General features: G+C 44.1%; 1 protein-coding gene across 3 annotated transcripts; it reads left to right on the top strand.

The window, feature by feature from the left end:
• The first annotated feature begins 39,650 nt into the window (after window positions 1-39,650).
• LOC123119119 (uncharacterized) lies at window positions 39,651-42,482 on the top strand. Of its 3 annotated transcripts, none has more exons than XM_044538809.1 (7): window positions 39,651-39,853; window positions 39,935-40,008; window positions 40,114-40,306; window positions 40,388-40,461; window positions 40,567-40,766; window positions 40,848-40,944; window positions 41,017-42,482. In XM_044538809.1, exon 7 carries the CDS (start codon window positions 41,048-41,050, stop codon window positions 42,215-42,217), a length of 1,170 nt encoding a protein of 389 aa, XP_044394744.1. In that variant the 5' UTR covers window positions 39,651-39,853; window positions 39,935-40,008; window positions 40,114-40,306; window positions 40,388-40,461; window positions 40,567-40,766; window positions 40,848-40,944; window positions 41,017-41,047; the 3' UTR covers window positions 42,218-42,482. The 3 variants fall into 3 exon arrangements, with proteins under 3 accessions (XP_044394744.1, XP_044394743.1, XP_044394745.1); XM_044538808.1 differs by having other exon boundaries at window positions 40,388-40,498; XM_044538810.1 differs by lacking the exons at window positions 39,651-39,853; window positions 40,114-40,306; window positions 40,388-40,461 and having other exon boundaries at window positions 39,990-40,008.
• Window positions 42,483-72,089: the final 29,607 nt, after the last annotated feature.

Here is a 72,089-nt window from a genome sequence, read left to right as displayed (position 1 = left end):
TTTTTGAGGAACATCAAAGATCTGCAACAAGTTGATGGAATGTCCTCTAATCATCTTGTGATATCCAGATTTGGGTAACAGAGTATGCCTTAAGATGGTGTTGATAGTAAGCAGACCAGACAATAAATAGTGTACAGATCCAAACTTGTGTGTGTCCAAAGCTTTATCTTGGATCTCTTTGTACATATTTGCCATAGAGTTGTGGTCTTTCTTCTTCTTGGCATACACATCCAAATCATCCTCATGCTCTTCTGGGGCATTGATCAACTTGGCCCACTCAGCAACAGTTGATTGGTACCTTGTACCTTCAGACATCCACACTATTCTACCATCTGGATAGAAATGAGCTGTAGAATAAAACTGCATAATGAGCTCATCATTCCATTTGGTAAGCTTCTGTCCAACAAACTTGTCAACTCCACAAGCTTTGAAACTTTCATGCATTCCTGGGAAATAATCTTCATTCTCATCAATGAATTCCCAATCAACCCACTTCATATCACAGACAATTGGCTTCTTGTCAAGCAGAATAGTCTCATAGAAATCTTGTTGTTCTTTGGTGTGGAACCTGTAGTCCACAGCAATCGTCCTCCTCACAGCATAGGGATCAGACTGTCTCCACAATCTCAGTCCTTCATCCTTCCTGATGTGCATGTCCTCAGCCACTGGATGAGTGTCATTGTGGTTTGGAATCTTTGGTTTCAGTTTTCTCAGCACTTGGGCTTCATCATCTTCTTCTTCAACTTCAGGCACTGGGGCCTTGTTCTTCTCTTCAGCTGGTATGTTCCTGGTGCTTCTCTTGGGCTTAGAAGTCTTTTGATCTTGAGTAGTTGCTTTGGGAGCATTTTGGGCTTTGATGGAGCAGCCCCTGACTTGATTGCATCTCCCATGAGCTTCTGGGACTTGGGTGCTGGTGCATCCTCTTCCTCTTCCTCTTCATCTTCTGAAGAATGCTTTCTCAAATTCAGCCATGGGGTCCACCTTCTTGCACCATCTTCCCCTCTTTCTCTCCTTCTTTTTCTTATCCTCATCAGCATCCTCTCCCCCAGTTGACTTGGAGGGTTCCTGAGTGGAGGCCCTGGCCTTAGACATTGGGACTCTCTTTGCAGGTGCTTTCTTGTTCAAGCTAGGTTTGGTTGCAGCAGCAGCTCCATATTCCTTCTTCAGGACTTTCTTCTTGGAGCTCACTTCCTCCTCAACAGCCACATAGTCCTCATCCTTAGAATCTGAGGTTTTCTTCTTCCTAGATCTGGTGGCTGCCTTTGTCAAGTTGCTGGGAGTGCTCCTGCTGCCCTCATCATAGCTGCTTGAGGGACTAGTGCCCTCACTCATTTGCACTTGCTCTTCAGATTTGTTCTGGCTATCACTCTGGTCAGACATCTTGGCAAGCAAACTGACAGCAGACCCTGTGAATAGATATAGATAAGGTAGAGTGGATGAGCATCACAAAGTGCAGAGTTTTTGCAAAACAGATGACTCAAAAACTTAGTTTTAGTTCTCCATAGAAAGCATTTCGGAGCTACCGATTTGATAAACTCGGTGATACCGAAGCAACTTTTGGAGTCTAAACTAGTGAACTCAGTCAGACCGAGTCATAGTTCGGTGGCTCCGAGATTGCTAGGGTTTCACAGAGAGTTGAACTCGGTCACACTGATTTGCAATTTTCGGTCAGACCAAAAAATGCATGTGCAATGGCCTAAGCCAAATCGGTGAGACCGATTTCTACAACTCGGTCGGTCCGAGATGAGTTCGGCGGAGACCTAACCCTAAATTTTCAAATCAAACCTAATTTGAAGGATGTTTTCCTCTGGATAGATTTCATATGTGGTAAAGATCATGACAAAGCAATGTGCTAGGAATCGGAGTAAGGAAATAGCACAAAAGATCGAACTCATACCCTAGCTCGGCGGTGAGTTCGCTACAACGACAACGGTGGGGCAGAATCCCGTTGACAGCGACAGAAACCAGCGGCGGGAGGTCGCTGGTGACGAGGAGACGATCCGGAGACCCGAGGCGGCAGAGCAGGACACGTGCGGGCTGAGGAGTTTTGAAGAAATTTCCAAAATCTCACCCGTGGGTATATATGTCCTGACCCTATCGGTGTGACCGAGTGGAACAACTCGGTGGCACCGAGATGCAGAATCGCAAGCGGTTACTGCAACTCGGGTGTGACCAAAAAGTTCAAATCGGTTGCACCGAGATTGAAAACCTAGATCAACTCAGTGAACTCGGTGTGACCGAAATGGATGAATCGTTCATACCGAAATGCACAGAGAGGTTTTTGAAGTTTAAGTCTATGACGAATTGGGGACTCTGAGTGCTCCTCACACAGAGTGGTTCGAATCTGACTTGATCAAACTTTGTGATGTAGCATGAATAGAGTTTGAGACGAGAAAAGCATAGATAGCTAGAGAAAGTTCTTAGGCATTCTTGTCCATCTACTTGGCAAAAGAAAAAGAGCCAATCAATCCAAGAAACAAGTGGATGTCCTCAAATGAGTAAAATATGCAATCAACATGCTCACACAATAAAATGGCAAATAAAATATGTGACAAAGCATGCACAAACACTCTAGCATCTATCAAGCAATTGGCGATGACTAGGTCATCTATATATGAGTCTATTGACTTAGGAGTCAAATGAGAACATTTGATCATAGGTCATACTCATCGTGTAAGCACAAGTGGGGTTACCACTTTTACATAAAGCATTGTTGTGTTCACATCATTAGAGTTGCTTTAGCTCAATTGTTGGAGTAAAGCGCCCCTAGATGTGATATCCCCCCTAAGAGGGATGAACTAACCTTGGGTTTTGTCGATGATGACTTCATGTAGATGTTGAAGATGTGGATGCTCAATGTTGATGTAGATCATTTGGAGCAATCCATTGGAGTGAGTTGCACTTTCAATACCTACACGGGTTAGTCCCACAAGGAACAAACAAGGATATCCATAGACATAGAGTGATGTACACATAGATGATGTCCATGAAAACATTAGGTTACCTTGTCCCTTGTCTTACCAACAAGAGCGTTTGTGACTCCTTGAACTAGTGCAAGATGTGGAAGTTGTTTGCACTTGTCCTCGCCAAAATGATATGAGTGAAGTATGTTGGTGGAGTCACCCTCAAGAACTCCCTAGTTCTTCTTCTTCTTCTTCAGGATCCACATCATCTTGATGGGAATCCTTGGAGTTGTAGTCGTACTTGACATAGTAGAACTTGATGTAGTCTTGGGAACCCACTTGACCAAGGCCTTAGGAGCTTCTTCAAATGCATCGATCTCCTCTTGAAGCTTGTCCTTGCCTTTTTTGCTTGTGGTCTTGTGGTGGAAGATCATCTTGATCTTGTGTCCCTTGGAAAGAAGTAGGATCATACTTCTCTTGTTGAGGAACAAACTTCATCTTGGGGTATTGATCTTCTTCCCACTAAACTCCATTGGCATTGAACTTTCGTTCAAAACCAACACCTTGATTCTTCCGGTGTCTTCCTTGCTTGCGTACAATTTCCTCAAATTGCTTACTCCCGGCAATGCTCTTGTAAACACCTTTCTCTATAATTCCCTTCAATAAGCTATTTTCTTGCTCAAGTGTGACTTGGCTAAGAGAATCATTAGTGGTATCAAGAGAACTACTAGAAGCAACAACATTGGACTTAACATGATTGTTGTTACTACTAAAAGAAGAATCTTTCTTACTCTTGTTACTAGATTTAACTTGTGACATGTAAGTAGACAAGAGTAAACGCTTGGCAATGTAAGAAGAACTTTTCTTGCAAAGATCATCATTGATTGCTTTTAAGAACCCATGCTCTTGCTCAAGGTTGAGCTTTTCAAAGTGTAACTTTTCATGAGTCTTTAAAAGTTCTCGATGATCTTCCAAGGTAGTTTCATGAGCTAACTTAAGAGTGTTTAGTTCTTTAGTTAGACGCTCAATCTCCTTCTTATCATCATCATTCGTTTTATCTTGATTATCATGATTAATAGCAAGTTCATCATAGTTTTCATCACTAGAGTTGTCAACAAGTAAATCATCATCACCTAGCAATATCTTCATCACTATTGAAATCAACATACTCAGGGTGTGATACCTTTGGGCCTTTAGCCATGAAGCATCTTCCAATTCCTTAATTTGGTGAACCAAATATGTCGTAGGAGTTGGTTGACACAAGTGCTAGACCAGCAACACCTTCATCTTTAGTATATTCGGAGTCGGAGTGATAACTTCTTTCAGAGTGATGGTCGGAGTCGGAGCCGGATACCCATTCACCAACATGAGCTTGATGTCTTCGTTTTATGTAGCTCTTTGATGATTTGTCCTTCCTTTCCAAATCCTTGCTTCTCTGAGAGGTTCTTCGTTCATAACAATCATCTCTACTCCTCCTCTCTCTAGGTGGTGATTCTTCTCTTCTACTTCTTCTTTTTGGTGAATCTTCTCTTCTCTTGTAGGGAGCCGTACACTCATTGGAGTAGTGTACGGGTCTTCCACAATTGTAGCAATTACGTTCACGACTCGAAGATCTTTTGTCATTGCAGGACCTTGACTTGGAGCTTCTTTCCTTGCTTCTACTCTTGTAGAACTTGTTGAAATTCTTCACCATTAGGTTCAATTCCTCATTGAAGGTTTGTTTCTCACTTGATGATGTAGGGGCATCACATGAGGCTTTGTAAGCACCACTTGACTTGTTGTGAAGCTCTTCCTTATCCTTGAGTGACATCTCATGAGCAACAATTCTTTCAATGACTTCTGTAGGCTTGAGATCTTTATAATTGGGCATCATTTGGATAAATGTGCACACGGTATCATATTTTGCATCCAAGGCTCTTAGGATCTTCTTGATGATGAATCTACCAGTCATCTCTTCACTTCCTAAGCCGGCAATCTCATTTGTGATGAGAGCAAGCCTAGAGTACATTTTAGCGACACCTTCACCATCCTTCATTTTGAACTTGTCAAGTTGACTTTGAAGCACATCCAATTTGGATTCCTTGACGGAGTTGGTACCTTCGTGCATATCAATCAAAGTATCCCAAATTTCCTTTGCATTCTCAAGACGGCTGATTTTGTTGAATTCTTCGGGGCACAATCCGTTGAAGAGGATATCGCAAGCTTGAGCGTTGTATTGCACCATCTTCAACTCTTCCGCGGTAGCTTCACGGTTCGGTTCTCTCCCATCAAAGAATTCACCTTGCAAACCAATACACACGATAGCCCAAACGGCAGGGTTATGTCCAAGAGTATGTATTTTCATCTTATGCTTCCAACTAGCAAAATTAGTACCATCAAACTAAGGACCTCTGATGACCCACAAGTGTAGGGGATCTATCATAGTCCTTTCGATAAGTAAGAGTGTCGAACCCAACGAGGAGCAGAAGGAAATGACAAGTGGTTTTCAGTAAGATATTCTCTGCAAGCACTGAAATTATCGGTAACAGATAGTTTTGTGATAAGGTAATTTGTAACGGGCAACAAGTAATGAAAGTAAATAAGGTGCAACAATATGGCCCAATCCTTTTTGTAGCAAAGGACAAGCCTGGACAAACTCTTATATGAAGGAAAACGCTCCTGGGGACACATGGGAATTATCGTCAAGCTAGTTTTCATCACGCTCATATGATTCGCGTTCGTTACTTTGATAATTTGATATGTGGGTGGACCAGTGCTTGGGTACTGCCCTTCCTTGGACAAGCATCCCACTTATGATTAACCCCTATTGCAAGCATCCGCAACTACAAAAGAAGTATTAAGGTAAACCTAATCATAGCATGAAACATATGGATCCAAATCAGCCCCTTATGAAGCAACGCATAAACTAGGGTTTAAGCTTCTGTCACTCTAGCAACCCATCATCTACTTATTATTCCCAATGCCTTCATCTAGGCCCAAACAATGGTGAAGTGTCATGTAGTCGACGTTCACATAACACCACTAGAGGAAAGACAACATACATCTCATCAAAATATCGAACGAATACGAAATTCACATGACTACTTATAGCAAGACTTCTCCCATGTCCTCAGGAACAAACGTAACTACTCACAAATCATATTCATGTTCATAATCAGAGAGGTATTAATATGCATAGAGGAACTGAACATATGATCTTCCACCAAAAATAAACCAACTAGCATCAACTACAAGGAGTAATCAACACTACTAGCAACCCACATGTACCAATCTGAGGTTTTGGGACAAAGATTGGATACAAGAGATGAACTAGGGTTTTAGAGGAGATGGTGCTGGTGAAGATGTTGATGGAGATTGACCCCCTCCCACTGAGAGGATTGATGGTGATGACGATGGTGATGATTTCCCCCTCCCGGAGGGATGATTCCCCGGCAGAACAGCTCCGCCGGAGCCCTAGATTGGTTCCGCCAAGGTTCCGCCTCGTGGCGGCGGTGTTTCGTCCCGAAAGTTTCCTTCTGATTTTTTCCAGGATGAAAGACTTCATATAGCAGAAGATGGGCACCGGAGGCCTGCCAGGGGCCCACGAGACAGGGGGCGTGCCCCCACCCTCGTGGCCAGGGTATTTTTTATTAATTCCAAAACGTGCCTCCGTGAAGTTTCAGGACTTTTGGAGTTGTGCAGAATAGGTCTCTAATATTTCCTCCTTTTCCAGCCCAGAATTCCACCTGCCGGCATTCTCCCTCTTCGTGTAAACCTTGTAAAATAAGAGAGAATAGGCATAAGTATGGTGACATAATGTGTAATAACAGCCCACATAATGCAATAAATATCGATATAAAAGCATGATGAAAAATGGACGTATCAACTCCCCCAAGCTTAGACCTCGCTTGTCCTCAAGCGAAAACCGATAACAAAAAATATGTCCACATGTTTAGAGATAGAGGTGTCGATAAAATAAAATACGGACATGAGGGCATCATGATCATTATTATAACAGCACCATATATAAATATTGTCATATGATTTCTTATGCTCAAGTAATAATCTATTCACAATGTCAAATATGAATCAGAAACTTCATTGAGAACTAACAAACTATCATCTCGGTCATTGAAGCAATTGCAATTTATCATAACATCAGAAAGAGTCAATATAAGATCTTTTCAGCAAGTCCACATACTCAACTATCATTTAGTCTTTCACAATTGCTAACACTCACGCAATACTTATGGTTATGGAGTTTTAATCGAACACAGAGAAAGATAGGGGCTTATAGTGTTGCCTCCCAACCTTTTACCTCAAGGGTAATATCAACAATAATAGTTCATGATAACTTTACATCCAATTGGATATATATATCAGGATCTTTCCAACACATGTGCTTGCCAAAGGATAAAATATAAAAAGGAAAGGCGAAGATCACCATGACTCTTGTACAGGGTATAAGACAAAAATAAAAGATAGGCCCTTCGCAGAGGGAAGCAGAGGTTGTCATGTGCTTTTATGGTTGGATGCATGAAATATTAATGCAAAAGAACGTCACTTTATATTGCCACTTGTGATATGGACCTTTATTATGCAGTCCGTCGCTTTTATTGCTTCCACATCACAAGATCGTATAAAGCTTATTTTCTCCACACTAATAAATCATACATATTTAGATAGCAATTTTTATTGCATGCAACAATGACAACTTACTTGAAGGATCTTACTCAATCCATAGGTAGATATGGTGGACTCTCACGGCAAAACTGGGTTTAAGGATATTCGGAAGCACAAGTAGTATCTCTACTTGGTGCAAAGAATTTGGCTAGCATGATGGGGAAAGGCAAGCTAAACAAGTTGGATGATCCATGACAATATACTTTATTTCAGATATAAGAAAACATAACCCATTACGTTGTCTTCCTTGTCCAACATCAATTCTTTAGCATGTCATATTTTAATGAGTGCTCACAATCATAAAAGATGTCCAAGATAGTATATTTATATGTGAAAACCTCTCTTTCTTTATTACTTCCTATTAATTGCAACGATGACCAAAACTATGTTTGTCAACTCTCAACAACTTTTATTCATCATACTATTTATATGTGAAGTCATTACTCTCCATAAGATCAATATGATCTCTTTATTTCTTTTTATTCTTTCTTTTCCTTTTATTCCCTCACGATCATAGCAAGATAATCAAGACCTTGACTCAAAACTAATGTTTATTATATATAGCTCACGGACTCGATTACATAGAAGGATCATAAAGCAAAACTCAAAACTAAATCATACTAAAACTTTATTCTACTAGATCAAGATATTACCAAAAGGATCAAACTAAGAAAAACGGTAAAGATAGGAGTGTGATGGTGATACGATAGCGGGGCACCTCCCCCAAGCTTGGCAGTTGCCAAGGGGAGTGCCCATACCCATGTGATTATGTCTCTTTCTTCGGAGGTGGTGAGGTGATATTCTTGGCGATGATGCCCCTCAGGATACGATTCTCCTCCTCGAGCTTACTGAATTGCTGCCTGAGGTCCATTATTTCCTTACGGAGCTTATCCGTGATGGCTAAGGCTCCTTTCACCCAAGGATGTTGCATAGCTACGGGAGAACAAGTAACACTCTTTTTCATATTTTCATAAGAGAGAAATCTAACATTGGAAGGGATGACCGAGTTTGGAATAGCTGAGCTCTGTAGTTCCCCCATCGTGAATCCGGCCTGGAAATGAGAAGTAACTTCCTAATCCTCCTCCATGGCATCTATCCTTTTCAAGTCAGCTTCCATCTCTTCCTCCGTTGATGGCCCAAAGTGATAGGCATCGCTATTTGCTCCTGGACCCGGTGTCGGATGAGACACCCGACTCTCCCCGACTGACTCTTGAGAAGACATCTTGCTCTAATCTGCGGCGGAAACAGTTCGAAACAAAAAGCAGAGGATATTTGCGTGGTACGGTGGTCAAAACCTTCGGGAGATTATATAGTGAATTTTTACCGACCAAAAGAAGTATCGTGCAAGAAAACGGAGTCCGAAGAGCACACGAGGTGCCCACGAGGCAGGGGGCGTGCCCTCCTCCCTCGTGGACGCCTCGTGTCCTTCCCGGACTACTTCTTATTTTCCTATTTTCTTAAATATTCCAAAACAGAGAAAAATTGCCATTAGAACTGTTTTGGGGTCAGTTTACTTACATTACCATATACCTATTCCTTTTCGGAGTCTGAAGCGTTCTGGAAAGTGTCCCTTATGTATTCCTCAGGGGTTACAGTTTCAATAACATTGGTTTCAACAATTATGGCATTACCTGAGATATAATGTTTGATTCTTTGACCGTTCACCACCTTCGGATTTGTGCCTTCGAAGTTTTTGATTTTTATGGCACCGGAACGATAGACCTCCTCGATAACGTAAGGACCTTCCCATTTTGAGAGGAGTTTTCCTGCAAAAATCTCAAACGAGAGTTGAATAGCAACACATAATCACCTACATTAAACTCACGCTTTTGTATCCTTTTGTCATGCCATCTTTTAACTTTTTCTTTCAACAGTTTGGCATTCTCATAGGTCTGGGTTCTCCATTCGTCAAGTGAGCTAATGTCAAATAGCTCTTCTCACCGGCAAGTTTGAAATCATAATTGAGCTCTTTAATGGCCCAATATGCCTTATGTTCTAGTTCGAGAGGCAAGTGACATGCTTTTCCATAAACCATTTTATACGGAGACATACCCATAGGATTCTTATATGCAGTTCTATAGGCCCATAATGCATCATCAAGTTTCTTGGACCAATTCTTTCTAGATCTATTAACAGTATTTTGCAAAATTAATTTGAGCTCTCTATTACTAAGTTCTGCTTGACCACTAGATTGTGGATGGTACGGAGATGCAATTTTATGATTAACATCATACTTAGCAAGCATTTTACGAAAGGCACCATGAATAAAGTGTGAACCACCATCAGTCATTAAATATCTAGGGACTCCAAACCTCGGAAAAATAACTTCTTTAAGCATCTTAATAGAGGTGTTATGATCAGCACTACTAGTTGGAGTAGCTTCTACCCACTTAGTAACGTAATGAACAGCAACTAAAATATGTGTATACCCATTAGAGGAAGGAAACAGTCCCATATAATCGAAGCCCCAAACATCAAATGGTTCAATAACAAGTGAATAATTCATAGGTATTTCTTGACGTCTACTAATATTACCGATTCTTTGACATTCATCACAAGACAAGACAAACTTACGGGTATCTTTGAAGAGAGTAGGCCAATAAAAACCGGATTGCAATACCTTATGTGCAGTTCTATCTCCAGCGTGGTGTCCTCCATAAGCCTCGGAGTGACACTTGTGTAGGATCTGTTCCTGTTCATGCTCAGGTACACAATGTCTAATAACACCATCTACTCCTTCTTTATAAAGGTGTGGGTCATCCCAGAAGTAATGTCTTAAATCATAGAAGAACTTTTTGTTTTGCTGGTATGTGAAACTAGGTCGTATAAATTTAGCAACAATGTAATTAGCATAATCAGCATACCATGGAGCAGTACGAGAAGCATTTATGACAGCTAATTGTTCATCAGGGAAGCTATCATCAATAGGTAGTGGGTCATCAAGAACATTCTCTAACCTAGATAAGTTGTCTGCAACGGGGTTCTCAGCTCCCTTTCTATCAATAATATGCAGATCGAATTCTTGCAGCAAGAGAACCCATCTAATAAGTCTAGGTTTAGCATCTTTCTTTTTTATAAGATATTTAATAGCAGCATGATCAGTCTGAAAAGTTAGTTTAGAATCAACAATATAAGGTCGGGACTTATCACAAGCAAATACAACTGCTAAAAATTATTTTTCAGTAGTAGCATAATTTCTCTGGGCACTGTCTAGAGTTTTACTGGCATATTGAATAACATTTAATTTCTTATCAACTCTTTGTCCTAGAACAACACCTACAACATAATCACTAGCATCACACATAATTCAAAGGGTAAATTCCAATTAGGTGGCTGAACAATAGGTGCAGAATCAAGGCTTTCTTAAGTATTTTAGATGCTTCTACACAATCATCATCAAAGATAAAAGGAACATATTTTTGTAAGAGATTAGTCAGAGGCCTAGAAATTTTTGAGAAGCCTTTAATGAACCTCCTATAAAAACCGGCATGACCAAGGAAACTTCTTATACCTTTAATGTCCTTAGGACACGACATCTTTTCAATAGCATCAACTTTAGCTTTATCGACTTCAATACCTCTTTCAGAAATTTTGTGCCCCGGGACAATACCTTCGTTAACCATAAAGTGGCACTTCTCCCAATTCAAGACAAGATTAGTTTTTTCACATCTCTGCAAAACTCGACCAAGGTTGCTCAAGCAATCATCAAAATAAGTTCCATATACAGAGAAATCATCCATGAAAACCTCAACAATCTTTTCACAAAAATCAGAGAATATAGCCATCATGCATCTTTGAAAGGTAGCAGGTGCATTGCATAAACCAAAAGGCATACGTCTATAAGCAAAGGTACCGAAAGGGCAAGTAAAAGTGGTCTTTTCTTGATCCTCTTTTGACACAAGTATTTGAGAGAAACCAGAATAACCATCTAGAAAGCAAAAATGCGTATGTTTGGATAATCTTTCTAGCATTTGATCAATAAAAGGTAAAGGGTAATGATCCTTTTTAGTAGCTTTATTTAGTTTGCGAAAATCAATTACCATTCTATAACCTGTAACGATTCTTTGTGGGATCAATTCATCTTTATCATTAGGGACAACAGTAATGCCTCCCTTCTTAGGGACACAATGGACAAGACTTACCCACTGACTATCAGCAACGGGATAAATTATACCTGCCTCCAGAAGCTTTAGTATTTCTTTTCTTACCACTTCTTTCATCTTAGGATTTAACCGTCGTTGGTGACCAACAACCGGTTTAGCGTCTTTCTCCAATTTTATTTTGTGCTGACATAGAGTGGGACTAATGCCCTTAAGATCATCAAGAGTGTATCCAATAGCAGCACGGTGCTTCTTCAGAGTTTTCAATAATTTCTTTTCTTCATGCTCTGAAAGGTTAGCACTAATAATAACATGATATATCTTTTTCTCATCAAGATAGGCATATTTAAGAGTATCGGGTAATGGTTTAAGCTCAAACACGGGATCACCCTTGGGTGGAGGAGGATCCCCTAGGATTTCAACAAGCAAGTTGTGTTTCAAAATAGGTCCCTGTTTAAAGAATACTTCATCTATTTCCCTTCTTTCATTCATAAACATATCATTCTCATGGTCTAGCAAATATTGTTCTAACGGATCATTAGGAGGCACAGCAATAGAAGCAAGACCACTAATTTCATCTTTACTAGGCAATTCTTTATCATGGGGTTGTCTACGAAACTTAGCAAAATTAAACTCATGAGACATATCCCCCAAACCAATAGTAACAACATCCTTTTGCAGTCTATCCAAGCATTAACAGTATTCAAGAAGGGTCTACCAAATATAATGGGACAAAAGTTATCTTGTGGGGAACCAAGAACAAGAAAATCAGCAGGATATTTAACTTTCCCACACAAGACTTCAACATCTCTAACAATCCCAACTGGTGAAATAGTGTCTCTATTGGCAAGCTTAATTGTAACATCAATTTCCTCTATCTCAGCAGGTGCAATATCATGCATAATTTCTTTATATAAGGAATGAGGTATTGCACTTGCACTAGCACCCATATCACATAAGCCATAGTAGCAATGATCTCCTATTTTAACAGAAATAATAGGCATGCCTACAATAGGTCTATGTTTATTTTTAGTATCAGGTCTAGCAATTCTAGGAGCTTCATCAATGAAGTAAATAACATGCCCATCAATATTATCGGCCAAGAGATCTTTAACCATAGCAATACTAGGTTCAACTTTAATTTGCTCAGGGGGTGTAGGTGTTCTAGTATTACTCTTACGAAGCACAGTTGAAGTTTTAGCATGACAGCCTAAGCCTGCCGTCATCTCTCCTCCTGGGGAAGTGACCTGCAGAGGGGTTCTAAGGGTTCTAGTGGGCAACCCGTACTTTTCCACAACTACCCTTGATATGAATGAATGCGTTGCACCGAAATCAAAGAGTACCAATACTGGATGTGAATTTAATAAAAACTTACCAACCACAGTGTCTGGCTGATCATAGACATCCTCCACGTCAAGGTGATTCACCTGAGCACGAGGAAAAGGGTTGGGCTTCTTTGTTGAGCTTTCGTTGCCGTTGCCGTTTCCATTCCTCTGCTTGGCCTCCGGACAATCGGTGGCATAGTGTCTTGTCTTCTGGCACTTGAAACAGGTGATATGACTCAGATCCTTCTGAGCCGGAGCAGGACGGTGCTGGTTGCCATTGCCTCCATTGCCTGACTTGGAGTTGTTGTCGTGGTTGCGATTGTTCCCATTCCCTCCATGGTTATGTCCTCCATGATTATGTCCTCCATGGGTGTGATGGGTATGTCCTCCCGAGTATGGGGTATAGCGGGGCTTCTGCTGAGCTCCGGAGTTGTACTTTCCCTGGCCATATTTCCACTTGCGGCTATCAATCTGCTGCTGCTTGCCTTCAAGTATGGTGGCCTTGTCTACCAACTCCTGGTAGTTGTTGAAGGTAGCCACCATTAGCTGCATTCCTAGCTCATCATTGAGTCCCTCGAGAAACTTCTCTTGCTTTGCGGCATCTGTGGCCACATCATCTGGGGCATAGCGAGATAATTTGCTGAACTCATCCACGTACTGCCACACAGTACGGTTCCCCTGGCGTAAGTTGCGGAACTCACGCTTCTTCAGACTCATGGCTCCAGCTGAGACATGAGCGGTGCGGAAGGCCTGCTGGAACTCAGCCCATGTCACGGTGGCGGCCGGATAAGTGGCGGTGTAGTTCTCCCACCAAGAAGCTGCAGGTCCATCAAGCTGATGTGCGGCAAAGCGCACCTTCTCTACATCTGTGCATCCAGCAGTGGCTAACTCCCTTCCGACCTTGCGGAGCCAATCATCGGCCACAATTGGCTCAGTGCTGCTAGAGAACACTGGCGGATTCAGCCTTAGGAAGCGGGTCAAGTTGTCAGCAGGGGTGGTGGCGGTGGATTGTTGTTGTTGTTGTTGTTGTTCTGGTTCTGGATGAGCATCTGCATCAGGGCATTCTGCTGCTGGATCAGCTGGGTGAGCTCCGGCGGAAAGTTGAAACCGGGGTCATGTCTCGGAGGCATCTGGTGTTTTGGAGTGGATGAGAAATTAGAATAGAACAAGGGTCTAATGAGAAAATAGCACTACCCATATGAATGCACAATCAAAATCACACCAATCATTTATTCATTCATCTCAAACAAGGTTCAATCTGGGATTACAAAAATCTCACGACTAATTGAAAATAATGGCCTAACTGATCGACGAAAAAATAAAATAACATGGCGGTCGACTAAATGTCTTCATCAATTATTCTTGCGTCCTCCGGTGCGGCGTCCTCTGGTGCGGCCTCTCCTCTTGCGGCTTCCTTCGGTGGAGCTCTCTTCATAATCCTGGTCATTGCTCACGAGGGGTCCATCATCTCCACTCGGAAAAAGGTCTTCTCCCAGGTCTATCTTCTCCTCCAGTGTGGCAATATATTTATCCCGGACCTCGATTCTATCCATAAAATCCTTGACTTCTTCTTCATGTTCAAGGAAGTCCGCGTGTGCTTTCTCCTCCAGTTCCAGTTCACGAAACAACAACCTCCTGTGTACCTTCAAGTTTCGACGCGTCTGGATTTCCCGGTTCCTGATGAGACTCTCCAAGTCTTGGACATATGAAAGAATGGAGTCGTCCTCTACGGTACGGATGATATCTCCATTCCTAGCTCTGCGAGAAATCATGGCGAGGTCTAATGGGTCGAGCTCGGCCCTGTACTCTTCTCAGAGATGTCCAAGTGCACGATAAATCGCCATGTCTCTTACGAGGATCCAAGTGAAATCGGTAAACTCAAAGTCAATGGGCTCTAAATGTCCTCTGAAGGTCCTCCCTGGAATGTGCACCATAATCCTGTAGCGGGTATCCGTCGGAAGTGCATTGATAGGCTTCCCGGTGATTGAGGGCAGAGCAATCTTCAGCTTCTTCACGATTTGAACCAGCTTCTTGCCGAGAAGCATCGTCTCATCTGGCTGGCAAAACTCCGGTAGCAGAACTGGGGTGAACTCGGCGGCCATCTAGAATGTTGAAAATCGGAGAGAAGTCAGAAATGAACAGGGGAGAATTACGGAATGATAAGGACATAAAATAAAATAGTCTCTTCCTATGGCTTTCCGATCCTAGGGGTTACGTCCTATGGTCAGCGTGTGCTCTGAATACCATCTCTGTAACAACCCGACCCGAAATCGGTCAAGTCTCTGTGTAGCTGTACCATCCCAAGCTCATGCTGGCACACACAGTACATTGATGCAAAGATTCAAAGTTCAATCACACCTGAATTTATTACACGATTCTCATATCGAGTCTTTATTACATCATAATAAATTCGGCCAAAGGCCAACTCATGAGAAATAAACTAAATAAAGCTGCGGAAACATAGACGAATAGCGAGTCCATCCGACTCCATAGGGCAATCGCCAAGCGTGGATCGTAGCCTCACTCCTGATCGGAAAATTCCTCTGCAACATAAGACGTTGCAGCCGTGTAGGTCAGCATTTTGAATATGCCGTCAAGTCATGAAGAGAGAACAACAATAAAATTACTAATACTATATGCAATTTGGCTGTGGGGCTCTAAGTTTCATTGTTTTGCGAAAAAGCCGGTTTTTTCCTACAACAAGGACTTGTTTGCAATTACTACAAAATGTTGGTAGTTATTGAGATGGTTCCGCCAACCAATGTCTCATTCCCAAATATTAAATAACCCCTCAATTAATTTATTAAGTTCGGTGTTAAGATTTCCGAAATACTCCAATCCCAGAGGCTCATTTGTCCGTAACCGGGGAGACGGCTAATCGATTAGGTTGTTACTCTGCAGAGGTTTGTGCACTTTACCCGCAAGAATCGTTCCCTCCTTTAAGTCTTCGCATTGCCTGGTGTTTGAAGACGGGACGAACGAAACAGGGTCTTCCGAAGAGTTCCTCTGGGCCACTGCCGGTGCCCATCCAATCCTACCGTTCTTCTACATCCCGTAGCACCGTCCGGCCAGAGTCACGCCTAGGGTCAACCCAGCCAGAGCCCATAATGGCTTGCGGCTGCACAGGTAAGCTTCCGGTCAATGGGGTATCCATCCGTCTCTTCGTGGCTGGGTGAAGCTTTCCGCAAGATGTCATGGCGCTTCTCCATGCATCCCGGCCATCCGCTGGTTTCTCCAGGGTGCCCGTCAACCGTCCTCCACCCAGTAGTGAATTTTGAAGTCCTTCTTGAGCTTGATGTCATGGGGTTTTCATCATCTTGACTCTCGCATCTCCCTTATGAATCACTCAACCAACCCCGTCTACGAGCATAGCAAAATAAACTACATCATCCCGGGCATCGGTAACAAGGGAGAAGGGTTCATCCTACCTCATGATACTACTCAGGAACATAACTTAACAAAATTCTCCTACTGCATGCATGGTGGGGAGGTATAACTCTAATGCAATAAAATCATAGGTATTGTAAAAACATGATCAAATGACTTGCCTGGCTGACGGTCTTCGAAAGCTAGCGACTCGTAATAGCAGGCTTCGCACTCCGGAAATTCTACCGAGTCAAACAATAGCACAAATAAGTATAGCACAATATAACATAACAGCAAGTTGAAGTAAAACACCCAAGCACTCAAACCAAAACCAAAGAAAAACTCGGAGAAAGCAAATCAAGGTTTTCATCATATCAAGCAACAACTAAGAAATAGTTTTACACAACTAAAACTTTTCTTACCAGAACCTAAGCATTGGTTTTGCTAACTAACAGAAGGGAAAACATCATACAAACTAGTAGCAAAAAGAATCACATCAAAAGCTATTATAGAACTCCTATTATGCCTAAAACAATCCTAGCAAAGAAAATAAAATAAATTTTTTTATTCTACCGTAAATAAAAGTTCCTCCTCTGTAGCTACAGAAACTAATCTAAAATAAACTATAACATAATAAAGATAAAATTATTTACTAACTAGAACAGTAGGAAAACAGTAGCTAGCTAAATAAACAAGAAAAACTTGATTTCGACATAAAACTAATTGTTTATTAAATCTAAAAAATACCCAAACAAGTTCCTACTGCTAGGCATGGAAAACTAAGCAGTAGAAAAAAGAATCACTAAAAAATAATAATCCTAACTCAATTTATGGCAGAAAAACTAATCAGTCTAAATCTAATATAAAACTATTTCTAATAATTTAAACATGGCTAAACATATTTTCTACAGAAACTACAACAAATTTGCAAACTAACAAAAAAAGAATCAACTAAAAATATTAAAAAAACCTAAGAGAAACCGATTTTACAAGATTGGAACTTTTCTGTTTTTAAAACAGAACGTAAATAACAGAAAAAAAACTAATGGGCGCTATTGGGCTCGGGGTGGTGCGATCTGAAACTAAACCGTGCCCGGTCGTTAACTAACATACGCGTACAGTGTATAACTAAAAGAAACCAGTGAACCGGTTTAAATCTAAACCTAAAAAAACCGTACACTAAAACCAATAAAAAAGCGAGTTACTAAACCGATCTAACGGTTCGATCTAAAAGAAAAAAAATAGAGGAGCGCTCGTGCTTACAGAGAGGAAACGGGCGTGGCAGGGAAGAAGAGGCCGGTGGGCGGCGGGGCTCCGGTCGTCGGCGGCGTCGGCGAGGATGTCCAGGTGATGCGGGTGTTCGGGGGCGTCCGATTTTCTGTGGACGGTGAGCTGAGGGGATGTCGGGGACGGCGGAGACGACGAAGACGAGACGGTGGAGCTCGGTGCTCCGGTGGAGCATGCGGGGTTGGGAGTGGCCTCTGTAGATGACGAAGACGAACAAAAACATGTCAAAAAGCTTTGTGAGGTCGGGCTAGACCGATAGCAGAGGTTAGAGAGGCTGGGGATGCTCACCGGTGAAGCAGAACGGCGGTGAACTTCGGTGGCTGGGGCGAGATCGGAACGGAGATGGTGGCGGCTGGGGAGGGTTTTAGAGAGGGTTTTTTAAAGGGGATCGCGAGAGGACGGGTAGGGCTACTTATAGGACGTGTTACTTGGGCGAGGGGAAGGCTTTAGCTAGGGTTTTGGAGAGGGGCGGACGCTGCCGGCGTCGAACGGAGCGAGATACGGGCACGGGAGTATCGGGACAAAGGAGATGATGCTGTGGGGTCCAGCGATCAGAGGGAAAAAAATTGATAGAGGGGATTACGTGAGGGAGGGGGAGTTACGTGAGGGGATCGAGCGAAGGGAGCGTGGGGATCGAGCGCTCGCCTCGCCTGGCGGCCTACTGGCCCGTGGCTCGGGCGCTGGCGGGCTGGTGCCTGCCCTGCTGGCTGGGCCGGTTGGCCTGGCTGGCGCCTGGGGCTTTGCCTCTTTTTTTTTGAATTAGAGAGAAGAGAAAACATATAAAAATATATATTATTTTTATATAGGACATATATATATCAAAATTCTCAGGGGAATTAATCCTACAACATGGACATTTTTCCAGGGGCAAATCTCAAACTAAAAAAAAACAATTTTCTGGAAATCCCAAATAAAATTCAAATTTAAATTCAAACTTTTTGGCAATACTTTTCTTCCAACATTTTTTTGGAGTGTCATGTTAGCTCCTCTCATACTTTTGATCAAGTATTTGTCAGGGATATTTGAAATAAATTTCAATGCCAAATCAAGTTCAAATTCACAACAAAAAACTCAACTGCCTCTGAAATTTTCAAATGCCACTCAATTTCAATCAAAATGCATAGATGCTTAGCTAATAATTGTAAAACATTCCAAATTGAAAATTTGGGATGTTACATAAATTCACGGAAAACATCGGTATCCATAAAAGATTTAACACAATCAAACTTAGGTGTTATACCTGACTCCTTACCTTCGTCGAGATCCCAATCTTCAGAGTTGCATTTAATTCTTTCCAATAGATCCCATTTGAATTCAATAGTCTTCATCATAAAGGAACCAGTACAAGAAGTATCGATAATTGAGCGATTATTGAGAGAAAGCCGAGCATAAAATTTTTGAATAATAATTTCTCTTGAGAGCTCATGATCGGGGCATGAGTATAACATTGACTTAAGCCTCCCCCAAGCTTGAGCAATGCTTTCTCCTTCACGAGGCCAAAAATTATATATATAATTATGATCACGATGTACAAGATGCATAGGATAAAACTTCTGATGAAATTCCAATTTCAATCGGTTGTAGTTCCATGATCCCATCACATAGCCTAAACCATGTCAATGCCTTTCCCTTCAAAGATAAAGGGAAGATCTTCTTCTTGATAACATCCTCGGGCATACCTGCAAGCTTAAATAATCCACAAACTTCATCCACATATATTAGGTGCAAATCGGGATGCAATGTTCCATCTCCTGTAAAAGGCTTAGCTAGCAGTTTCTCTATCATACCCGAAGGAATTTCAAAGTAAACATTTTCAGTAGGTTCAGTAGGTTGAGGATCAACTCTTTTCTCTACTGGTCGGGGTGAAGATACCCCGAACAAGCCCCTCAAAGGATTACTTTCCATAGTAACAAGTGACAGTAAATTTCAGCACACTATATAAGTTTTTCCTTACCAAATTCCACTTACCAAAGGCGCTTCACTCCCCGGCAATGGCGCCAGAAAAGAGTCTTGATGACCCACAGGTGTAGGGGATCTATCGTAGTCCTTTCGATAAGTAAGAGTGTTGAACCCAACGAGGAGCAGAAGGAAATGACAAGCGGTTTTTAGTAAGATATTCTCTACAAGCACTGAAATTATCGGTAACAGATAGTTTTGTGATAAGGTAATTTGTAACGGGCAACAAGTAATGAAAGTAAATAAGGTGCAGCAAGATGGCCCAATCCTTTTTGTAGCAAAGGACAAGCCTGGACAAACTCTTATATGAAGGAAAACGCTCCCTAGGACACATGGGAATTATCGTCAAGCTAGTTTTCATCACGCTCATATGATTCACGTTCGTTACTTTGATAATTTGATATGTGGGTGGACCAGTGCTTGGGTAGTGCCCTTCCTTGGACAAGCATCCCACTTATGATTAACCCCTATTGCAAGCATCCACAACTACAAATGTAGTATTAAGGTAAACCTAACCATAGCATGAAACATATGGATCCAAATCAGCCCCTTACGAAGCAATGCATAAACTAGGGTTTAACCTTCTGTCACTCTAGCAACCCATCATCTACTTATTACTTCCAAATGCCTTCCTCTAGGCCCAAACAATGGTGAAGTGTCATGTAGTCGACATTCACATAACACCACTAGAGGAAAGACAACATACATCTCATCAAAATATCGAACGAATACGAAATTGACATGACTACTTATAGCAAGACTTCTCCCATGTCCTCAGGAACAAACGTAACTACTCACAAATCATATTCATGTTCATAATCAGAGAGGTATTAATATGCATAGAGGATGTGAACATATGATCTTCCACCAAATAAACCAACTAGCATCAACTACAAGGAGTAATCAACACTACTAGCAACCCACAGGTACCAATCTGAGGTTTTGGGACAAAGATTGGATACAAGAGATGAACTAGGGTTTTAGAGGAGATGGTGCTGGTGAAGATGTTGATGGAGATTGACCCCCTCCCACTGAGAGGATCGATAGTGATGACAATGGTGATGATTTCCCCCTCCCGGAGGGATGTTTCCCCGGCAGAACAGCTCCGTCGGAGCCCTAGATTGGTTCCGCCTCATGGCGGCGGTGTTTCGTCCCAAAAGCTTGCTTCTGATTTTTTCCAGGATGAAAGACTTCATATAGCAGAAGATGGACACCGGAGGCCTGGCAGGGGGCCCACGAGACAGGGGGCGCGCCCCGACCCTCGTAGCCAGGGTGTGGGGCCCCTCTGGTTGATTCTTTCGCCAATATTTTTTATCAATTCCAAAACGTGCCTCCGTGAAGTTTCAGGACTTTTGGATTTGTGCAGAATAGGTATCTAATATTTCCTCCTTTTCAAGCCCAGAATTCCACCTGCCGGCATTCTCCCTCTTCGTGTAAACCTTGTAAAATAAGAGAGAATAGGCATAAGTATGGTGACATAATGTGTAATAATAGCCCATAATGCAATAAATATCGATATAAAAGCATGATGCAAAATGGACGTATCAACCTCTATGGTGGTAATTTCCCTCGCTAGACGCCATACTCTCCTAGGTTGTGAAACCAAGGCTATGATCACTAAAAGCTATGGAAATCAAGGCAAATGGAGACCAAAGCTCTGATACCACTTGTAGGATCGAAAGTATGTCTAGAGGCCGGGTGATTAGACTACTTGACCAAATAAAAATCTATATTTTTCCCAATTTTATGTCTTGGCAGGTTATAGCAACTTAGCACAAGTCAAGCAATCAACCTACACATGCAAGTCTAAGAGTATAGAAGCGGATGTAAAACATTGCACATGAAGGTAAAGGGAGGAGTTTGGAGGGAGCAAACGCAATTTAGACGCGGAGATTTTTTCCGTGGTTCCGATAGGTGGTGCTATCGTACATCCACGTTGATGGAGACTTCAACCCACGAAGGGTAACGGTTGCGCGAGTCCACGGAGGGCTCCACCCACGAAGGGTCCACGAAGAAGCAACCTTGTCTATCCCACCATGGCCATCGCCCACGAAGGACTTGCCTCACTAGGGTAGATCTTCACGAAGTAGGCGATCTCCTTGCCCGTACAAACTCCTTGGTTCAACTCCACAATCTTGACGGAGGCTCCCAAGTGACACCTGACCAATCTAGGAGACACCACTCTCCAAAAGGTAATAGATGGTGTGTTGATGATGAACTCCTTGCTCTTGTGCTTCAAATGGTAGTCTCCCCAACACTCAACTCTCTCTCACAGATTTGGATTTGGTGGAAAGATGATATGAGTGGAAAGCAACTTGGGGAAGGCTAGAGATCAAGATTCTTGTGGTTGGAATGGAATATCTTGGTCTCGACACATGAGTAGGTGGTTCTCTCTCAGAAAATGTATGCTGGAAGTGTAGGTATGTTCTGATGGCTTTCTCCATGAATGAAGAGTGGGTGGAGGGGTATATATAGCCTCCACACAAAATCTAACCGTTACACACAATTCACCAAACTCGGTGGGACCGAATCGGAAAACTCGGTCAGACCGATTCGGTTCAAAATGTGAACGTTAGGCTTTTCGATGGGACCGACATGTCAACTCGGTGGGACCGATTTCATTAGGGTTAGGGCATAACGTAATCTTGGTGAGACCGATTACTCAAACTCAGTGGGACCGACTTTGGTAATAAGCTAACCAGAGAGTTGGTCAGGCAAAACAGTGGGACCGATTCTCTCATTTCGATGAGACCGAAATGTTACGAAGGGGAAACAGAGAGTTTGCATCGTGGACTCGGTGGGACCGATCGCTCATCTCGCTTAGACCGAAACGTTACGAAGGGAAACCGAGAGTTTGTAATCCCATCTCGGTGCGACCGAGATCCCTATGAGTGAGACCAAAGTGACTAGGGTTTCTGGCAGTGGCTATGTCAAATGAACTCGGTGGCACCAGATAGATCAAATCGGTAGGGCCGAGTTTGACTTTTGGTTTGGGACATATGTGGATATGAGAAAGTGGTTGAGGGTTTTTGGATCATATCACTAAGCATTTTGAGCAAGCAAGCCATTAAGCAACACCTCATCCCCTTTTAATAGTATTGGATTTTTCTATGGACTCAATGTGATCTTGGATCACTAAAATGAAAATGTAGAGTCTTGAGCTTGATCCAATATGTGTCCTTAGCATTTTGAGGGGTCCACATTCCTAATCCATGCCATGCCAATCACTGAACTTTCTGAAATGATCATCTTTGAATAGCATTAGTTCAATGAGCTATATGTTGTTAGTAATTACCAAAACCACCCAGGGATAGTTGCACTTTCAACTCGACTGGGTAGCATGTTGATAATGTGAACAGCTGTGAGAAACGCTTCGTCCCAAAACTTAAGAGGCATGGAGGCACCTGCCAAAAGGGCAAGGCCAACCTCAACAATGTGCTTGTGCTTGCGTTCAGCGGAACCGTTTTGTTGGTGAGCATGCGGGCATGACACGTGGTGAGAGATGCCAAGCTTTTGGAAGAAGGAATTTAGCTTTTCGTATTCCCCTCCCCAATCGGATTGTACAGCGATAATTTTGCTATCAAACTTGCGTTCAACAAGAGCTTGAAAGTTTCGGAAAACTTGAAACACATCTGATCTCTTTTTGAGGAGATAGATCCACGAAAATTTACAATGGTCATCAAAAACTGACGTAATATGTATGTCTACCAACAGAGGTGGGGGCTAGACCCCAAACATTAGAAAAAATGAGTTGCAACGGTTTGTTAGAAATACTAGTTGAGATGGGATACGTCAATTGATGACTTTTAGCTCGTTGACATGAATCACAAATAGTTTCAACATGACGCTCACCAACAAACGAGAGCTTTTTTTCCTAAGCAACTTTTCAACTAAAGAAAAAGAGGCATGTCCTAAATGATCGTGCCATCGTGTGGACGAAAGCTTGATAGCACAACAAGCTTGTTTATTGAATCTTCTAAACTCCGGAATCAACGGGTAGAGCCCTCGAACACATCTACCTCGATAGAGGATTTTCCTCGTTGCCTGATCCTTGATCAAAAAGAAAAAAGGATGAAATTCGAGGAAAACATGATTATCAATGGGAATTCTATGGACGGAAAGAATATTTTTGTGTGCACTAGGGACATGCAAGATTTTATTAATGTGTAGTTTGCGACTAGGGGTACGAAATATAGAATGACCAATGTGACTTATTCCCATACCTTCTCCGCTGGCAGTAAGGATTTGATCTTTTCCGTGGTATTTTTCCTTCATGGTTACATTCTCAAGCTCATTCGTGATGTGGTTTGTGGCCCCGCTATCAACGTACCAGTTGGTGTCAATACCGTAGGAAACGTCAGCGGCGGCAGCTACCTTGTCATCATCTTGAGAATCATCATCATCGTCATACCGGTACCAGCAATCTTTTGCTGTGTGTCCGGGCTTCCCGCAGATCTGGCACCTTGGGGTCTACGAACGCGTTCCGTTGCCGCCACCACGCCCGCGCCCATGGCCTCGGCCACCCGAGCGCTGAGGATAGGGGTCGTGCTACCTCTTGAGCACTGCATTGGTTTTCCCTTGAGAGGAAAGGGTGATGCAGTAAAGTAGCGTAAGTATTTCCCTCAGTTTTTGAGAACCAAGGTATCAATCCAGTAGGAGACCACGCTCAAGTCCCACGCACCTACACAAACAAATAAGAACCTTGCAACCAACGCGATAAAGGGGTTGTCAATCCCTTCACGGCCACTTGCAAAAGTGAGATCTGATTGAGATGATAAGATAATATTTTTGGTATTTTTATGATAAAGACTAAAAGTAAAGAAAGCAAAATAAATGGTAATAGAAATAACGTAGATTAATATGATAGAGCATAGACCCCGGGGCCATAGGTTTCACTAGTGGCTTCTCTCAAGAGCATAAGTATTACGGTGGGTGAACAAATTACTGTCGAGCAATTGATGGAATTAGCATAGTTATGAGAATATCTAGGTATGATCATGTATATAGGCATCATGTCCGTGACAAGTAGACCGACTCCTGCCTGCATCTACTACTATTACTCCACACATCGACCGCTATCCAGCATGCATCTAGAGTATTAAGTTCATAAGAATGGAGTAACGCTTTAAGCAAGATGACATGATGTAGAGGGATAAACTCATGCAATATTATATAAACCCCATCTTTTTATCCTCGATGGCAACAATACAATACGTGTCGTTTCCCCTACTGTCACTGGAATCGAGCACCGCAAGATTGAACCCAAAGCTAAGCACTTCTCCCATTGCAAGAAAGATCAATCTAGTAGGCCAAACCAAACTGATAATTCGAAGAGACTTGCAAAGATAATAGATCATCCATAAAAGAATTCAGAGGAGATTCAAATATTGTTCATAGATAATCTTGATCATAAACCCACAATTCATTGGATCTCGACAAACACACCGCAAAAGAAGATTACATCAAATAGATCTCCAAGAGAATCGAGGAGAACTTTGTATTGAGATCCAAAGAGAGAGAAGAAGGCATCTAGCTAATAACTATGGACCCGAAGGTCTGAAGTAAACTACTCACACATCATCGGAGAGGCTATGGTGTTGGTGTAGAAGCCCTCCGTGATCGATGCCCTCTTCGGCGGAGCGCCGGAAAAGGCCCCAAGATGGGATCTCACAGGTACAGAAGGTTGCGGCGGTGGAAATAGGGTTTTGGCTCCTCCGCTGATGTTTTCGGGGTATGTAGGTATATACAGGAGGAAGAAGTAGGTCGGTGGAGCTACGAGGGGCCCATGAGGGTGGAGGGCGCGCCCAGGGGGGGTAGGCGCGCCCCCTGCCTCGTGGCTTCCTCGTTGATTGCTTGAAGTCCACTCCAAGTCCTCTGGATCACGTTTGTTCAGAAAATCACGTTCCCGAAGGTTTCATTTCGTTTGGACCCCGTTTGATATTCCTTTCCTTCGAAACACTGAAATAGGCAAAAAACAACAATTGGGATGGGCCTTCGGTTAATAGGTTAGTCCCAAAAATAATATAGAAGTGTATAATAAAGCCCATTGAACATCCAAAACAGATAATATAATAGCATGGAACAATCAAATATTACAGATACGTTGGAGACGTATCAAGCATCCCCAAGCTTAATTCCTGCTCGGTCTCGAGTAGGTAAATGATAAAAAAAACAGAATTTTTGATGTGGAATGCTTCTTAGCATAATTTTCAATGTAATTCTTTTTATTGTGGCATGAATATTTAGATCCGAAAGATTCAAGATAAAAGTTTAATGTTGACATAAAAACAATAATACTTCAAACATGCTAACCAAGCAATTATGTCTTATCAAAATAACATAGCCAAAGAAAGCTCATCCCTACAAAATCATATAGTTAGGCCATGCTTCAATTTCGTCACACAAAACATTCTCATCATGCATAACCCCGATGACAAGCCGATCAATTGGTTCATAATTTTTAACGCGCTTCAGCCTTTTCAACCCTTACTCAATACATGAGCGCAAGTCATGGATATAGCCCTATGGGTGGAATAAAGTATAATGATGGGGGTTATGTGAGAAGACAAAAAGGTAGAAAGTCTCACACTGACGCGGCTAATCAATAGGCTATGGAGATGCCCATCGATTGATGTCAATGAGAGGAGTAGGGATCACCATGCGACAGATGCATTAGAGCTATAAATATATGAAAGCTCAACAAAAGAAACTAAGTGGGTGTGCATCCAACTTGCTTGCTCACGAAGACCTAGGGCATTTTGAGGAAGGCCATCATTGGAATATACAAGCCAAGTTCTATAATGAAAAATTCCCACTAGTATATGAAAGTGACAACATAGGAGACTCTCTATCATGAAGATCACGGTGCTACTTTGAAGCACAAGTGTGGAAAAGGGATAGTAACATTGTCCCTTCTCTCTTTTTCTCTCATTTTTTATTTTTTCTTTTTCTCCTTTTTTTGTTGGGCCTTTTTTTTCTTTGGCCTCCTTTTTTTTAGTCCAGAATCTCATCCCGACTTGTGGGGGAATAATAGTCTCCATCATCCTTTCCTCACATGGGACAATGCTCTAATAATGATGATCATCACACTTTTATTACTTACAACTCAAGAATTACAACTCAACTCTTAGAACAAAATATGACTCTATGTGAATGCCTCCGGCGGTGTACCGGGATATGCAATGAATCAAGAGTGACATGTATAAAAAATTATGAAAGGTGGCTTTGCCACGAATACGATGTCAACTACATGATCATGCAAAGCAATATGACAATGATGGAGCGTGTCATAATAAACAGAACGGTGGTAAGCTGCATGGCAATATATCTCGGAATGGCTATGGAAATGCCATGATAGGTAGGTATGGTGGCTGCTTTGAGGAAGATATAAGGAGGTTTATGTGTGATAGACGTATCATATCACGGGGTTTGGATGCACCGACGAAGTTTGTTGGGGAACGCAGTAATTTCAAAAAAATTCCTACGCACGCGCAGGATCATGGTGATGCATAGCAACGAGAGGGCAGAGTGTTGTCCACGTACCCTCGTAGACCGAAAGCGGAAGCGTTAGCACAACGCGGTTGATGTAGTCGTACGTCTTCACGATCCGACCGATCAAGTACCGAACGCACGACACCTCCGAGTTCAGCACACGTTGAGCCCGATGACATCCCTCGAACTCCGATCCAGCCGACTGTTGAGGGAGAGTTTCGTCAGCACGACGATGTGGTGACGATGATGATGTTCTACCGACGCAGGGCTTCGCCTAAGCACCGCTACAGTATTATCGAGGTGGACTATGGTGGAGGGGGGCACCGCACACGGCTAAAAGATCAAACGATCAATTGTTGTGTCTCTAGGGTGCCCCCTGCCCCCGTATATAAAGGAGCAAGGGGGGAGGTGCGGCCGGCCAGGAGGGGCGCGCCAGGTGGAGTCCTACTCCCACCGGGAGTAGGACTCCCTCCCTTTTCCTAGTTGGATTAGGAGTGGAGGGGAAAGAGGAGGGAGAGAGGAAGGAAAGGGGGGGGCGCCGCCCCCCTCTTCTTGTCCTATTCGGACTAGGGGGAGGGGCGCGCGGCCCTGCCCTGGCCGCCTCTCCTCTTCTCCACAAAGGCCCACTATGGCCCATTAAGCCCCCGGGGGGTTCCGGTAACCCCTCAGTACTCCGGTAAAATCCCGATTTCACCCGGAACACTTCCGATATCCAAATATAGGCTTCCAATATATCAATCTTCATGTCTCGACCATTTCGAGACTCCTCGTCGTGTCCGTGATCAAATCCGGGACTCCAAACAACCTTCGGTACATCAAAACATATAAAGTCATAATATAACTGTCATCGAAACGTTAAGCGTGCGGACCCTACGGGTTCGAGAACTATGTAGACATGACTGAGACACGTCTCCGGTCAATAACCAATAGCGGAACCTGGATGCTCATATTGGCTCCCACATATTCTACGAAGATCTTTATCGGCCAGACCGCATAACAACATACGTTGTTCCCTTTGTCATCGGTATGTTACTTGCCCGAGATTCGATCGTCGGTATCTCAATACCTAGTTCAATCTCGTTACCGGCAAGTCTCTTTACTCGTTTCGTAATACATCATCCCACAACTAACTCATTAGTTGCAATGCTTGCAAGGCTTGAGTGATGTGCATTACCGAGAGGGCCCAGAGATACCTCTCCGACAATCGGAGTGACAAATCCTAATCTCGAAATACGCCAACCCAACAAGTACCTTCGGAGACACCTGTAGAGCACCTTTATAATCACCCAGTTATGTTGTGAAGTTTGGTAGCACACAAAGTGTTCCTCCGGTAAACGGGAGTTGCATAATCTCATAGTCATAGGAACATGTATAAGTCATGAAGAAAGCAATAGCAACATACTAAACGATCGAGTGCTAAGCTAACGGAATGGGTCAAGTCAATCACATCATTCTCCTAATGATGTGATCCCGTTAATCAAATGACAACTCATGTCTATGGCTAGGAAACATAACCATCTTTGATCAACGAGCTAGTCAAGTAGAGGCATACTAGTGACACTCTGTTTGTCTATGTATTCACACATGTATTATGTTTCCGGTTAATACAATTCTAGCATGAATAATAAACATTTATCATGATATAAGGAAATAAATAATAACTTTATTATTGCCTCTAGGGCATATTTCCTTCAAAGTTTGCACCAACTCTCAAGGCGAGAAAGGGCAATGCACGGTACCATAGAGGCTAGAAAATTGTGGAAGGTTGAGAGTGCGTATAATCCATGGACTCACATTAGTCATAAAGAACTCATATACTTATTGCAAAAGTTTATTAGCCCTTGAAGCAAAGTACTACTACGCATGCCCCTAGAGGGATAGATTGGTAGGAAAAGACCATCGCTCGTCCCCGACCGCCACTCATAAGGAAAGCAATAAAAGAACACCTTATGTGTAAAAATTGTCGCACAACTTTCACCATACGTGCATGCTACGGGACTTGCCAACCTTAACACAAGTATTTCTCAATTTCACAATTACTCAACTAGCACACTCTAATATTACCACCTTTATATCTCAAAACACTTATCAAGTATCAAACTTCTCATGATATTCAATGAACTCAATATGGAAGTTTTTATTATGCTCATCCCTATCACATTCGGATTAATTTCACAAATAAAGCAAATTACCATGCTGTTTAAGACTCTCAAAATAACATAAGTGAAGCATGAGAGATCAATAATTTCTATAAAATAAAACCAGCACCGTGCTCTAAAAGATATAAGTGAAGCACTAGAGCAAAAACTATATAGCTCAAAAGATATAAGTGAAGCACATAGAGTATTCTAACAAATTCTGAATCATGTGTGTCTCTCTCAAAAGGTGTGTACAGCAAGGATGTTTGTGGTAAACTAAAAAGCAAAGACTCAAATCATACAAGACGCTCCAAGAAAAACACATATCATGTGGTGAATAAAAATATAGCCCTAAGTAAAGTTACTGATAGACGAAGACGAAAGAGGGGATGCCTTCCGGGGCATCCCCAAGCTCAGGATTTTGGTTGTACTTGAATTTTACCTTGGGGTGCCTTGGGAATCCCCAAGCTTAGGCTCTTGCCAATCCTTGTTCCATAATCCATCAAATCTTTACCCAAAACTTGAAAACTTCACAACACAAAACTTAACAGAAAATCTCGTGAGCTCCGTTAGCGAAAGAAAACAAAACACCACTTCAAGGTACTGTAATGAACTCATTCTTTATTTATATTGGTGTTAAACCCACTGTATTCCAACTTCTCTATGGTTTATAAGCTCTTTTACTAGCCATAGATTCATCAAAATAAGAAAACAGCACACGAAAAACAGAATCTGTCAAAAACAGAACAGTCTGCAGTAATCTGTATCTAACGCAAACTTCTGGAACTCAGAAAAATCTACCAAAATAGGAAGACCTAGATAATTTGTTTATTGATCTACTGCAATGGGAATCAGTATTTTATCACGTTCTGGTGATTTTAAACAATTGTTTTTGTGAACAGAAAGTTTCTGGAATTTTCAGCAAGATCAAATAACTATCATCCAAGAAGATCCTATAGGTTTCACTTGGCACAAACACTAATTAAAACATAAAAACACATCTAACCAGAGGCTAGATCAAAGATTTATTACTAAACAGGAACAAAAATCAAGGAACTAAAATAAAATTGGGTTGCCTCCCAACAAGCGCTATCGTTTAACGCCCCTAGCTAGGCATAAAAGTAAGGATATATCTAGGTATTGCCATCTTTGGTAGGCAATCCATAAGTGGCTCTCATAATAGATTCATAAGGTAATTTAATCTTATTTCTAGGGAAGTGTTCCATGCCTTTCCTTAACGGAAATTGGAATCTAATATTCCCTTCCTTCATATCAATAATTGCACCAATCGTTCTAAGGAAAGGTCTACCAAGAATAATAGGACATAAAGGATTGCAATCTATATCAAGAACAATAAAATCTACGGGGACATAGTTCCTATTTACAACAATAAGAACATCATTAATTCTTCCCATAGGTTTCTTGATAGTGGAATCCGCAAGATGCAAGTTTAAAGAACAATCATCAAATTCACGGAAACCTAGCAAATCACACAAAGTTTTTGGGATCGTGGAAACACTAGCACCCAAATCACACAAAGCATAGCATTCATGATCTTTAATTTTAATTTTAATTGTAGGTTCCCACTCATCATAAAGTTTTCTAGGGATAGAAACTTCCAACTCAAGTTTTTCTTCATAAGATTGCATCAAAGCATCAACGATATGTTTAGTAAAGGCTTTATTTTGACTATAAGCATGAGGAGAATTTATCACGGATTGCAACAAGGAAATACAATCTATCAAAGAGCAATTATCATAATTAAATTCCTTGAAATCCAAGATAGTGGGTTCATTGCTATGTAAAGTTTTAACCTCTTCAATCCCACTTTTACCAATTTTTGCATCATGATCTAAAAACTCCGAATTATTGGGACGCCTTTTAACTAAAGTTGACTCATCTCCAGTCCCATCATTACCAAGATTCATATTGCAAAACAAATATTTAATAGGAGACACATCAATAACTTTTAGATCTTCATCTTTATTTTCATAAAAACTTTCCGGTTTAGCGGCCATCTTATTAACTAAGGTGACCTGCTTATCCGAAATTTCGGCTATTAATTTTTAAAGATGAGCAATCTGAGATTTCAAACCATAAAATTCCTTAGACATGTCATCAAGCTCTTTATTCATGTACTCCATAAAGCCTTTTTGTTCCTTAAGCTCATTTCTAAAGAAATTATTATGCTCAAATTGTCAAGTCATAAAGCTTCTGACGTTGCTTTCAATCTCTTCCAACCTTTTAACGTGAAGATCACCAAATCTAGGCAGGGCCATAAAGGCAACAAGAAACAAGAGACAAGCAAAAAGAGGCAAACGGAAAAGAAGGCGAATAAAACGGCAAGGGTGAAGTGGGGGAGAGGAAAACGAGAGGCAAATGGCAAATAATGTAATGCGAGGGATAAGAGTTTGTGATGGGTACTTGGTATGTCTTGACTTGTGCGTAGACTCCTCCGCAACGGCGCCAGAAATCCTTCTTGCTACCTCTTGAGCACTGCGTTGGTTTTCCCTTGAAGAGGAAAGGGTGATGCAGTAAAGTAGCGTGAGTATTTCCCTCAGTTTTTGAGAACCAAGGTATCAATCTAGTAGGAGACCACGCTCAAGTCCCACGCACCTACACAAACAAATAAGAACCTTGCAACCAACGCGATAAAGGGGTTGTCAATCCCTTCACGGCCACTTGCAAAAGTGAGATCTGATAGAGATGATAAGATAATATTTTTGGTATTTTTATAATAAAGACTAAAAGTAAAGAAAGCAAAATAAACGGTAATAGAAATAATAGTAGATTAATATGATAGAGCATAGACCCGGGGGCCATAGGTTTCACTAGTGTCTTCTCTCAAGAGCATAAGTATTACGGTGGGTGAACAAATTACTGTCGAGCAATTGATAGAATTGAGCATAGTTATGAGAATATCTAGGTATGATCATGTATATGGGCATCACGTCCGTGACAAGTAGACCGACTCCTGCCTGCATCTACAACTATTACTCCACACGAATAAACCCCATCTTTTTATCCTCAATGGCAACAATACAATACGTGTCGTTTCCCCTACTGTCACTGGGATCGAGCACCGCAAGATTGAACCCAAAGCTAAGCACTGCTCCCATTGCAAGAAAGATAAATCTAGTAGGCCAAACCAAACTGATAATTCGAAGAGACTTGCAAAGATAACCAATCATACATAAAAGAATTCAGAGGAGATTCAAATATTGTTCATAGATAATCTTGATCATAAACCCACAATTCATCGGATCTCGACAAACACACCGCAAAAGAAGATTACATCGAATAGATCTCCAAGAGAATCGAGGAGAACTTTGTATTGAGATCCAAAGAGAGAGAAGAAGCCATCCAGCTAATAACTATGGACCCGAAGGTCTGAAGTAAACTACTCACACATCATCGGAGAGGCTATGGTGTTGATGTAGAAGCCTTCCGTGATCGATGCCCCCTCCAGCGGAGCGCCGGAAAAGGCCCCAAGATGGGATCTCACGGGTACAGAAGGTTGCGGCGGTGGAAATAGGGTTTTGGCTTCTCTGCTGATGTTTTCGGGGTACGTAGGTATATATAGGAGGAAGAAGTAGGTCGGTGGAGCTACAAGGGGCCCACGAGGGTGGATGACATGCCCAGGGGGTAGGCGCGCCCCCTGCCTCGTGGCCTCCTCGTTGATTGCTTGGCGTCCACTCCAAGTCCTCTGGATCACGTTTGTTCAGAAAATCACGTTCCCGAAGGTTTCATTCCGTTTGGACTCCGTTTGATATTCCTTTCCTTCGAAACACTAAAATAGGCAAAAAAAAACAGCAATTTGGGCTGGGCCTCCGGTTAATAGGTTAGTCCCAAAAATAATATAAAAGTGTATAATAAAGTCCATTGAACATCCAAAACAGATAATATAATAGCATGGAACAATCAAAAATTATAGATACATTGGAGACGTATCAGGCCACGGTCGTTCCCGCCGCCGCCACCAGATCGCCCCTTATAGCGGGGAGAGCCACGCGAGCGGGATCCACCGCCCCGGCCGCGAGACGCCATGTTGGTAGAAGACTTGAAGCCGCCGGAGCCGTGGTACTAGGCCATGCGCTGGTCGAAGTTGGACAGCATGGCGAAGAGCTCATCGAGGGTCACAGGTGTGACACGGGCGTCGAGAGCAGACACCAGAGGTTGATAGTCCGCCTCCAGCCCATGAATGATGTACAAGACAAGCTCATCATCCTGGATAGCTTTGCCCGCCGCGGCCAGCTCATCGGCATAGCCACGCATGACGGCGAAGTAGGAGGCAACCGAGAGGTTACCCTTCTGCGCATTGATGAGGGAGGTGCGGATGTTGTTGATGCGACTCGCCGATTTTGACGAGAGCATGGCAGCAAGCATCGTCCAGAGCGCGCCCACCGTGGTGAGCGTGGTCACCGTGACGAGGACCTCTTTTGTGAGGTTATCCAGCAGGTAGCCAAGGACCTGCTGATCCTCACGTACCGATATAGGGTGGAGAGGGTTGGGCAATGAAGTCTCCTTGCCATCCTTGGTGGTGACGAGGAGCTTGGCCGGCTCCGGGTCGGTGCCGTCGACATAGCCAAAGACACCGGCACCGTGCAGCTGAGGTGTGATCTGCGTGCGCCACAACACGTAATTCGTGCGAGACAACTTCTCTGTAAGCTGACTATTGAGACTAGGCGAGAAGGAGCCGGAGGAAGACATGGCTAGGCTAGATGGGTTGACAGAAGCTCTAGATGGGAAAAGGAAAGGCTCTGACTACCATGTGCGAAGCGGAAAGCGTCTTACCTCATTGAGAGGGGACGCCGTGCATGTTATAGGCAGGGGCGCGAGTCACTGATAACGCATACAATTGAGAGCTTATAGGAGAGGTTACAACTTGGAGATCAAGCTAGGAAGAGATAGGGTTATGGTTACAGAAGATAAACCTCCTAGCCTACAACCGAAGGACTCCTGCTAAGATACGTTACAATGCGCCCAATGACACGCCCAAGGATGTTTAACACGTACATGCTCAATATTGATGTTTAACAGGTATGTGATTTTTTGCTTCGGTATCCCCCCTCCCCCCTAAATATATTCCATTTGGTTTTTTGGTATAAACGTTCCATAATTATGGCAGTTGGCTAAAGATCTGATATCTCGGTGACCTGAATTTCCAGTTATTGTTCCATCAAACATATAAAATGCATGAATGATTCATTGGAGTGAATATGTGTTTTGCAGGGTGCGTCGACATTGTACGGTCCCCAAACCTTGAGTGCATACATTCAAGAGTTTCAGAAAATTGCCACGGCTATGGACCCTATGGTTGCAAACAAAGGATCCCACCAAACAAACACCCTACCTCCTGACATGTTGGACAAGCAAATTGGACTGCTATTAGGCGTCATTCTCGACTCGACTCCTCCTGGTGTTCACTTTGGGGATGTCAGCTCCGACATCACAGCAAACTCAGACTTTCGGAAGGGCAGTACCGTGAATGCTACGTTCCATACGGCCTGTCCAAGGAATGATCTTCTAACAGACGGTACCTTCGCGCTCGTTGAGAGGCTGAATGGTGACAACTGGATTCCTGGCTACGACGATGATGATTGGTCTTTGCGATTCAAGTGGTCGAGGCCTTTGAAACTCAGTCCGGAGAGCTTTGCGACGCTGGAGTGGACCATTCCTGAAGATGTTGTCCCTGGTGTTTATAGGCTACGGGATTTTGGTGCCTCCAAGCCGCTGATAGGGTCGATTGAGCATTTTACAGGTACCTCTCACGCGTTTGCAGTGCGTTAAGCAATACACAACTTGTGACGATGTCCGAGAACTGATGTTCTTTATGCTTTTGTTACAAGCAAATGTATAGCGTGTACATTAGGGAAAATACATCCCACTATCGGGTGCATGTTCATATTATACTATCATGTGGACATATCTAGTGTTTTGCAATAGCGCAGGCCGTTTCCGGATACTGTATGTACGTCGTGGATTCACGCACGCATGACTTACTGTCTGTTGGTAAAGCCCATATCCTTTTGCCTTATTCCTCATGAACTGAGTTAACACTGGATTGGGTAAATTTGGACTCGATTTGTTCCCCCTTGAGAGACTATATGGTTCAGGTTGTACCATCATGCAGATTAGATGTATATGTTAAGGCTGATATGCATGCAGATTGGATGCCATGTTGTATGGACATATAATTAATCCATGGTTGACCATTGCTCTCATCATGTGAGGTTTACCGCCTTTGAGCTGTTTGATGGCTAATTCTCTGGCAAGATTGACTGATGCAATTCATGGGAAATGGAAAATGGCAGTTCACAGCCTGGCACTAGAGTAGCATTTTCAAGCACAATGCTGCAAGAGTATGTGAGATGTTTTTGAATGAGTTACTCCATACTCATGTCATGCTTTGGTAACAAAACAAATGATATAGCATGTGGGATATTTCGTCATTTTGTAAGACACCGTTTGGATAATTTTTTGAGTATGTGCATCTTGCAGCAAGATGGAGAGCCCAGGCGTGCCACCCTAAACATACCCACTTATCTTTTGGATTTGGATATCTACTTACCTTTCGCATACGCTCGCATTTCACTTGTGGATCGACCGCCGGCGCAGCCACATCTGCTGGTTGGCCGGGCTCAACCCTGCCCAGTAGCTGAAAGATCGTGAATGTTAGGGGAGGGGTGGCGTTTTAGGCTTGAACAAATGCAGAATACAACTAGCGTTTAATTTGTCAAGCACAAAACCTAAATCGACTAGGCTCACCCATGTGCACCAACAACTTATGCTAAGCAAGATAAACAACTAAGTGATAGCAAGATATATATCATGTCATACTATGGTTATCACAAAGTAAAGTGCATAAGTAAAGGGATCGGGTAAGAGATAACCGAGGCACGCGGAGACGACGATTTATCCCGAAGTTCACACCCTTATGGATGCTAATCTCCGTTTGGAGCGGTGTGGATACACAATGCTCCCCAAGAAGCCATTAGGGCCACTGTAATCTCCTCACGCCCTCGCACAATGCAAGATGCCGTGATTCCACTAAGGGACCCTTGAGGGTGGTCACCGAACCCGTACAAATGGCAACCCTTGGGGGCGGTCACCGAACCCGTACACTTTGGCAACCCTTGGGGGCGGTCACCGGAACCCGTACAAATTGTTTGGGGCAATCTCCACAACCTAATTAGAGACCCCGACGCAAGCCCGGAGCTTTACGCCACTATGATTGAGCTCCGAGACACCACCAACCGTCTAGGGCGCCCAAGCACCCAAGAGGGACAAGCTCTAGGGTACCAAGCACCCAAGAGTAATAAGCTTCTAAAACTTTTCACTTCCATGTATCACCGTGGAGAACTCAAATCGATGCAACTAATGCAATGACAAGGGCAGACGGAGTGCCCAAGTCCCTCACTCTCAAATCTCATCAAAGCAACGGAAGCTATGGAGGAATACGAGAGGAAGAACAAGAAGGAGAACACCAATAACTCAAAGATCTAGATCCAAGGGGTTCCCCTCACAAAGACGAGAAAGTGATTGGTGGAAATGTGAATCTAGATCTCCTCTCTCTTTTCCCTCAAGAACTAGCAAGAATCATTGAAGGATTTAGAGTTAGCAAGCTCGAAGAAGGTCAACAATGGGGGAAGAACACGAGCTCAAGAGATAAGAACCAGTGGGGAAGAAGACCCCCTTTTATAGGTGGGGAAAATCCAACCGTTATGCCCACAGCCCCGACACAAGTGGTATTGCTGCTCCTGGGAGAGGTACTACCACTTAGTGAGGTAGTTTCAGTAGTAGCAGTGCAATAGCAAAAAGCATCGAGGTGGTAGTGCCGCCGGAGCGGTACTAAGTGGTACTAGTGCGCCCTAGTACCACTCTACTTCCCCTGAGTGGAAAAGGATACAAAAGAAATAATATAACCAGAGGTTCCTACGGTAGTAGAAGGCCGGAAGTACCGCACAAGAGGTACTACCGCAGACCAGAGCGGTACTACCGCTAGAGTGCAACAAAGACCTAAGTAAAACAGATGGATGCAGGAAAACCAGAACTGCCATAACTTCTACAAATAAGCTCTGAATTGAGCAAACTCAAGCTTGTTGTATAGTAAGAAGAGGCAGTAGAAAAATGCAAAGGTATAGAGATGCGAAACCTCTATGAACGAAGAACAAAAACCCCAACATTGAAAACATCATAGAAGATGCATGTGAACTCCGTTTTCGATGAACTCAAGCTTGTCATGAAGATGATCATAAGCTCTAAAACTCAAAAATAAAAACACCAAACACGAACCAAGAAAGATGATGCCAAGGATGCAATGGTTTGAGCTCTCTACGAATGATACGATCAAGCACTCGCTTGAGAGCCCCCCTTGATAGTATGACAATCGATCCTAAAATCCGGTCTCCCAACTAACACCATGCGACCGGTAAAATAGAAAACCTATTAAGGGCAAACCTTTGCCTTGCTATAATCCACTTGAGCTAGATGATGACGATCTTGTCCTCCTCAGGATGGACCACCTTTCTTGATTGTGTTGGCTCGACAAAGACTAGTAGAATTCTCCCCCATACTCCACTATGGGTGAGCCACTCTTCGACACATCTTCACAAGTCCATTGCCACCAAATGGACGACAAGCTTCAAGTACTTGATCTCTTCATCAGTACTGCTCTTCATGATGCACCACTTGAACTTGCACACCGCAATCTTGATGGCGATCACCACTTGATGTCATCCTCCATGGGTTGTATGAGATCTTCCTCTTGATGCAAGTCCATGGAAACAGACCTAACCCCACATAGAACTCTCACGTAGACCATGTGTTAGTACACAACGCGTAATGGACAATGCTTACCATACCATGGGATCACTTGATCCCTTTCGTTACATCTTCTACACTTTGCGTGTTGATTAACTTGATTCACACTTTAACTTAGTCTTGATCAACCATGTATCATGTATTCTACTAGACCAATCTTCGGATAATTCCTTGAATAGCACCTTGGTCATCTTATAAACTCTTTGAAACAAACACATGGACTTCAAGAAATGCCCATGGACAAATCCTATGAATATAACTCAAGACAACCGTTAATCCATAAAGAATGTCATCAATTACGAAAACCACACATGGGGGCACCATGCTCTTTCAGCAGCTCGTCGGCGAGCCTCTATCGGCCATCAAGTGTGATGATTGCTGGAGGCTGGTGCTACGCCTCAATCGTCTTGACCACGGACAAAACATCCTAGATGGGTTTTCTACAAGTTGAAATGGACGGAGTGAGTGCAATCAACTAGATGTTCTTGAGATTTGTTACAATTTGAAACTCATTGTTTGATTTAATTTTTATGTAGAAAGGATGTTTGTTCTGGTATTGAAAAAACAGTACATTGATCTATTGATAAAGAAAACTCTACTAGATGTTGGTGCACTAGTTGTTAGAGATGAGACTACGAGAAGCACAATGTTCATGTTTGAGAAGGCAGAGAAGAAACAAGTGTCAAGCTTGAGAAGCCAAGAGAGAAGAGCAACAATGTAGACAATGAACATGAGATGGAAAAAGTACTGATTGGACTATTAGGCACGGTCAAATAAATTTGTGTATTTTTCAAGAAGTTAAGTTTTGGAGGTTTAGTTAAAATATTTTTTTTTAGAGAAGCAAATATAAGGAGTCAGAGGATGATCATATAGAGCCTAAATTTTAAGGGACACTCTAATCCATCGGTCCACGGCCCACCTGGGAGAGACATGGAAGAAGTGAATGAAACTATTTCTCATCCTACCCCATAAAAAAATTCTCGTCCTCTATTGGAAGAATTGATTTTAGCCCCCCCCCCCAAAAGCTCGTCTGCCTTCGATCTTATGCTCCTTTCTTTGGTTGCCTTGCTCTCAACCCCCTCCGATACAACATGTCTTTTGCAGATTGACCCCTTGGCGCTGTTATCTGCTCAGTTAGCTACTACTCCCTCCGTTCCTAAATATAAGTCCTTTTAGACATTTCAAATGGTCTACAACATATGGATGTATGTAGACATATTTTAGAATGTAGATTCATTCATTTTGCTCCGTCTATAGTCACTTGTGGGAATCTCGAAAAGACTTATATCTGGGAATGGAGGGAGTAGTAATGAACAAAATACTGGTCTTATAATATTTCGATTTGACAAATAGGGCAGTTTCCTCAAGACCCCAGCCCACACACAAGACAGAGCCGCCACTCGTTCCTTCTTTTCCCCCTTCTCGTCATAGCTAGCGACCGGCCTCCAGAAGTGAATGAAACTATCTGTTCAGTTAGGTACTACTCCCCCCATTCCTAAATATAAGTCTTTCTAATAGATTTCACTATAGACTACATAGGGAGCAAAATGAGTGAACCTATACTTTAAAATGTGTCTATATACATCCGAATGTATTCTCTATAATATTTCAATTTGACAAATATGGCAGTTTCCCGAAGACCCCAGCCCACACGCGAGACAGAGCCGCCGCTCGTTCCTTCTTTTCCCCCTTCTCGTCATATCTAGCGACCAGCCGCCAGAACCGCCTTGCCCCGCCATCCGTCGCCCCTGCTGCTCCGCCGCGTTTCCTCCCCATCCGCCGCCCTCCATTGCCTCCCCAAGGTAAGGCAAGCTTCTCCCCTTCCGTTTCCATGGATTTTGCGTCTTTCCTCTTGTACGTTGTCTAAATCGTTGAAACCCTAGGTACCGAGGGGGATTGACATGGGGATTTGAGTGGGAGAGGTTGGATCTACAAAGTGGTGTGTGGATCTGAAAAGGTGAGAACATATTTTGTGGCTGGGACATCCAGGGGAGGTGATACATCTATTTATTCTCATTTCTATTTGATGCTTATATACTAACAACTTTGTTAAACATGCCAGCAAGAGTAGATGGATTGAAGGCGAGCGGACCCCTCTGTCTTCTCTCTTTCTTCGCAGAGCCGCCGCTCGTTCTTTCTTTCCCCCCTTCTCGTCATATCGACAAGCCGCCAGAACCGCCTTGCCCCGCCATCCGTCGCCCCTGCTGCTCCGCCGTGTTTCCTCCCCATCCGCCGCCCTCCATTGCCGCCCCAAGGTAAGGCAAGTTTCTCCCCTTCCGTTTCCATGGATTTTGCGTCTTTCCTCTTGTACGTTGTCTAAATCGTCGAAACCCTAGGTATCGAGGGGGATTGACATGGGGATTTGAGTGGGAGAGGTTGGATCTGCAAAGGGGTGTGTGGATCTGAAAAGGTGATAACATATTTTATGGCTCGGACATCCAGGGGAGGTGATACATCTATTTATTTTCATTTCTATTTGATGCTTATCTACTAACAAATTTGTTAAACATGCCAGCAAGAGTAGATGGATTGAAGGCGAGCGGACCCCTCTGTCTTCTCTCTTTCTTCATAGAGTCGTCGCTCGTTCTTTCTTTCCCCCTTCTCGTCATATCTAGCGACACGACGCGAGAACCGCCTTGCCCCGCCGTCCGCCGCCCCTGCTGCTTTGCCGCGTTTCCTCCCCATCCGCCGCCCTCCCTCTATTGCCGCCCCAAGGTAAGGCAAGCTTCTCCCCTTCCGTTTCCATGGATTTTGTGCCGTTCCTCTTGTGTGTTGTCTAAATCGTCGAAACTCTAGGTACTGAGGGATTTGAGCGGGAGAGGTTGGATCTGCAAAGAGGTGCGTGGATCTGAAAAGGTGAAAAATTATTTTGTGGCTGGGACATCCAAAGAAGGTGCGATATGTCTGTTTATTCTCATTTCTATTTGATTGTTGTGTGTAGTAACAAATTTGTCAAACATGGCAGCAAGAGGCCCATTCCCCCTTCGTGCTTTCCGATGTTCCCTAGATCCGAACGTCAGATGCCGCCGCCGGCGGCGGCGGCCGACTGGTCGGGCGTCCACGAAGACATCCTCAGCCGCATCTTCCTCTCGCTCGCATGCATCGGCGACCGGGTCAGGTTCTCCGCCGTCAACCAGCAATGGCGCGGCGTCGCGCTGCAAAACCCGCCGCCGCTCCCCTGGCTCCTCATGCCCTCCACCGCCGGGACCTCCTGCCACCGGATCTTCGGCGGGTTCGCCGACCCGCAGCCGCCCCTCGCCGGCGCCGTCCGCGGGGCGCGTTTCTGCGGCTCCTCTCCGGGCGGCTGGTCCGTGGTCGTGCTCCACCAGTGGCACGGCCACGCCCTGCTCAACCTCCGCTCCGGCGAGCGCGTTCCCCTCCCGGACCACGTGCGCGTCACCCTGAACGGCGGGCGCGCCCCGCCGAACTTCAACGTCATCAGGTGCCCCATAATGGTCCGCGCGGCCGCCGTGTCCGCGCCGCCGCCGTCGGCTGCCTGCGTCGTCGCTGCCCTGACGACAGGCCAGACCACCATGGCGTTCTGGCGCCCGGGCATGGACTGCTGGTCGCCGGCGCCGCTGGGGGCTCCGTGTGACTCCCAGGACCTGACGTACCACGACGGATGCTTCTGGGCCGTCAACCCCTGGGAGCAGCTCTTCTGCTACAAGCCGGAGATTGCCGGCGCAGACGGTGCGCTTACTGTTCAACATCTTGTCTACCAGTGCTGTGCTGACCAGATGACCCCGCCGGCGCCCGGGGAGATCGTCTCCCGCTACCTCCTGCCTGCCGCCTCCGGTGAAGATTTGTTAATGGTGAAGAGGTTCATCGATCCAGCGAGAGGCGGCACTAGGCGGTTCGAGGTCTTCAGGCTAGAGAAGCAACTTGGCAGAACCTCCTGGCGATTGTACAAGATGGAGGGGCAGGTGCTCTTTGTCGGCCAGAGCTGCTCCAAGGCCTTCGACACAGGGCGCAGCGGCAACCCGGGCTACATCTACTTCCTTGACGATGTCTATGGTGGCCGTCCGATGAGTGTCCTCCAGCAGAATGAATATCCCTGCACCGACATGGGTGGTTGGAGTTGCTCCCCTGACGACGAGGAAATCAAGCGCTGCCTGCCATGGGCGCATCCCTCGGACAGCTCACCGTCCATTTGGTACCTCCATTGATCTACCAGGAGTTGGCATCTAGGTTTCGATCTCATCATATTTCCATATTTTTATTTAGAGTCTTTGTTGCCCATCAACATATGCCATGCTCCGGGTCAGTGTCTCGGTTTGTTGTCTTCGTTGCTGTGGTCGTTGTTGCTCTTGTTGTAAACTTGTAATATGGGAAACTGGAAGTTACATATACAGTTTGTTGTATGTACTCTACTTAATCTGAAGATTGTTTTCAAACTCAACTCATCAATGAAACTCTGAACTCTTCAGACTACTACCTGTCTATACATGCTGTTTGATATATATATGCTTCTCCCTTAATTCTGGCTCCTAGCTAGTATTTCACTTATGCAAGATATTCTGTCGTGAATTCAACTTGAGAGTTGAGATTCATATAAAGTGCTGAAATAATATTTTTCAGTATTAGATGATGCTACTGAATATGTTATGTGTGTTCAGGTATACAGCAACTAGCACTAATTGTCTGTTGAGGACTGTATGTAGTCTCTAGGTGACCCTTGTTCACTTCTTGGTATGTGTCCAAGTCGTTGCTCAGCTGAATGTTTGGTTTGTGTTAACGGAATATTTATTACTCCCTCCGTCCCACAATCGGTATAAACTCACTTTGTACAATATTTGCTTCAGAATTTTAGATGACGCGGTAATCACTGACTGCGCACCTTCTCTTATGAGGGAAACCCTTTTTGGAGATTAGTGAGGGACATACTAAAGACATCAGGGAAAGAGCAAGTCCAGTATTGCTCTTTTCAGTAATCAGGGACATACTAAAGACATCAGGGAAAGCTCCAAAACCAATATTGCTAGACACTGATGAAATGAAGGAACCATATGATTTGGGCGGTATGATATGCTTTTTTCAGTAATAATAAGCAGGCGTGTTACGTCGTATTCTCTGGAATGTCTTAATTGTGATTTCACTTAATAGCTGACACCAATGCCACCATCAATAAGGACCAATTGCTGCTGCATCAAATCAGCACTGTATTAGCTGATAGATAAAATATAACCCCGTGTAATATTAGCGAATGTCACATTCCTTGCTTTTTCTATAACGAACTTGATCTTCCCATGGGAGTTTCTTAGTTTTTGAGCTTAATGCGTAGCACATATCCACTCTCAACACTTTTGCGGTAGAGGTAATGGGATGAAATGAGTCGTCATTTGTGAACTGCAGAGCACCTGTTGTATGTAAGCTCCACAATATGTCGAACGAGAACCAAAATTTCTAACTAGAAACCATTTTACTGAATTACAACTATTTTAATTTACTGGTCTTGTATTGTCTCCTGTAATCTTTTGCAGCCTGCGATACTTCCAATTCAGATCATAAGAATCAGTCAGCTAGTCGTCTTGAGTTTTCTCTGGAATGTCTTAATTGTGATTTCACTTAACTGACACCAATGCCACCATCAATAAGACCAATTGCTGCTGCATCAAATCCGCATTGTATGGGCTGATATGTAAAATATAACCCCGTGTAATATTAGCGAATGTCTCATTCGTTGCTTTTTCTATAACGAACATGATTTCTTCCCATGGGAGCTCCTTAGCTTTTTAGCTTAATGCATAGCCACTATATATCTGCACATGTCCACTCTCAACACTTTCGCGGTAGAGGTGATGGGATCAAATGAGTCGTCATTTGTGAACTGCAGGGCACCTGTTGTATGTAAGCTCCACAATATGTCGAATCAGAACCAAAATTTCTAACTAGAAACCAATTTAGTGAATTAAAACTATTTTAATTTACTGGTCTTGTATTGTCTCCTGTAATATTTTGCAGCGTGCGATACTTCCAATTCAGATCATAAGAATCAGTCAGCTGGTCATCTTGAGTCTTCCTGGAGGTATATCCCAATTTGTCAATCCTAGGATGCCTGTCCAGTAGAAGTGCATGGGTTTTTTCTGAGCTACGGCATGCCATGCTCATGTTATCCAATGTTTGAGCTAGCAAGCATATGCTAAGAAACAATAAGCGGCAGCACTCTACTAATTTTTTCTCTGTTATGTTTTGGCACAGAATTCACGACAATGGTCAGCAGGTGGTTACACGATGCTGTAAACAATGTACTGATAAGTGGCTTGAATGGTGAATTAATTACCAACATTCATGTTGTTCTTGTGGGGCTGCCAAACGCATATTCTCAGTATGTTACAACATTCAAAGCATACCAGGTCCAAAGAGCAAAGATACGAGGTATGGGAGCTTTGCTTCAGTACACCCCCCTTAATTTTTTTTTAAAGGAGGGAGTACTCTCGGCCTCTGCACCAAGTGAATGCCCGTAGTTCATATGTCCCTGCCCAGTCTAGATGTGCCAGAATGTTAGTCCTTCCTCTTCGATTTTCTTGCAAACCTGCACTAGAAAGTAAGTTTCATGATTTGAAGATGACCTGCAATGTCAGAACTTGTTCAGCCACATCCAATTTTTTTAGTGCAAACTATAAAGGGAAAATATATTTTGGTTTTTGTTAGAAACTTTCCACAATTATACCAGTTGCCTTTTATTGATGTTTTGTTGCTAAAGATCTGACATTTCTGTAACCTGAATTTCCAGTTATTGTTCCATCAAACATATAAAATAGATCCACCCGCATATGTATCAATGCTTGAATAATTCGTTGGAGTGAATATCTGTTTTGCAGGGTGCGTCAACGTTGTACAGTCCCCACACCTTTGAGTCCATACATTCAAGAGCTTCAGAAACTTGCTGCAGCTATGGTCCCACACCAACAAACATCCAACCTCCTGACATATTGGACAAGCAAATCAGACTGCTGCCAGGTGTCGTTGTCGACTCGACGACTCCTGGTGTTCACTTTGGGGATGTCAGCTCTGATGTCGCGGCAAACTCAGACTTCAGGAAGGGCAGCACCGTGAATGCTACGTTCCATTCGACCTGTCCATGGAACGACCTTCTAACCAACGGTAACTTCGCGCTCGTTGAGAGGCTAAACGGTAACAGCTGGATTCCTGCCTATGACGATGATGATTGGTCGTTGCGATTCAAGTGGCCAAGGCCTCTCAGCCCAAAAAGCTTTCCGGCGCTGGAGTGGACCATTCCTGAAGATGCTGCCCCTGGTGTTTATAGGCTGAGGCATTTGGGTGCCTCCAAGCCACTGATAGGATCGATCGAGCATTTTACAGGTACCGCTCGCGCGTTTGCAGTGTGTTAAGCAATACACAACTTGTGACGATGTCTGAGATCGTATGAAACAATACATCCCACCATCGGGTGCATGGTCATACTATTATACTATCATGTTTCATGTGGATATATCCAGTGTTTTGCAATAGCGGCAGGACATTTCAGGATCCTGTATGTATGTCGTGGATTCACTGACGCATTAGTTACTGTCTGTCTGTCGTGGATTCACAGCCTGGCACTAGAGTAACATTTCAGGCACAAGGCTGCAAAAACGGCAAGATTATCTGTGATCTGGTAATCTCTTGTATCGGATTGTGAACCTTGTTGTTAAGTCATCTGGAATGTGAACCTTGTTGTTAAGTCATCTGGTAGAGACACTTTTGTCATGCATACTTACCTGATGAACCGAGACACTATTTCCTTCTTTATCATCTCTTGGACTTGTATTGATCCGATATGAAGAGAACTAGAGCTTCACACATGGTACAATCGACGGTGGATTCCAACAATTTGGTCCAAGAGATGGATAATTGGAAGAAAACAATCCAACAAAGTATAGCTAGATAAGAGATGGATAATTGGAAGAAAACAATCCAACAAAGTATAGCTAGATAAGAGATGGATAATTGAAAGAAAAAAATCCAACAAAGTATAAAGTATAGCTAGATAAGAGACGGATAATTGGAAGAAAACAATCCAACGAAGTATAGCTAGATAAAGTGAATTTCCACCACCCGTGTTTGCTCATCTGTTGGCTTCCTCCAATATTCCAGACTGTTCAGTGGACTGATTTCACATTTGTGAATCACAAGTCTTGAATGCAATCTTGACGGAAGTATTTATACAACGGATGTTGATGAACTTCTCACCCTTCTTCATGCAGTTGACATCCCCTACCAATTTCATGCAGTTTTAACCATTCTTCGCAAGTGGAACGAATACGAGCAGTAGGATGGTCACATGATTTTGCACTTGCAGTGTGCGTATTCTCGTGATAGAACAGTTTCTGGACGAGTCACTCCATACTCATGTCATGCTTTGATAACACAAAAACGATATAGCATGTGGAATATTTCGTCCTTTTGTAAGATGCCATTTGGATAATTTTTTGAGTATATGCATCTTACAGCAAGATGGTGAGGCCAGGCGTACCTTTTGAATTTGGATGTCAAGGGTTCACGAGTTAAAAGCTTTCTTCTAAATTACAGTCAATCTTTTGTTTTTATTTTTTGCGAGAAAACTTTCAATCTATTCATCATATATCATGACAATACAATGAACACTAGAAATTATAAAAATTACATCCTGGTCTGTAGACCACCTAGCAACGACTACAAGCACTGGAGCGAGTCGAAGGCACGCCGCCGTCATCACCCCTCCTTCACCGGAGCCGGGCAGAACTTGTAGTAGACAATCGGGAAGTCACCGTGCTAAGACCCAACGATACTAGCGCACCAGATAAGACCCAACGATACTAGCGCACTAGAACACCGACCGCCGGTAATGAAGAGAAGGTTAGATCAAAAGGATCCAACATTTAGACACAGGAACGAAGACTGGATCTATGGAGATCCATCGAAGACCAATATTGACCGAGTCCCATGAGATTCATCAGAGACACAACTCCACACACCCTCTGGCGATGCTAGATGCATCACCAGGACGGGGCCTAGGCGGGGAGTACCTTATTCCATCTTCAGAGAGCCGTCGTCGTCGCGCCTTCCCGAGTAGGACACAAACCCGAATCGATCTCAAAGAAATGCCTAAAGACGGAACATCAACCCTCCCATCAGCAAGGACCGGGGTCCACCGCGCCTCCATCGCCCTAAGGCCACCGAAATGAGGCGAACCGGCGTCGGCGTCAGGAAGAGGTCAAATAACCCTAATCTCTTGTGGACTCGCTACAAGAGCTGAAGGGGTACACACGCTCCACCTGACGCGGCTTGTTAGTCTCTAAAACATTCAATCTATAGTAAGATAATGATTTTAAGTTATTTTTCTTTTCATGCATTTTCACCAAGATATTCACATATTTAAAATAGAGTCATTTCTCGTAGATTTAAATTAGACAATGGTGTCCCCTCACAAAAAAAAGACAATGATGTGTACATCCTCACAAAAAAGCAAGACAATGATGTGTACAGTAATCGTTCTTTTTAAGCTAATAATATTTTCTATCCCAACTAAAGTCGTCCCACGTAGAATATGTGGCAGAGTTCGAGAAACAGACAGTTCTTGGTCTGTACGGCAATGTTGCAATATTTCATTTGAAACTCTAGAACTGTGGTGATTTGAACTTGTCGGCTCTCAATCCTTTGTACATTTTGCTCCCTTGGACATGATTGATGTTTTTTTATAAAAGTGTCCACAACCACAACAATCTGACTAGGGTTGCTGGGGAATGTGTTTGGTCATCCGCATCGTGATTATTCGAGCAGCACACTATTTATTTTTGAAAGTAGCAGCACACTATTTCAAGCAGACTAAATTATAGTTTATCTTGGCTGCACGCGAATATACGCGGACCATGCTAATGCATCCGTCTGTATGGCTAAATCTGGTGCAAGTGAAGAATATCCGATTTAGATGACATAAAACTTTCTTGTAGAAAATAACATCATACTATTTTTTGTGAAAAGGCCTAAGGCCATATGTTAAGTATCACAAGTCTTACAAATTCACCCTTACAGAAAAAAAAGAAAAAACCTTAGGTGTGCCGAAATCTTCTTCCTACATCCACCGGTGGATTGTCTTTTGTACGTCGTCCAGACCGGATGCTACTGTGAACTTAGCTAAACAGAGGACTAACATTTTTCCCAGAAGGCAACATCTTCCACGGCGCAATGGGATTGGATTCTCTTTTTCTAATATGGCCTGCCAAGGGGCAAGGTTAAGAATTAGTGCCTTTGCGGTCATGGCCAACCTGTTTCTGCTTTGCACCAAACATGTCAGATTACAGAACCCTCTGAAGGGGCTGTACCTCTGCGGCAGCGGCGCACACCTAGGCAGTTGGGTGATGGGGTGCCCTGGGCCGCAATACTGCTTTCGTGGCTATGGATGATCTCAAGGCAAAGATAGATGTAATTCATGGAGCATGGAAAATTGTAGCTGACACTAGGGTAGCATTTTCAGGCTTGGATGATCTCAAGGTTGCAAAAGCAGCAAGAGTATTTTGATATTGTAATCTCTGGTATGGAATGCAAACCTTGTTGTTAGGCCATCTGGTAGAGATACTTTTTTCATGCATACTTACATTATAAACTAGGACATTTTCTAAACGGATCCCGGCACACCTATTCTCTGGAGATCATTATTTTCTTATTTGGGCGGTAAAAGGGAACATTTCTAAGTTATATATGCTTACATCTATTTCCTTCTTTATCGGTATAGTCTCTCGAACCTTTATTGATCTGATATGAAGAGAAGTAGAGCTCCATACATGGTAGGATCTACAATGGATTCCAACAATTTGATCAAGAGATGATTAATTGGAGGAAAGCAACATGAAGTATAGCTAGATAAGGAGCTTTCTCAGCACTCGTGTTTGCTCATCTTTTGGCTTCCTCCAATATTCCAGACTGTTCGATAGACTGATTTCACACTTGCGAATCGCAAGTCTTGAATACAATCTTGTTGGGACTATTTATACAATGGACGTCGACGAATTTCTCACCCTTCTTCATGCAGTTGACATCCCTTACCCATTTCATGCAGTTTTAACCATTTTTTGCAAGTGGAAATGAATACGAGCGATAGGATGGTCACATGATTTTGCACTTGCAGTGTGTGTATTCACATGATAAAACAGTTTCTGGATGACTTACTCCATACTCATGTCATGCTTTGGAAACACAAAAACAACATAGCATGTGGAATATTTCATCCTTCTGTAAGATGCCATTTGGATAAAAAAAATAGGGGGTTTGGGTAATTTTTGAGTATGTGCATCTTGCAGCAAGATGGAGAGGCCAGCCGTGCCATCTTTCCATCATCTAAAAAAGTTAAACTCTTAAAAGCACCCACTTACCTTTTGAATTTGGATGTCAAGGGTCATGAGTTCAAATATGCTTTCTTCTAAATTACATTCAGTATATGGATATCCTAGAATATCAGAGGCGGACAAGAGACCATAGTAAGCATTTGTCCTTCTATGCATTTTCACTAAGATATTCATAGAGTTAAAATAGAGTTATTTCTCGTAGATTTAATTTAGACAATGGTGTGTACACCCTCGCAATTAAAGGAGACATTGATGTGTGCAGTAATATTTCTTTTTAAGCTAATAATGTTTTCTGTCCCAACTAGTCTGTTGCATGAGTTCGAGAAACAGATTATTCTTGGTCTGTGGGGCTATGTTGCAATATTTTGTTTGAAACTCCAGAACTGTGGTGATTTGCACTTGTCGGCTCTCAATCCTTCATACATTTTGCTCCCTTACATGAATGATGGTTTTAATACAAGTGCCCACAACCACAACAATCTGACCAGGGACTGTCCGCATTGCGATTATTAGAGCAACATGCTAATTAAAGTAGACTAAATTAGTTTATCTCAACTGTAATCGGACATACATGGACCACGCGGATGTGTCCGCGTGCATGGCCAAATCTGGCGCACCTAAAGAATGCCTGATTTATATGACATTAAACTTTCTTGTGAAACAACAACATCATATTAATATTTTTGCGAGATAACAACAACATCATTGACACACCCGAAAATTCCAACTACACTAGGAATCATGAGGTGAAGTCCCGGTTCACCAAGGATCAAACCCCAGGCTTGACACCCTGCATCAACGGCAGAGCCGGCAACAAAAAGTTATGGGTTTAAGTGCACTAATCTCTCTAAAATGTCCTATTTTTGCACAAATATGAATAAAACCGAGCTTTAAACACATGGAATTGCCCCTGCCCTGCATCTCATTAAGCGGAATATGCTTTCAGTCGTCAACCTTGAAGCTCCACGACTTTGTTATGTGGTAAAAACAACAAGAATATTTGCGTTGTTGTAACGTGATCCTTGTCGTTTAATCACATGGTACATCGTAAGATACTTCCATCATGCATACTTACTTACTTGTGAGAGTAAATGGATGAGATATATATGAGACATATTTACATATTATGAAAACTTGTACAATAAATATTAATAGATTTTCATTAAAGCGCTAAAAGGAAATATTTTTAATCATACTCCCTAGCTTAACTTAGTTTTCTTTCCCCCAAATAAAGCTTAACTTAGTTTTCTATTCTATCTATCCAATTCCAATCTCCTGAACTTTCAATTGATGACACCCAAGTGTGTTAATGGACGCATAACGATTCTACAAAAACAGCTCTTCAAAATTCATCATTTGTGCTAAGCCCACGCCATACACACATCCTAGGATCGACGGCCGGTTCTAAAGCTAGTAGGCATGTACATACATCTGTTGTGTATATACGAGTGCAGGATGACACCGCCAATCCAAATATTTGAACTGCCGAGTAACTAGCCTACTATGTGCAGCAAGCACTCCGTGGCACGTGGTTGCATCTCCTATCTAAAGATTAAGAATAACCTTTCGGCTACGAACACTAGCTCCTCATCTCTTGTTTTTCTCTAATATTCCAGAGTTCTTGGTTGATTGATTCAGCATAGACGAATAAGTCTTTAACATGCTAGACCTGAACGGGGGTATTTATAAGTTGGACATCATGGAATTCCTACTGTTCCTCATGCGATTGACATTGAACCACTCATTCATGAAGTTCCAGTCTATTTTTTTCTTCTCCTTCTGTAAGAGAAACAAAACATGAAAAATATAATGATCACATGATTTTGCAGCATTTACTCGCATGATAAAAAGAGACGATAAAACAGTTCTTGAAAGATTTGATCAACACTTATCACACACTTTGCTAACAAAAAATGCATATAGCCCTATGAATACCGACCTGCCTTCTTCGACAAAAAAAATATACCCAGGTTCAAGAAACAAAATCACGTCTGTGAAGACTAGAATTGCATGTAGGTAGGTTCACTTTTTTAATGATCTGTGAGATAGGTTCACTTGCATTGCATGTCCCTATTTGTGTTTCACAGAATAAAACTTCTTTATTTGTGGCATGTACCTTGCTCACTAGAAGTTACCAAATTCTTTTTTGAGTGACATGGACGAGCAAAAAAAGTGACAATGATGTGTACAATAATAATTCTTTTTAAGCTAGAATAATATTTTCTATCCCAACTAGAGTCGTCCCCCGCATAATCGCTCTAGTTACTAAGCTCCCACGAAATCGAGCCTACAAAGTTAATACAAAGTTGGGTCATCTATTTTGGAACGGAGGAAGTATGTGTTTGGCTCGTTAGTGCAGTCCACTGCCGTATGGACCTACTTTTGTGTTAGTCGGTTTGACTATTTGACCCGTATAAGTACTCCAGACCCCAAACCCTCACCAAGCTCTAGGGCTTTTCCTGCCGCCGCCGTATTCGCCTCTCCTCTTTCCTTGCCTCTGTTGCCCACGCCACCGTTGATGGAAGCTTCCCAGGAGTGGCCGGACAGACGACCATGAAGACCTTTGCTGCCAGTACGGCGAGGCTCGAGGAAATAGGCCGCACCGCCGCTCCTCCTCTCCTTCAGATGGTGCGATGAGGAGGGACAACAGTCCGCCGACTGAGGGTACCCAGCGAGATCTGCATCGGGACTCCACCACCAGTGCTCTCGCTACCGAGGCTTCACAGAGTCGCCGTTGTATCCCCAACTGCTCCGTGCGATGTCTGGCGTTACAGCCCGAAGGTCCATAGTTCTTCTCGTGATTTCTTCTGAGCCTTCTTTCCCTGATTATCCAATTATCTCATTCCTTCAGTAGCTCTTCCAGCTGTTTACATAGCAAGACGTGTTGTTCCCTTACAACCTATTTTATCTTGCTATGATGCATCTGTAAAACCAGTGGATCTATCCCTATTCCTGTATTAGATTATAAGAGATCTGGTAAGCAGAGTTACAATTGACACCTACTGTAAAAAAAAGGAAGGGAGAGATCACGGGATACTTAATTCATATTAGAGATTAAAAAAGGAATGTTGATTAGTGGCATAATGCATTCTGTATTTAACTACTAATCCATATTGATATATCGAAACAGTTATTTGTCCCCTTTTTCGCAGTGGTTAGCTCTGTTTCTGAGTACGAAAATGGTGTTTTCTAATTCACGAATGTGAAGTGCGGCATCATCTTGCTTATTATTTACACACTAATCATGCCGTTATGTGAACAACATTTTGCTACTGGATCCTGAGGGGGGAAGTGTGTTGTTTTGAAGTACTGCTCTACTGACTAGCTGATTTTATGCATCCTTCTCCAGGCCCTCAATGTCATGGGGAAGAAGCAACCTATTAGGAGTTTCAACATGTTGAAAATATGCCCTAAAAGCAATAATAAAATGGTTATTATTATATTTCCTCGTTCAAGATAATTGTCTATTGTTCATGCTATAATTGTATTAATCGGAAACCGTAATACATGTGTGAATACATAGACCACAACATGTTCCTAGTGAGCCTCTAGTTGACTAGCTCGTTGATCAATAGATGGTTGTGGTTTCCTGACCATGGACATTGGATGTCGTTGATAACGGGGTCGCATCATTAGGAGAATGATGTGATGGACAAGACCCAATCCTAAGCATAACACAAGATCGTGTACTTCGTTCGCTAGAGCTTTTCTAATGTCAAGTATCATTTCCTTAGACCATGAGATTGTGCAACTCCCGGATACCGTAGGAGTGCTTTGGGTGTATCAAACGTTACAACAAAACTGGGTGGCTATAAAGGTGCACTACGGGTATCTCCAAAAGTGTCTGTTGAGTTGGCACGAATCGAGACTGGGATTTGTCACTCCGTATTACGGAGAGGTATCTCTGGGCCCACTCGGTAATGTATCATCATAATGAGCTCAATATGACTAAGGAGTTAGTCACGGGATCATGTGTTACGGAACGAGTAAAGAGACTTGCCGGTAACGAGATTGAACAAGGTATAGGGATACCGACGATCGAATCTCGGGCAAGTAACATACCGATATACAAAGGGAATTGTATACGGGATTGATTGAATCCCCGACATTGTGGTTCATCCGATGAGATCATCGTGGAACATGTGGGAGCCAATATGGGTATCCAGATCCCGCTATGGGTAATGGGAATAGTATGTGATTACCGAAGGTTGTTCGGAGTCCCGGATGAGATCCCAGATATCACGAGGAGTTCCAGAATGGTCCGGAGGTGAAGATCGATATATTGGACGAAGGGTATTGGAGTCCGGAATTGTTCCGGGAGTACCGGGTGACGACCAGCGTGTCCGAAAGGGGTTTCGGAGGCCCCGACAAGCGTTGGGGGGCCTTGTGGGCCAAGGGGAGGGGGCACATCAGCCCACTAAGGGGCTATGCTCCCCTCCCACCCCATCTCACGTAACCTGGAGAGGTGGGGGCGCCTCCCCTAGGGCAGCCACCCCTCCCGGCTTGGGGGGCAAGTTTCCTAGGGGTGGGGGCGCCCAAACCCATCTAGGGTTCCCCTGTGGCCGCCACCCCTCCCCTAGGGAAACCCTAGGGCGCCTCATCCTCCCCCTTCCCCCTATATATAGTGAGGGAGAGAGAGGGCAGCTGCACCCCTTCACCTGGCGCAGCCCTCCCCCTCTCCAACACCTCCTCCCCCGTAGTGCTTGGCGAAGCCCTGCCGGAGAACCGCAAGCTCCACCACCACGACGTCGTGCTGCCGGAGCTCTCCCTCAACTTCTCCTCTCCCCTTGCTGGATCAAGAAGGAGGAGACGTCCCCGGGTTTTACGTGTGTTGAACGCGGAGGCGCCGTCCGTTTGGCGGTAGATCGGATCTTCCGCGATTTCAATCGCCGCGAGTACGACTCCATCAACCGCGTTCTTGTAACGCTTCCGCTTAGCAATCTTCAAGGGTATGAAGATGCACTCCTTCTCTCTCATTGCTAGCATCTCCTAGATTGATTTTGGTGACACGTAGGAAAATTTTGAATTATTACTACGTTCCCCAACAGTGGCATCATGAGCTAGGTCTGCGTAGATTCTATGCACGAGTAGAACACAAAGTAGTTGTGGCTGATGATTTGGTCAATTTGCTTACCGTTACTAGTCTTATCTTGATTCGGCGGCACTGTGGGATGAAGCGGCCCGGACCGACCTTACACGTACGCTTACGTGAGACTGGTTCCACCGACTGACATGCACTTGATGCACAAGGTGGCTAGCGGGTGTCTGTCTCTCCCACTTCGGATTGGATTTGATGAAGAGGGTCCTTATGAAGGGTAAATAGAAATTGGCATATCACCGTTGTGGTTTTTGCGTAGGTAAGAAACGTTCTTGCTAGAAACCCATAGCAGCCACGTAAAGCATGCAACAACAATTAGAGGACGTCTAACTTGTTTTTGCAGGGTATGCTATGTGATGTGATATGGCCAAAAGGATGTGATGAATGATATATGTGATGTATGAGATTGATCATGTTCTTGTAATAGGAATCACGACTTGCATGTCGATGAGTATGACAACCGTCAGGAGCCATAGGAGTTGTCTTAATTTATTGTATGACCTGCGAGTCAATGTAAACGCCATGTAATTACTTTACTTTATTGCTAACCGTTAGCCATAGTAGTAGAAGTAATAGTTGGCGAGACAACTTCATGAAGACACGATGATGGAGATCATGGTGTCATGCCGGTGACGAAGGTGATCATGCCGCGCCTCGGAGATGGAGATCAAAGGCGCAAGATGATATTGGCCATATCATGTCACTTTATGATATGCATGTGATGTTTGTCATGTTTACATCTTATTTGCTGAGAACCACGGTAGCATAAATAAGATGATTCCTCACTAAAATTTCAAGAAATGTGTTCCCCCTAATTGTGCACCGTTGCGAAGGTTCGTTGTTTTGAAGCACCACGTGATGATCAGGTGTGATAGATTCTAACGTTCGCATACAACGGGTGTAAGCCAAATTTACACATGTGAAACACTTGGGTTGACTTGACGAGCCTAGCATGTACAGACATGGCCTCGGAAGACTGAAAGGTTGAACATGAGTCGTACAGTAGATGCGATCAACATGGAGATGTTCACCGTTGATGACTAGTCCGTCTCACGTGATGATCGGACACGGCCTAGTCGATTCGGATCATGTATCACTTAGATGACTAGAGGGATGTCTATCTGAGTGGGAGTTCATTAAATAATTTGATTAATGGAACTCATTATCATGAACATAGTCTAAATTGTCTTTGCAAATTATGTTGTAGATCAATAGCTCGCATTTCAGCTCCCTGTTTTAATACGTTCCTAGAGAAAGACTAAGTTGAAAGATATTGTGAGAAATTGTGCGGACCAGGGCCGTAGTCTGAGGATTGTCCTCACTGCTACACAGAAGGCTTCTGTCCTTGATGCACCGCTCGGTGTGCCAAACCCCTCTAGCGTCGTCTGTGGATGTTGTGAACATCTGGCAGACACGTTCTGATGACTGCTTGATAGTTTAGTGCTCCATGCTTTACGGCTTAGAATCGGGGATCCAAAGGCGTTTTGAACGCCATGGAACATATGAGATGTTCAAAGAGCTGAAATTGGTATTTCAGGCCCATGCCCGTGTTGAGAGGTTGAGACCTCTGACAAGATCTTTGCCTACAAGATGGAGGAGAATAGCTCAGCCAGTGAGCATGTGCTCAGAATGTCTGAGTACTTCAATCGCTTGAATCGAGTGGGAGTTAATCTTCCAAATAAGAGAGTGATTGACAAAGTTCTCCAGTCACTGTCACCAAGCTACTAGAGTTTCGTGATGAACTATAACATGCAAGGGAAGATGATCCCGGAACTGTTCGTCGTGCTTAAAGGCCGTGAAGGTAGAAATCAAGAAAGAGCATCAAGTGTTGATGGTTAACAAGACCACTGGTTTCAAGAAGGGCAAGAAGGTAGAAATCGAAAAGTGGTGTGGTACTTTCCGATCACTCCTCGTCTGCAGCGGTATTTCGCGGACCCTAAGGTAGCAAAGCTCCTGCGTTGGCACGCGGATAGGGAGGAGAAGAAGCGAGAAGATGACGCAAATGATCCGGAGATAGATAAAAAAGACAAGATGATGAGTCACCCTAAGGATGCGAGCCAGTGGCAAGCGTTGAACTTCGAAGACCTAGAATTTGGGAACGATCCAAGGAACATCGTGCTGGGCGCGAGCACCGATGGAGTCAATCCGTTTGGCAGCCAGAGAAGCACACATAGCACCTGGCCTGTGTTTGTGTGGATGTACAACCTTCCCCCCTGGTTGTGCATGAAGAGGAAGTACATTCACATGAGTATGCTAATTGAAGGACCGAAACAACCAGGGAACGACATCAATCTGTATCTGGGGCTGCTGAAAGAGGAGCTTGACACGCTGTGGAAAACGCCAGCCAATACGTGGGACGCTGCAGAGAAAGAATATTTCCCTATGAGAGCCGTGCTGCTCACGATGGTGCACGACTATCTCGGTTACGGATATCTCGCGGGGCAGGTGGTCCACGGATTTTCTGGATGCGTCAGGTGCATGGATGACACAACGTATCGCCAGCTAGATAGAGATCCCGGGTCTTCGAAAACCGTGTTCATGGGACATCGAAGGTGGCTTCGCGACGATGACCCGTGGAGAAAACGCAAGGATCTATTCGATGGTGAAACCGAACCCCGAGGAAGCCCGCGTACGAGGAGCGGCGAGGAAATAGACGAGCTGTTGAAAAATTGGAAAGACTGCCCATTGCCGGGAAAGAAGCAAAAGGCGCCAGAGCCGGGAAAGAAGCGAAAGGCGCCAGAGCCGCTGCTGAAGGTATGGAAAACGAGGTCTGTTTTCTGGGACTTGCCGTACTGGAAGATCCACCGTGTGCCTCACAGCCTTGATGTCATGCATATCACGAAGAACGTGTGCGAGAGTCTGCTTGGTACCCTGCTCAACATGCCAGAGAGGACCAAAGATGGGCCGAAAGCAAGGGCAGACTTGAAATCAATGGGCATCAGGCAGGAGCTTCACGCTATATATGATGATGATGATGATGATGATGAGGCGAAGCAGGACACGGAAAGTCGTCGCAAAGGCAAAAAGGCCAAGAAGACCGGAAATGACTACCCTCCCGCGTGCTTCACTCTAAGTCAGGAGGAGATCGAGCAGTTTTTCACCTGCCTCGTAGGAGTAAAACTTCCTTACGGTTACGCGGGGAAGATAAGGAGATACCTAGACCTAGCGAAGCTGAAGTTCAGCGGGATGAAGTCTCACGACTGTCACGTGCTGATGACGCAGATACTTCCAGTTGCAATCCGTGGGATCATGGATGCGCACGTCCGTGAAACGCTATTTGGCCTATGCAACTTTTTCGACGTCATCTCTCGGAAGTCTGTTGGCGTGAGGCAACTCAGAAGGCTACACGAAGAGATCGTGGTGATACTATGCGAGCTTGAGATGTACTTCCCGCCCGCATTCTTCGACGTTATGGTGCATCTGCTGGTCCATATCGTGGACGATATCATCCAACTCGGGCCGACGTTCCTGCACAGCATGATGCCGTTCGAAAGGATGAATGGTGTCATCAAAGGATACGTTCGCAACATGTCACGTCCAGAGGGAAGCATAGCCAGGGGCTTTCTGACCGAAGAGTGCATCTCCTACTGCACGAATTATCTAGGCATCGAGAACCCCGTTGGTCTACCCGTCAACAGGCACCTCGGCAGGCTCGCTGGATGGGGTCACCGTGAGGGTCGCCGCGAAATGCATGTCGACTTCGAGGGTCGACTCGCCGACTTTGAAAGAGCAAACCTAGTCGCGCTACAACACATAGACGTGGTCGATCCTTGGGTGGTAGAGCACAAAACCTTTATTAAGAAGACGTACAATGACCGAGGCCAACAGAGGACGGACGGAGATATACTCAAAGAGCACAACTCATGTTTCACGCGTTGGTTCAAGCAAAAGCTTCTGTCGTACCCTTTACATGAGGATTCTTCCGCGGAAGAACAACTCATATTCGCCTTGTCACAGGGCGCCGAGCACAACCTGATGACCTATGAGGCGTACGATATCAACGGCTACACATTCTACACCGAGGCCAAGGACATGAAGAGTGATGATTATCAGAACTCCGGGGTAACGATGGAATCCTACACCGGTAACGACAAGGACAGATACTACGGAAGGATCGAGGAGATCTGGGAGCTGAGCTACGCTGGAGAGAAGGTCCCGATGTTCCGTGTCAGATGGGCCAAGAGCGTCCTAAAAGAAGACCGGTATTTCACCACCATGGTTATACCCGAAGCCAAATCCAAGACCGCAGGCGCAAACGTCACCGCGAAAAATGAGCCATGGGTACTGGCTTCCCAAGTGGACCAATGCTTCTTCATTACCGACCCGTCAAAGCCCAGTCGTGTTGTCGTGAGGAGAGGCAAAAGGAAGATCATCGGAATGGATGGAGTAGCCAATGAGCAAGACTTCGACAAGTACGGCGACCCGAGAATCGAACATGACGACGATGATGAAGTAGCAGCATACACCACAAGAAGAAGCAGGACCACCCTACCTAAAGGACGTCCGTTCCACAGAAGAACTCCATTTGCGAAAAAGAAGGGCAAGAAGATTGTGAACAGATAGCTAGCTAAGATCGATTGTATTTAAATCATAGCCTTCATTTCTCGATTGTATTTCATGGGCACTTTTTGAACTATCATGAATATTTTTAAATTTCATGGACACTCGATCTCGATCCCCCTCCATCTCGATCGCTAGCTATCCCACCTCGCCAGATCCGGTCCCCCTCGCCGCCGAGCACCCCCCGGTCCACCGGCCCCCCGCACCCCGTGCACCCTCCCCCGCTCCACCGGCATTACTGTTTGATGATATTTTTTAAAAAATTATTACTGTCTTATAAAAAATATTACTGTTATGATTTAAACAAGTTTGAACATATTTAAACACAAATAAATATCAAACAACATTTTAAATGCATAAAAAAAATTGTGGAGCCTGGGAATCAAACCCAGGACCTCCTGGTGTGAGAACTGGCTGCTGACCAGTCGAGCTAGTAGAGGGAACTTGGTGTGGATCAGGTAAGGTGGAAGATAACCTGTTGGCTCGAGCAGAAATAAAAAAAAATACTAATGGCGCACCAGGGTGAGGTGCACCATTAGTATGGATGTACTTATGGCGCACCAGGGTGAGGTGCGCCATTAGTATGGATGTACCTGTTGGATAACCTATCCCCTCTCTCTCCCTCACCCTCGCCCTCGATCCCCTTCCCCTCTCCTCTCCCGACGCCGCTGCCCTGCCGCCTCGACGCCGCCCCGTCGTCCTCGTCTCCGCCCCGACGCCGCCCTCTCCTCTCCCGACGCCGCCGCCCCGCCGCCCCGTTGTCCTCGTCTCCTCGGCGCCGCTCTCCTCGTCTCCTCGGAGCACCACCACCACCCGGACCTCGTCGCCTCCCGGACCTCGTCGCACCACCACCAACATCCACAGCGTCGACGTCTTCGTCCCCGACGACGCCCCCGTCTTCTACGCCCGCAGGTACCCCATCCAAATCACCCCCGCCTCCATTTCCCTAAAATTCATTTAGTGAATTCCTTAAAATGTTCTAGTCACAGTCCATTTGTAAATACTGAATTGAGTGTTGTTTGATTTTTGAAAAAAAAAAGTCATAGGTGTCTGATATTAGCCAAACTTATTTGATGAATCCTTGCATCCCTCTTTGGATTTTTATTTACACTTTCTGTTGGAGTTAATTTTGTTCAGCAGTCTTAAGATGCTCTGCTTACCATCTAAGATATAAGATAAATATTTGATCTCACCGTCCAAGGTCACGGATGAATATTTTAGTCAAGATTTGAAGTCAAAATGAAAATAAGAACCATAGCTTTGATGTGTAGTCTAGCCAAATAGAAACCTAGATAGCATTAGTTAAAATTATATCTTTATTTATTTACCATTGTGCTTTAATGGCAATATATGATATACCTTCTCATTTCAACATCCTGCAAATTTCATATTTTTAGCCCTATATAGTCATTTATAGGCTTTCACCTATTAATAGTACGCACGAGTCATTGGATCATCAAAGAACATATTTGTGTTTCCAAGTAAATACAGTACCTCCTGCTGTAACTGCTGAGTTCTGAGACAGCATTCTTTTCATTTAATTTTCAGAACATTTACAGTCTTGCTCACTACTCTGATTCATGTAAAAAAGACTTGGTCAATTTTGTTCATGTAAGTAAAACCAGCATACTACTGTTCAGTTGTGTAATTGCATATGTATCGAAGCACTAGGGGGTAAACCAAGAAGGTAGATAGCACAAAATTCTTCACTAGGACAGTGACAACAGTGACTTTCTGTTATCCCTGCTGTTCCCTTGGTAAAACATATAGGATGTACTTCTCACGATCAGGACTGCAGCTAAGATGAACATGCAATCTCTCTTTTCTTTTAATTTTCAGAACATTTACAGTCTTGCTCACTACTCTGATTCTTCTTTATCAGTGGATGCAAAGTCAAAAACAAGAGCTTTTAGGACTTCATGTTTTGAAACCAGTTAAATCATATAGTTTCTGTTATTTTTTCTCATGCTCCTGTTCTCTGAACATATTAGCTGGAAGCATCACATAGTTTGTTAGCTTTTTACAGACAAGTGTGCTTTGATTTTTGTTTAAGATTGCAGTTATCTTCATGTTGTTTGTTCCATAAATATTCTTATATACCATCAAAATAACTTCTGTTAATTATGTTCAGTACTGATGAATTTTTCATTGACTATTTTGAACACTGTCATTCTCAAGTTAAGTTTGTACTCTGTAACCTCATAACCTCATAAAGAGCAATATATTTGTTTGGCTGTCTTCTGTTAACAATATTTACCCCTGTTCTTTCATGTGCAATTTGTAATCATCTATCTAACCATGTTTTCCATTAGAAGTTAGAACGTGTCTGTTTGTCTATTCTAAAACTAAGGTAGTTAGTGCAAAACAGTAGTTAGATTAGCAGTGTTTCTGCAGTGCTTTCATCATTCTGGAGATGAATCTGATTTTCTTCTCCTTTTTTTCGGGTGAGAAGATCAGTAGTTAATCATTACTATTCTCATCGATTAGCTGTCGGAACTTTTTTCTAGGATAAGACCAGAACACATAGAACGATCAATTTGTGCATATGCACAAAACACACAGCAGCTGCCGCCTCCTCTCCCAGGAAAAAAAAGCTTAGGACATCGTGGGTTTGCCAAGATGGCGAGACGCCTTGCTTCTGTTTTGAAATAGTTATTGACATAGATGTAAGCCTAATTATAGTGTCACCTGTTTTTGAACCTGGTAGTGTTTTGTGAGTGTTCAATAAATTTGCATTGTTTGATGTACTACTCATGATGAGTGGTAAATCCTCTAATTATTTACAACAGAGACATTTTTTCTTTTCCTCGTATGACATACTTCCTCCGTCCCAAAATAAGTGACTCAACTTTCAACTTTGTACAAAATAAAGTTGAGTCACTTATTGTGGGACGGAGGGAGTATATGTTTGTTTATGTATTCCCCATTTCAAATGAGAACATGTCGATCATGCAGCTCGCGACATGGTCATAGAAAAATTAAATGTATAATGCCAGCCTATAAGGCTGTGTGCATCACTCAGAAGTGTATTTAGTTAGTTACTTACTCCTGGTAGCTAATAAGTGGTTACTCTTTGGACTTTGGTGGTGTATGTATAAAAAAACAGTAGCAAATAAAAAAAGCAGTAGCAAATTAAAAAAACAGTAGCAAAAAATTAGGTATAAAAACAGTAGCAAATATAGCTAGGGCAATTTTGTTTAGGTATAAAAAACAGTAGCTACAATTTGTAAAAAGCATGAGCAACTGAAAAATCATCCTGAAATATAGCTAGGACAAACTTCAGTCTTTTTTTTGTTTGTAACAGAAACTACAGTAGTAAATATTTCCTGAAGTAAATATTTTCAGTCATTACAAATATGATACTGCTTGGAGATGCATATATTGTTTCACCTCTTCACATGCCAATGTATTTTCCATGTTGTGATGGAGGCCTTTTTTGCCTTGTCCACCCGAGAGGCCCTTGAGTTTGCCGGAATGTCGATTAACTTCCGTTCCGGCAAATTCGGGTACTCCATATGTCCTATTTTCAGCAAAGGTCATGCTGAAATTTTCCGTGAATTTTAGCATGACTTTGCTAAAAATAGGACATATGGGTACTTGTGACTAATGCATGGGCCGGGGTATCTTAGTAGGTAATTAAGTAGGATCAAGTGCCCGGGCGTACTTGTGACTAATGCATGGCTTTTAGGGTGCCTCGGTGTCGATAAAAACCGAAATGATGAAAGCTTAGGCTTTTAGGGTGCCTCGGCGTCGAAAAACCCTCAATGATAAAAGCTTAGCTTTTAGGATGCCTCGGTGTCGACAAACCCTAAATGATGAGACCATGATCTTGTTCTGTGACAATAACCAACTTTTTGACCAAACTTTGTTCCTATTTAGAGAGAAACATGGCCAACAACGATGAGGCCGGGGGTTCGAGCGTCAAGCCATTCTGGAAGCTGTCCCAGGAGATGGAGGAACAACCTCACTTGTATGAGGACGCCGCCTTCCCCACCGATCCTGAGACCACTGATGGTACCGCCGAGGATGACCCCACTGATGCCACCACTGATGGTGCCGCCGAGGATGCCACCACTGATGATGGCGGCACACGCACAGATGGCAGCCAACCGAAGAGGCAACAGAAGGACCGGCGCCCGACCGTGCTCCGCACCCTCAAGGAGGAAGTTACTGAAGTGGACTCCGACGGGAATCCAACGGCGCCCGAACGAATAGTCAAGGGGTACTCGCTTCAGCTCGGGTGCATTCTCCGGAGCACCGTCTCGATCAACACCGAGAACCTGAGGCATCCTGAACGAGGGAATTTGCGCAACCTCCTCTTCACGAAGCTGCACGAACGATACAAGTTCCCCGCTGAATTTGAAAACACAAGCCTCAAAGGGAATAAAGTGAACAATGCTGCCCTCACGAAGATGAGCAAGGCCCTGTCTACTTGGAAAAGCAATGTGAAGAGAATGATCGAGAAAGGTGAGAGTTATGAGAAGATCAAGGAGAAAAATCCTTCGATCACCGAAGATGACTATAACGACTTCAAGATCAATTGCTCGAGCACCGCAAACTCCGAATCAAGTAAGTGGGGGAAAGAAATGCGGGAGCTGAACTTAGGGGAACACACACTCGGTCCCGACGGTTACAGAGTGGCGGAGCCTATATGGGACAAGGAGGAGGCGGACCGTGCCGAGCAAGGCCTACCGCCCCTCTTTGATAAATACGGTGACAAGCAGACCAGGAACTTTGTCAGGGCCCGGTACAAGAAGGACCCGAAAACAAAGGAGCTTACCACGGATCCGAAGACCAGGGCGCTTGAGCTTGTTCTGGTAAGGAATACACCCCCTCGTAATTATCTCCATATGGTTGCATTCTAATTAATGAAGCCAAATTTCTAAATGGTTCACATTCCTTCCGCAGGCGACTGAAAGCAGTAGCGCGGGGTCGACTAAGAGCAACCCTTGGGACACCACTCTAAATAGGGCGTTGAATGTAATGAAGAATAAGGATAAGCTCAGTAAGCCGACGTCAGCTGGTCGTGTGGCCGGCAAAGGCTTGTCGACAAAATGGTCGTCATACTATGACACTGCTGGGCGAAAGGAGAAAAAGACCAGCTCGGAAAGCCAGGCGCGCGAGGTTCAAGAAATCAGGGCACAGGTGGCGCGGATTTCGGAGATTGTCCAAGAGCAAGTGCAACAACAACTCGGAGCGACGATCACCGCCATTGTGCCTACCTTGATCCAGGGGATTAGTGCGTGGATTGCGGGCGGCCAACAGGGGCCGCCCCCGATTCCTAGCTTCACGGCCAGCAACTCGCACAACGCGATGGCGGGGCCATTGGTGTCTCCGGCGGAGGCAGCATTGGTGTCTCCGACGCCGGCACGGGAGCTTAATGCACCCGGGTGTACGCCGGCCGGCACCTCTGCAGCAAGCGGCCCCTCCGTCAACTGCACGCCCGCCGTTGGCGGTGCCTCGACATTAGCCGAGCTCGACGCCATCATCACGGTAACTAATTAAGCCTCTCTCGGCCGAGGACTTCATCTCCTTGCCTTTGACTGGGCATCCCTAACGCCCTACATGTTTTCGCAGGGCGCCGCCGACGTTCCGTGCACTCTCCTGCACTTCGTGAACAACGAGTTGGTCGATGTCGCCAAGGGCAAAATCGTTCAACCGGGCAACCCCTTGTTCCACGGTACCCAGATGCCACCCAACTTGTTTAGGGTTCAACTGGTTCGGGTGCTGCCAGGCTGCGACGAGGTGTTACCTCCGATTCGACCCATCGGGGCCGACGATGATGATGTGATGAACCTCAGCGCCTGCCTGAGCTGGCCCCTGCTTTGGCCGAAGAGCCAGATTCGTTTGGGGGCGGGGGACACCACCCCAAAGACAACACCGCCAGTCGTGCCGGCGCCAAGTCGGCCCCATGGCAAGACCGCCGCAATGGTGCCGGACATCCCTATGCCACTGGATCCAAACATGCATATGGCACAGGATCAGAACGACGACGACGACGATACATTTGCCAACGTCGATCAGTACTTTGCCGATCATGGGGATGGTGGCGACTTCATGGGGCCTCCTTCTCAAGAACCCAACCCAACAAAAGACGTGTGCGATCTAGCTGGTACCGCGGAGAAGCCAAGTTGCAACAAGCGTCGTCTGCAGTTCAACTCTTAGGAGACGCCTCCAGCTGCCGACTTCACCGAGCCTCAGATAGGCGAGGTGCCAAATATGATCAGCCCCAACACACTCAATAAGGCGGTCTGTGAGCAGAACTCGGTCCCATTACAGGAGATCAAGAAGAAGGCACGCAAAAGAAAGACTAACAAGGGTGCGGGCCAGCCGGTACCGAGTACGATCCGTGCTCAGGACGGGCCACCTTCAACTGCGGATATCTCGAGGAGGGTGCATGTGGCGGGTAGGCCGATGCTACCGAGAAATATGCTCGATGCTACAACCGGTGCTATGCGGAGTCTGCATGACAGTGTTCTTTCTTTGGAGAAGCGGCGTCTCCGAGAGAAGGATGTGGCATACCCGGTTTTCGCGGCCAAGGTGCCAGAGGGCAAGGGCTTTGTGGATAACTCCATCGGGGGTACGATCGTCCTGCGGTTTGATGACATCCACGCTATGTTGAACCTTCATCCGCTGCACTACACCTTCGTTCGGCTATTTTCGCTGAGTATGGAGATGTGGATCATTCGCGACAAGACCCCGGACATCGTGATAGTCGACCCCTTCTACATGCGTGCCAAGATCTTGGGCAGCGCTGACCGGCAAGTCGCGAGTTCTTACCTCGAAGGCGTCATTCTGGCAAACCAAGATAAGGATAACTTCCTCGTGCCTTACTTTCCCGAGTAAGTCCTCCCCTCAACCGCCCCGTAACATATGAATTCTTAGATTTCGATCGTTTTTCTTTTAACATTCCGTGTTTTCTGCAGTGACACACATTGCACGCTCATCCTCCTAAGCCCCAAATATTCCATGGCCACGTATTTCGACCCGGACCGTCAGTCGAACGTAGACTACACAAATGTCAAGAAGGTTCTTGATGATGTTCTCCCCGGCTACGTCAAATCTGGAGGCACCTTCACCAGGCCTATTCGTAAGTACGGCAAGCACGTGTTCTCGCACAATAAGACGTTCTGCTGCGTCAAGCAGCCGCCTGGCGGTCAGAAGGGTGCCTACTACGCCATCCATCACATGCGGGCGATCGTACGGGACCATCATCAACTACTGCTACCGAGTAGACTCAAAGATTGGGCCGCGAGCGTGTCGGCAATCCAGGACGCGGACATCAGACAAGAATTCTTTCGCATCCAGTCGGAGTTTGCGGAAATCATCCATCAAGATGTCCTTCGTACCTCGGGGCAGTTCTACCTCAGAAATCAACCGTCCAACAGTGACATCGACACAATCCTACAAATGCAGGCTGACAACGCCCGTTGTTTCATGACTCCCACGATAGACGGCGGCTTCATCCACGCTCCGGTCCCTTGAGTCGAGTCGAAAGCAGTGATGCTGTGTCTAGTTCTGAAACATCGATTGGCTCATGTTGTAATTAAACTTTAATGAACTTGTAGTATGTCTCTTTGGTTTCAAGAGTCCTTCAACTTAGATGTAATCGATGCTATTAATGTCTTGCTTTTCTCTTCCGATCGTTCTGTTGCATACTTATATATTGCTTATGTATTGTCTGTGAATTGGTACTAACGTTTCGTTTGGCTACTGCATAGCGATGCCGTGGTATGTCGTGTACAAGGGTAAGGTTCCCGGAGTCTACGACGACTGGGAGGAGTGTCGGAGACAGGTTCACCGATTCAACGGTAACAGTTACAAAGGGTACGCTACTAGGGCCGAGGCCGAATCTAGATACGCCCGCTATCTAGTGGGAGAGGGGAGGGAGCGTTGGAGGAACCGGATGAAGACGAGTTTCATCGTGATGATGCTCATCGTGATGACCGCAGCTCTCTTCTATGTGATGGTAGTTTAGATGATCGATATCGACTTGTAATGTGAAGACAAACTCGCGGTCTCGAGACTTGTAATATAATGTTCTATCTTTGTTCGGTCTTTTCAATTCGGAGACTAATATGATGAATTGTATTCGGAGACTAAAATGATGAATTGTATTCAGAGACTAATCTTCTATTGTATTCGATGAATCTGTTGTTGATGTGTGCTGTCTATATTTTGTCCAATTATACATTTTGTAACCTGTGCAAAAAACAGAAAATTAAAAAATTAAAAAAACCTAATATTCATACTAATGGCGCATCACATCATAGTGCGCCATTAGTATGCCAAAGGATACTAATGGCGCATCACTAAACAGTGCGCCATTAGTATGCCGAAGTTACTAATGGCGCATCCTGTTGTAGTGCGCCATTAGTATGCCAAAGCACCTGGGTATACATGGCCCCCTGGGAGGCATACTAATGGTGCACCGTTGTATATACTAATGGCGCATCTGGGGTGCGCCATTTGTATACCAGATACTAATGGCGCACCGGTGGTGCGCCATTAGTAAAATATACTAATGGCGTGCTACTAATGGCGCACCACTAATGCGCCATTAATGGCCAGATTAGGTGCGCCTTTAGTAGGCCTTTTTCTAGTAGTGTGTGCCTTACTACTACTCCGAGTAGCACTTGGGTATTAGATACCGATTCAGTTACTAAGAATGGTAACTCAAAACAAAAGCTACAGAATAAACGGAGACTAGCTAAGGGCGAGAAGACGATGTGTGTTGAAACTGTTTCCAAGGTTGATGTGATCACCATCGCACGCTCCCTCTACCTTCGGGATTAGTGTTGAACCTAGATAAATGTTGTTTGCATTGGTGTCTGCGTTGAGCATGAACATGATTAGATCATGTTTATTGCAATACGGTTATTCATTTAAGTCAGAGAATAATGGCTATTCTGTTTACATGAATAACACCTTCTATGGTCATGCACCCAATGTGAATGGTTTATTGAATCTCGGTCGTAGTGATACACATGTTCATAACATTAATGCCAAAAGATGTAGAGTTGATAATGATAGTACCACTTTCTTGTGCCACTGCCGCTTAGGTCATATTGGTGTAAAGCACGTGAAGAACCTCCATGAGGATGGACTTTTGAAGTCACTTGATTTTGAATCACTTGATACATGCGAACCATGCCTCGTTGGCAAGATGAATAAACCCTGTTCTTTGGAACACTGGAACGGGCAAGTGACTTGTTGGAAATCATACATGCTGATGTGTGCAGTCCGATGAGTGTTGACGCGTGCGGTGGATATCGTTATTTTCTCACCTCACCGATGAATTGAGTAGATATGGGCATGTTTACTTAATGAAGCATAAGTCTGAAACATTTGAAAAGTTCAAGCAATTTCAGAGTGAAGTTGAGAATCATCGTAACAAGAAGATCAAGTTCCTATGATATGATCAAGGGGAGAGTATCTGATTTATGATTTTGGCAATCACTTAAGACAAGGTGGAATCATTTCACAGTTGACGCCACCTGGAACACCATAGTATAATGGTGTGTCCGAACATCGTAATCGCACCCTATTGGATATGGTGCGATCTATGATGTCTCTTACCGATCTACCGCTATCGTTTTGAGGTTATGCATTAGAGACAACTACATTGACTTTAAATAGGGCACCATCTAAGTCCGTGGAGATGACATCGTATGAACTATGGTTAGGCAAGAAACCTAAGTTATTGTTTCTTAAGGTTTGGGGCTGCGATGCTTATGTCGATAGGCTTCGGCCAGAAAAGCTCGAACCCAAAGCAGAAAATTGTGTCTTCATAGAATACCCAAACAAGACGATTGGGTATACCTTCTATCTCAGATCTGAGGGCAAAGTGTTTGTCGCTATGAACAGGTCCTTTCTCGAGAAAGAGTTTCCCTCAAAAGAATTGAGTGGGAGGAAGATAGAACTTGATGAGGTTGTTGAACGTTCACTTCAACCAGAGAGTAGCACATCACAGAAAGATGTTTCTGTGGCACCTACGTCAGTTGAAGAGAAAGCTAATGATGATGATCATGAAGCTTCAGATCAAGTTACTATCGAACCTCGTAGGTCGACAAGGGTGTGTACAACTTCTGAGTGGTAACCCTGTCTTAAAGGTGTTGTTGGACAACGATGACCTATGAGCTATGGAGAAGCGATGGTGGGCCAGGATTCCAAAAAATGGCTAGGAGTCATGAAATCCGAGATAGGATCCATGTATGAGAACAAAGTATGGACTTTGGTGGACTTGCCCGATGATCGGCAAGCCATTGAGAATAAATGGATCTTTAAGAAGAAGACAGGCACTGATGGTAATGTCACCATTTATGAAGCTCGACTTGTCTCAAAGAAGTTTCCGACAAGTTCAAGGAGTTGACTGTGATGAGACTCTCTCAATCATAGCGATGCTAAAGTCTGTTAGAATTTTGTTAGCAGTTGCTGCATTTTCATTTACGAAATCTGGCAGATGGATGTCAAAACAAAGTTTCCTTGACTGTTTCCGTGAGGAAAGGATGTATGTGATACAACCAGAAGGTTTGTTGATCCTAAGAATGCTAAAAGGTATGCAAGCTCCAGCGATCCTCCTATGGACTGGAGCAAGCATCTCGGAGTTGGAACATAGGCTTTGATGAGGTGATCAAAGCTTTTGGTTTATACAAAGTTTGCAAGAAACTTGTATTTGTAAGAAAGTGAGTGGGGGCACTACAACATTTTTGATAAGTATATGTGGATGACATATTGTTGATCAGAAATGATGTAGAATTTCTGGAAAGCATAAAGGGTTGTTTGAATGGAGTTTTTTTCAAAGGAAGACCTCGGTAAAACTGCTTACATATTGGGCATCCGGATCTATAAAGATAGATCAAGACGCCTGGTAAGACTTTCACAGAGCGCATACCTTGACATGATTTTGAAGGAGTTCAAAATGTATCAGTCAAATAAGGAGTTCTTGCCTGAGTTTTAGGGTGTGAAGTTGAGTAAGACTCAAAGCTCGACCACGGTAGAAGAAAGAGAAAGGATGAAGGTCGTCCCCTATGCCTTAGCCATAGACTCTATACGATATGCCATGATGTGTACCACACCTGATATGTGCCTTGCCACGTGTCTAGCAAGGGGGTACGAGAGTGATCCAAGAATGGATCATTGGACAGCGGTCAAAATTGTCCTTAGAGGAATAAGGAAATGTTTCTCGGTTATGGAGGTGATAAAGAGTTCGGCGTAAAGGGTTACGTTGATGCAATCTTTAACACCTATCTGGATGACTCTGAGTAGCAAACCAGATACGTATAGTGGAGAAACCATTTGGAATAGCTCCAAGTGGAGCGTGGAAGCAGCATCTACAATATGATATGGAGATTTGCGAAGTACATGCGGATCTGAATGTTGCAGACCCGTTGACTAAAACCTCTCTCACAAGCATAACATGATCAAACCCCAGAACTCATTGAGTCTTACTCACATGGTGATGTGAACTAGATTATTGACTCGAGTAAACTCTTTGGGTGTTAGTCACATGGCGATGTGAACTATGAGTGTTAATCACATAGCGATGTGAACTAGATTACTGACTCTAGTGCAAGTGGGAGACTGTTGGAAATATGCCCTAGAGGCAATAATAAAATGGTTATTATTATATTTCCTCGTTCATGATAATTGTCTATTGTTCATGCTATAATTGTATTAATCGGAAACCGTAATACATGTGTGAATACATAGACCACAACATGTCCCTAGTGAGCCTCTAGTTGACTAGCTCGTTGATCAATAGATGGTTGTGGTTTCCTGACCATGGACATGGATGTCGTTGATAACGGGGTCGCATCATTAGGAGAATGATGTGATGGACAAGACCCAATCCTAAGCATAGCACAAGAACGTGTAGTTCGTTTGCTAGAGCTTTTCTAATGTCAAGTATCATTTCCTTAGACCATGAGATTGTGCAACTCCCAGATACCGTAGGAGTGCTTTGGGTGTATCAAACGTCAGAACGTAACTGGGTGGCTATAAAGGTGCACTACGGGTATCTCCGAAAGTGTCTGTTGAGTTGGCACGAATCGAGACTAGGATTTGTCACTCCGTATGACGGAGAGGTATCTTTGGGTCCACTCGGTAATGCATCATCATAATAAGCTCAATATGACAAAGGAGTTAGTCACGGGATTATGTGTTACGGAACGAGTAACGAGACTTGCCGGTAACGAGATTGAACAAGGTATAGGGATACCGATGATCGAATCTCGGGCAAGTAACATACTGATAGACAAAGCGAATTGTATACGGGATTGATTGAATCCCCGACATCGTGGTTCATCCGATGAGATCATCGTGGAACATGTGGGAGCCAGTATGGTTATCCAGATCCCACTATTGGTTATTGGGTGGAGAGGTGTCTCGGTCATGCTTGCATGGTTCCCGAACTCGTAGGGTCTACACACTTAAGGTTCGGTGACGCTAGAGTTGTAATGGGAATAGTATGTGATTACCGAAGGTTGTTCGGAGTCCCGGATGAGATCCCAGATATCATGAGGTCCAGAATGGTCCGGAGGTGAAGATCGATATATTGGACGAAGGGTATTGGAGTCCGGAATTGTTCCGGGAGTACCGGGTGACGACCAGCGTGTCCGAAAGGGGTTTCAGAGGCCCCGACAAGCGTTGGGGGGCCTTATGGGCCAAGGGGAGGGGGCACATCAGCCCACTAAGGGGCTATGCGCCCCTCCCACCCCATCTCACATAACCTGGAGAGGTGGGGGCGCCTCCCCTAGGGCAGCCACCCCTCCCGGCTTGGGGGGCAAGTTTCCTAGGGGTGGGGGCGCCCAAACCCATCTAGGGTTCCCCTGTGGCCGCCACCCCTCCCCTAGGTAAACCCTAGGGCGCCTCATCCTCCCCCCTTCCCCCTATATATAGTGAGGGAGAGAGAGGGCAGCCGCATCCCTTCACCTGGCGCAGCCCTCCCCCTCTCCAACACCTCCTCCTCCTCCTCCTCCGTAGTGCTTGGCTGAAAGCACAAGTGCTCCCTGGGTGATTTTGGTAATTAATGTCAACATATCTCTTATTGGACTA

This window comes from Triticum aestivum, chromosome 5D (assembly GCF_018294505.1).
Source record: "Triticum aestivum cultivar Chinese Spring chromosome 5D, IWGSC CS RefSeq v2.1, whole genome shotgun sequence".
Taxonomy (NCBI): Eukaryota; Viridiplantae; Streptophyta; class Magnoliopsida; order Poales; family Poaceae; genus Triticum; species Triticum aestivum.
The sequence above is the reverse complement of the archived record's forward strand: the minus strand, read 5'-3'. Positions and strand labels throughout refer to the sequence as shown.

Excerpts from the sequence above, each read along its gene's own strand:
- LOC123119119 (XM_044538809.1), top strand. The coding sequence starts at position 41,048 with ATGTTCCCTAGATCCGAACGTCAGATGCCGCCGCCGGCGGCGGCGGCC.